This window comes from Cebus imitator, unplaced genomic scaffold (assembly GCF_001604975.1).
Source record: "Cebus imitator isolate Cc_AM_T3 unplaced genomic scaffold, Cebus_imitator-1.0 Scaffold174, whole genome shotgun sequence".
Taxonomy (NCBI): domain Eukaryota; kingdom Metazoa; phylum Chordata; class Mammalia; order Primates; family Cebidae; genus Cebus; species Cebus imitator.
In genome coordinates, this window is record NW_016107489.1 from 2893023 (window position 1) to 2965111 (window position 72089).

A 72089-nucleotide genomic window follows, 5' to 3' on the forward strand; every position below is an offset into this window, starting at 1 on the left:
TTGCCTATCTCTTAACAAATTGTTGAAGTTATTATTACTTTAAATAGGTTTGTCTTTTAGTCTTCATACTAAAGATATAAGCAGTTTGCACACCATAGTTACAGTATTAGAGTATTCTGACTTTGTCTATTCACTTTAACCCATATACTTTAACCAGTAAGTTTTGTATCTTGAGAAGTTTTCTTGCATGTGAGCATCCTTTTCTTTCAGATGAAAGAACTCCCTTCAGCATTTCTTGTAAGATGGGTCTGGTGGTGAAAAATGTCCTCAGCTTTTATTTGTCTGTATCTCTCTTTCATGATTAAAGGATAGCTTTGTTGTACACAGTATTCTTGGTGAACAGTTTTTTTCTTCAGCACTTTGAATATGTCATCCCACTCCCTTCTATCCTGTAAGGTTTCCATTGAGACGTCTGCTGCTAGATGTATTAGAGCTCCTTTATATGTTATTTGCTTCTTTTCTCTTGCTGCTTTCAGCATCCTCTTTTTGCTCTTCACCTTTGAGATTTTGATTATTATATGCCTCAAGGTAATCTTATTTGGATTGAATCCTCTTGGCGATCTTCAACCTTCTTGTACCTGGATACTTCTATCTTCCTCCATTTCGAAAGTGGTCTGTTATTTCTTTGTATCCCTTTCTCTTTCTTTACTCCCTCTTTAAGGTCAATGACTCTTTCGTTTGCTCTTTTGATGCTGTACCAAAGAACAAAATGTCCTTTGCTCCTTTTCATTTTCTTTTTTCTCCTCTGTATATTTTTTAGTAAACTCTTTTTGAGCTTACTGATTATTTCTTCAGCTTGAGCATCAGCCGTTGAGATGCTCTCTCCTTTGCTGATGTCTGTAAGTCTCTTTAAGTTTTCTTTCCTTTTACTGTAAAAATGAAGATAATTATGATACACATCTCATTGGATTGCAATGAAGATTATATGAGATAACATATGTAAAGCATAATGCTAGGCACAGAAAAAGTGTTCAGTAAATTACAGTCATTATGATCAGTATTTTTCTATAGTTTTCCAATTTCCCACATTGTGACTCTATTATATTTATAATTAGAAAAATCAAATTTAAGAAGAAAAAAATAACCAAATTTGGTATATTACATGAGTCTTCTTCCCTTTTCATCCTATCTGAGAATTTAAAATGCATTGACCAACTGTTCACCAAAATGTCTTCTACTTTTTGAAAGTATTGCAAAACGTTTTCTCCTTCGTGAATTCCCACATGTTAATGTTTTAAAGGCATTGGAAAGCCCATGTTTGCAAAATCTGGAGACAGTAAAATTGTTCTGAAGTAAAAGACTTTATGGCATAGAAAAATATAGTTTGTTGAGTGTTTCCTACACATGTACTTATAAAGGTTTGTTAAAAATCCTTTAGTTGATATGTGTAAAATATAGAAAGTGATTAATTTGACATTTAACACTCCTGAGGAATCTATATTGAGAGAACTTTTCTTTAAATTCAGCTGCCTTGCAGAATGACAAATACGGCATGATTTTGCTTGTGTGTGAAATCTAAAAAAGTTAAACTCATAGGAGTAGGAGTAGAATGGTGGTTACTGGGGGAATGAGAGGGTGGTTGAGAAGATGTTGGTTAAAGGATACAAAATTTCAGTTAAGTCGAAAGAATCAGTTTAAGAGATATATTGCACAACATGGTGAACACAGTTAATAACATATTGCATTCTTGAAAATTGCAAGGAGAGTAGATTTTAAGAGTTTTCACTATAAAAAATGATAAGCATGTAAGGTAAAACATATATTAATTAGCTCAATTCAGCTTTTCCTCTATGTATACATATTTTAAAACATACGTGATAAATATGTTTAATTTTTGTCAATTAAAGAAAAGGCAAGCAGGTGAGGTTATGGATGTTAATTAACTTCATGTAATCTTCCTACAATGTACACATACGTCAAAAATCACATTGTACCCTATAAATATACACAATTATTATTTGTCAACTTAAAAAAAAAACCAAAGAAATCCAAGTGCCTGGGAAAATAATCCATGAGATACTACTCAGGAAAATGCCAGAACACCCATCTCTAGGAAAGCTGTCACTTTAATGGGTTGTTAATTGTGCATGGATGGCTAGAGGCTTATATTAATTAGTGTGCACAAAAACAAATTCCATGTTAAACATTATCATTTCCTCTAATAATAAAATTTCTGGTAAGCTCTAACTTCTTTCTCAAGACTCAAGTTAAATGTTGTGCTGAGAAGCAGAGAAGCTTTTCATAATTTTCATGGAGAGCTAACTTTGACTTTAGGCTTACTATGTTTATTATATTTATCTCTTCTCCTTAAAAGTGCCTCCAAGGAAGGGTATTCGTCTTATTTCTTTTTTACCATCTGTGCTTGGCAAAGTGCCTTGTGTGGAACATGGCACTTACATGGAACATCAGGAAATATTTATTAAATGAATGAATAAATAAGTGAACTGAAGACTCTTACAGAGTCATCTTTTTAATCAAGCAAAATTCACATCAGAAAAGAGAAGCAGGGACAACACATGAGTTTGAACTTCAATGTGACAGTGCAAAATTGCTGCTGATCATGTTTGTGCCTAAATACTATTGATCAGTACTGATGCTTTTATTTCTTCATTAGTTATTAAATTCAGCAGCCAACTGCTTGAGTGTAGAAATCATCTTTGGATCCCCTGTGTCTGTCACTGTGCTTTGATTTTGAAAGGCCTTCAATTCTGTAGGTATATTCTGCAAAAATATACCCTTACAAGACGTTTTCATGATAATACAGCTCTTGATTTTTAATTCTCAAATTTATAAGTATCTCTCATTAAAATGCCTTCCAGGTGATATTAAGAAAAATGATATTTACATTCTTCAAACTAAATACAATTAAAAATATTGATATAAGATAAGTCTTAAGTTACATTACCAATACAACTGGTAGAGTTGTTGAATCACATGCCGTGTGCTTGTACTAGGTGCTAGTACACCTATTTCAGAATCTCTTCTTTGGACAATTCCTTAGTATTGTGGGAAAGACAGAGAGATAAGTCAGTGATGCAATGGCCTGAGCCTAGAAAAATGCACTGGGAGTTATAGGAAGCCAGAAGAAGACTATGCACCTAGCCGAGCCCAGAGGGATAACAATTTGCTAAGCCTTTGCAGGGATGCTGAACAATTGAGCTGATTTTTTTTTTTTTTTAATGATAGGTAGAATCTATTTAGGCAGAGAAGAAGGAGGAATTTATAGGAAGGAAAGAAGAAATATATCCAAAAACACATAGGTAAGAGAGAGGTAATGGCCCATTTGGAGGCCCGAGTAGTTCCAGGTAGGTGTACTCTAGGCTGTGTTTTTAATGATAGTAAGAACTTAGGCCTAGAAACATGTAGACAGAGTGGAAAAAGTCTTGTGTAGCATTATAGAATGTTAAGCCTTTTTTCTGAAGACTGTATGGTATCATAGAAGGTGTTAAGGTGGCACTAGTCTGTGGAAGAAAATTTATGCATTTGCAATGCGGAAGGAGAGGAATAAACTATTATAAATACTACTTTGGTGGAATCTGTAGAACTTTATTACTGTGGCACCTAAATAGCAGAGATAAATCTAAGATTCATATTTTTGTCTTGAAAGACTGGATTAATGCTAATTCCATTCACTCATTCATTCATTTGTTCATTCAGTAGATATTATTTAATACCTACCATTAGCAGAGAATTGTTTTATTTACTACAAATAAAAAGATGAATAGGTTATGGGCTTTGATTTCTAGGAGCTCACAGCCTAGTGGAGAAGACAGAGATGTAGACAAGTAGTGACAATACAGTGTGTTAATTACAGTGATTTTTAAAAAGTAATAAGGTAGAATAAAGGCTTAGAACAGGGTATAATGAATTTTTCTTGGGGATGACTAGTAAAGTGTGAGAGAGGTGATGATTCTTGGGCTAGGTCTTTTTTTTTTCTTTCCAGGCAAGAAATCTTTATTCATCCCATTACTGAAGGGGTTTATGAAATGAAACTGCACATGCAAGATTTTTCAAATTGCTATTATCAAGCTTTGCTGGAGCGTTTACTACTTTAGTTGGCCATTTTGCTCTCCCTAGACATTTCTTTCAGCTTGAATTTCCTTTTCTTTTTCTCAACTTTTATTTTAAGTTCCAGGGTACATGTGCAGGATGTGCAGGTTTGTTACATAGGCAAACCCGTGCCATAGTGGTTTACTGCACAGATCAACCCATCACCCAAGTAGTAAGCTCAGCATCCATTAGCTATTCTTCCTTATGCTTTCCCTACCCATGCCACCCCCAACCCCCAACAAGCCCCAGTGTGTGTTATTCTTTTTTTTGTATCCATGTGTTCTCATTAATCAGATCCTACTTGTAAATGGGAACATGTGACATTTGGTTTTCTGTTCCGGCATTAGTTTGCTAAGAAAAATGGCTTCCAACTACATCCATGTCCCTCCAAATGATGTGATCTCATTCCTTTTTATGGCTACATAATATTCCATGTACCACATTTTCTTTATCCAGTCTATTGTTGATGGGCATTTAGGTTGATTCCATGACTTTCCTACTGTAAATAATGCTGCCTCAAGGAACATATCTTTGTATCTTTTTTTTTTTTTTTTCTTTTTGAGACACAGTCTAGCTCTATTCCCTAGGCTGGAGTGCAGTGATATGATCTCAGCTCACTGCAACCTCCGCCTCCCAGATTCAAGCAATTCTCCTGTCTCAGTCTTCTGAGTAGCTGGAATTACAGGTGCCTGCCACCATGCCCACCTAATTTTTTTTTGCATGTTTAGTAGAAATGGGGTTTTGCCATGTTGGCCAGGCTGGTATTGAACTCCTGATCTCAGGTGATCCACCCGCCTTGGCCTCCCAAATTGCTGAGATTACAGATGTCAGTCACCATGCCCGGCTGTATCTTTATAATAGAATGATTTATATTTCTTTGGGTATATATATACCCAGAAATGTGATTGCTGGGTCAGATGGTATGTATGCCTCTAGATCTTTGAGAAATCGTTACACTGTCCTCCACAATAGTTGAACTAATGTACACTCCCACCAACATTGTAAAAGCATTTCTTTTTCTCCACAACTTCACCAGCATCTGTGTCTTTTTTTTTTTTTAAAGCAGTTCTGATTGGTATTAGATGGTATATCATTTGGTTTTCATTTGCATTTCTCTAATGATCAGTGATGTCAAACTTGTTTTCATGTGTTTGTTGGTCACATGTATGTCTTCTTTTGAGAAGAGTCTCTTCATGTTCTTTGCCCACTTTTTTAATGGGGTTGTTTTTTGTTTTCTTATAAATTTAAGTTCCTTGTAGATGCTGGATATTAGACCTTTATCATATGGGTAGATTGCAAAAATTTCCCCTCATTTTGCAGGTAGTCTGTTACTCTGATGATAGTTTCTTTTGCTGTGCAGAAGATCTTTAGTTTAATTAGATCCCATTTGTCAATTTTTGCTTTTGTTACAATCGCTTTCGGAGTCTTTGTCATGAAACTTTTGCCCATGCCTATGTCATGAATGTTATTGCCTAGGTTTTCTTCTAGAGTTTTTATAGTTTTGGGTATTACATTTAAGTCTTTAATCCATCTTGAGTTAATTTTTGTATATGGCATAAGGAAGGGGTCCAGTTTCAATTTTCTGCATATGGCTGGCCAGTTGTCCCAGCAACATTTATAAAATAAGGAATCCTTTTCCCAATGCTTGTTTCTGTCAGGTATGTCTAAGATCAGATGGTTGTAGGTGTGCAGTCTTATTTCTGGTTCTCTATTCTGTTCTTTGCTCTATATGTCTGTTCTTGTACCAGTACCATGCTGTTTTGGTTACTGTAGCCTTGTAGTATAGTTTGAGGTTGGGTAGCGTGATGCCTCCAGCTTTTGGCTTAGGATTGCCTTGGCTATTCAGGCTCTCTTTTGGTTCCATATGAATTTTGTTCTAATTCTGTGAAGAAGGTCAATGTTAGTTTAATGGGAATAGCACTGAATCTATAAATTGCTTTAGGCAGGTATGGCCATTTTCACAATATTAAATCTTTCTATCTGTGAGTATGGAATGTTTTTCCATTTGTTTGTCATCTCTGATTGAGCAGTGGTTTGTGTCCTTGAAGAAGTCCTTTACTTCACTTGTTAGCTGTATTTCTAGGTATTTTCTTCTTTTTGTGGTAATTGTGAATAGGAGTTCATTCATGATTTGGCTCTCTGCTTGTCTGTTGTTGGTTTATAGAAATGCTAACAATTTTTGCATAATGATTATATATCCTAAGACTGTGGTAAACTTGCTTATTGGCTTAAGAAGCTTTTGGGCTGAGATGATGGGGTTTTCTAGATATAGGATCATGTCATCTGCAAACAAAGGTAATTTGGCTTCCTCTCTTGCTATTTGAATACGTTTTATTTCTACCTCTTGCCTGATTGCCCTGACCAGCACTTAGATTACTATGTTGAATAGGAGTGGTGAAAGAGAGCATCCTTCTCTTGTGCTGGCTTTCAAGGGGAATACTTTCAGTTTTTGCTCATTCAGTATGATACTGGCTGTGAGTTTGTCATATATATCTCTTATTATTTTGAGGTATGTTCCTTCAATATCTAGTTTATTGAGAGTTTTTAAGCATGAAGAGATGTTGAATTTTATTGAAGGCATTTTCTGACTCTATTGAGATAATTATGTGGTTTTTGTTTTTAGTCTGTTTATGTGATGAACCAACATTTATTCATTTGCATATGTTGAACCAACCTTGCATCCTGGGGATGAAGTCAACTTGATCATGATGGATAAAATTTTTGATGTGCTATTGGATTTAGATTGCCTGTATTTTATTGAGGATTTTTACATCAATATTCATCAAGGATATTGGCCTAAAGTTTTTTTTGTTGTTGTTGTATCTCTACCAGGTTTTAGTATAAGGATGATGCTGGCCTCCTAGAATGAGTTATGGAGTAGGCATTCTTCTTCAATTTTTTGGAATAGTTTCAGTAGAAATAGTACCAACTCTTCTTTGTACCTCTGGTAGAATTCAGCTGTGATTCTGTTTGATCCTGGGCTTTTTTTTTTGGTTGGTAGGCTATTGATTACTGCCTCAATTTCAGAACACATTATTTGTCTATTCAGGAATGCAATTTCTTCCTGGTTCATTAAAGGTGAATTTGTCCAGAAAATTGTGAATTTCTTCTAGATTTTTCTAATTTATATGCATAGAGGTGTTTATAGTATTCTCTGATGTTTGTATTTCTGTGGGGTCAGTGGTGATATCCTCCTTATCATTTCCAATTTTGTTTATTTAATTATTCTCTCTTCTCTTCTCTGTTAGCCTAGCTAGCAGTCTATTTTATTAATTTTTTCAAAAACCAGCTCCTGGATTCACTGATTTTTTGAAGGGTTTTCCATGTCTCTATCAACTCTGATCTTGGTTATATCTTGTCAAAGTAGGCTAGCTTTGGGATTTGTTTGCTCTTGGTTCTCTAGTTCTTTTAGTTGAGATGTTAATCTGTTAACTTGAGATCTTTCTAGCTTTCTGATGTGGGCATTTAGTGCTATAAATTTCCCTTTTAACACTGCTTTATCTTTATTCCAGAGATTCTTGTATGTTGTCTCTTTGTTCTCATTAGTGTCAAAGAACTTCTTGATTTCTGCCTTAATTTCATTATTTACCCAAAAGTCATTCAGGAACAGGTTGTTCAATTTCCAAGCAGTTGTGTGGTTTTGAATCGATTTCTTAATCTTGGTTCCAATTTGATTGTGTTGTGGTCTGAGAGACTGTTTGTTATTATTTCAGTGATTATGCATTTGCTGAGGAGTGTTTTACTTCCTATTAAGTGACCAATTTTGGAGTAAGTGTTCTGTGGCAATGAGAAGAATGTATCTTCTGTTGTTTTCTGGTGAAGAGTTTTATAGATCTATATCAAGTCCACTTGATCCAGAGCTGCATTCAGATCCTGAATGTCTTTGTTAATTTTCTGTCTCAATGATTTGTCTAATATTGTCAGAGGGTTGTTAAAATCTCCCACTATTATTGTGTGGGGGTCTAAATCTCTTTGTTTTGAGGGATGTTAAGTTGTTGAGAAATGCTAAGTGTATTAATATTGAGAAATCCTGAGTGTATGATAGATATATTGTTTGCTAGGAAGAATGATGGCAAGGAAAATCTAGCCACCCGCTCCCCCCACATGCCAAGTAGGAAACTACTTGGGGCATTCTAAAGTGGTAGGACAATATATAAATAGCAAACACCAGTTAAAACAATTCTTTAAGATATCTGGCCCTGGCCACCTGGCTCCCTCGTGGAGAATACTTTTTTAGTTTGTCTGTGATCAATGGTAAACAGGCACCAGCTGCCTATTTGGTATATTTTTGTCTTATGAGAAAATACCGAACATCTGTTTGTTAATAATAATCACCTGTTCAGAGAAAAATAAATGCGTGGATCAGAATCTGCTGGAGGCCTTCAGCCTTGAATGCTGTCAGCCCTGAGGCCATGAGCTTGGAAGGCTGCTGGCCCCTCGGATAGTCCCACTTTGTTGTTTTATCTGAGTGTCTCCTTCTCAATTCCTTCAGTGCCCCCTGGGTGGGGGTCTCTATGGCTGAGCTGGTTCTTGGTATCTTTGTAGGTCTTTAAGAACTTGCTTTATGAATCTGGGTGCTCCTATATTGGGTGCACATATATTTAGAATAGTTAGCAATTCTTGATGAATGGAACCCTTTAGTATTGTGTAGTGTTGTTTGTCTTTTTTGATCTTTGTTGGTTTAAAGTCTGTTTTGTCAGAAACTAGGATTGCTACCCCTGCTTTTTTCTATTTTCTATTTGCTTGGTAATTTTTTCTCCATCCCATTATTTTAAGCCTATTTGTGTCTTTGCATGTAAGATGGGTCTCTTAAAGGCGGCATACCAATGAAGGCTCACTCTTTATCCAGCTTGTTATTCTGTATCTTTTAACTGGGTCATTTAGGCCATTAAATTGGAGCATGTATCAAACTACATTTACATTTAGTATTGTTATGTGTAAATTTGATCCTGTCATTATGATGCTTGCTGTTTATTTTGCAGACTTGTTTGTATGGTTGCTTCATTGGGCTGTATACTTCAGTGTGTTTTGTAGTGACTGGTAACAGCTTTCTTCTTTCCATATTTAGTGCTTCCTTCAAGAGCTTTTGCAAGGCAAGCCTGCTGGTGACAAATTCCCTCAGCATTTACTTGTCTAAATAGAATCTTATTTCTCCTTCAGTTATGAAGCTTATTTTGGCTAGGTATGAAATTCTGGGCTGGAAATTCTTTTCTTTAAGAAAGTTGAATATTGGCTCCCAGTCCCTTCTGGCTACTAGGGTTTCCATTGAGGTCTGCTGCTAATCTGATGGGTATCCCTTTGTAGGTGACTAACCTTTCTCTCTGGCTATACTTAACACTTTTTCTTTCATTTTGACCTTGGAGGATCTGATGATTATGTGTCTTGGGGTTGATATTCTCTTGTAGTATCAGGTTCTCTGAATTTTCTGAATTTGAATGTTGGCCTATCTCGCTGGGTTGGGAAAGTTCTCCTGGATGATATCCTAAAGTATGTTTTCCAACTTGGTTCCATTCTCCCTAGCTGTTTCAGGTATCCCAATCAGTTGAAGGTTTGGTTTCTTTACATAATCTCATAATTCTCTCAAATGTTGTATGTACTCCTATTTATTCCTTTTTCTCTCTTCTTTTCGGCCTGTCTTATTTCAGAAAGAGTCTTCCAGCTCTGAGATTCTTTCCTCCACTTGATGTATTCTGCTACTGATGCTTGTGATTGAAATGTGAATTTCTCCTGTTGTGTTTTTCAACTACATCAGGCCGGTTATGTTCCCTCTAAACTGGCTATTCTGGGAATCAGCTCCTGTATTGTTTTATTATGATTCTTAGCTTCATTGTATTGGGTTAAAACATATTCCTTTAGCTCAGTGAAATTTGTTATTACCCACCTTCTGAGGTCTATTTCTGTCAATTCATCCATCTCGGCCCCCGCCCAATTCTGTGCCCTTGCTGAAGAGATTTGTGGTCATTTGGAGGAGGAGAGGACTCTGGCTTTTTGAATTTTCAGCATCTTTGTGTTTATTCTTTCTCACCTTTGTGGGCTTATCTACCTTTGATCTTTGAGGTTGCTGATCTTTGAGTGGGGTTTTTGTGGGGTCTTTGTTGATGTTGTTTCCTGTTTGTTTGTTTTACTTTTAATAGTTAGGCCTCCCTACTGTAGGACTGCTGCTGTTTTCTGGGGGTCTGCTCCAGACCCCAGTCTCCTTGGCTTCTCCTGCTCCTGAAGGCAGAAGTTGGGGTCCCCTGCTGGAACATTTCACCCTGTCAGGAGAGATGGGATCAGGAACCCACCCAATAAGCAGTCTGGTTGCTTCTCGATAGAGAAGATGTGTTGTGCTGGGAGTGATCTTTCTTCATCGGACTGTCTATTCTTCACAGCCAGCAGGGTGGAATGGCTGAGGTTAGAGGACTGCAGAGATAGTGGTCATCCCTCCCCAGGGAGCTCCCTCCCATGGAGAGATCAGATCTCTTGTCTGCAGAACTGAAGATGCCCCCTAACCCCAGAGTGAGGAGGAATGAGTTGGGTCCAGTTAAGGAAGCAGTCTGCCCCCAATCTTGCAAGGCCACTGTGCTCTGCAATGGTGGGGAGGGGGGCCCTCTTTGGGCCATCTGTACTCTCTACAGCAAGCAAGCTGAAATGGCTGTTTTCCCCAAACCACAGAGATGATAGCTGCCCCTCCTCCTGAGAACATAATCCCTGTATTGGGTGGACTTCAGCCTTCTGCCTTGGCTGGCTGGGATTCCAAGCCAATGGGTCTTAACTCGTGAGGTGCTGTGGAAGTGGGGCCCTCAGAACAACCCTGCTTGGCTCCCTGTATTCAGCCCTCTTCCTAGGGATGTGTATAGACAGATTTTCCACTTTGACAGGGATCCTGGGCCTGAGCATGCAAAGCTCCTGGATCTCTGTGTGTGCTTGAGCAGTTGTTTTGCAGAGACTGCACACAGCTCTGTGTATCAGACCCTGGTGGTGTGGGCTCATGAGGGGATCTCCTGTTCTGCAGGTTGCAAAGATCTGTAGGAGAAGCATGGCTTCACTGGTGGGTCACAGAATCACTCACAGCATCCCCTGGCTGGGAGTGTGGGTTCCTTTGGCTCCATGCCACTCCTGGGTGGGCTCTTGCCTTGGTGGGTTGAACCTGCTTGCCTATTCAGTTACAATGTGAGAACCTGGATATTTCAGTTAAATGTGTTCAATTCACTCATCCCTCTCTGTGAGTGCTATGGACCTCAGCTGCTTCTAATCAGCCATCTTGTCCCTCCCACTGGATTAGGTCTTAAATTAAGAATAGAATGCTCAGGGAGGGTTAGGTGGGAGCATCTTTTGAGCCTGGGAAGCTGAGGCAGCAAATGAACTGTGTTTCAGCCTGGGTGACAGAGTGAGAACTTGTCAAAAAAAAAAAAAAAAAAAAAAAAAAGAAATCTTGTTTAACATTGCCAAAAAAAAAAAAAAAAAAAAAGAAGAATAGAATGCTTCAAGTATTCAAGGGGGAAAGGGGAAAAAACCAGAAGAGAATGCTCCAAGTATACAAGGGGAAAAGTTTAATCCAGGTAAGGCAACATTGTGAACAATAGCATGATGCTTTCATGAAACCATAAGGAATTCAGTATGACTTAAGCATAAGTCTTGAAGTAGTTTGGAAATGGGGCTGATATGTGATGCTAAACATTATGATTCTAGTGACCATGCTAAGAGTGTTGGTTTTGTTGTTTTTTATTTAATTTTTAAATTTGGTGTGTACGTGTTAAGTATATATATTTATGGGATACCTCAGATGTTCTGATGTAGGCATGCAGGATTTTGTACTTTATCAGGCAAATCGATAGTTCTCCACTGGAAGTATATCAGACTCAGCTGAAAACTTCCAATACATTTCTGATGTCTCAGCTCACCCCAGGCCTCTAGAATTAGAAACCACAAAGTTAGGCTTGCAGTGTATGTTATTTTCAAAGCTTTATGGACCAATCTAATGCAAAGCCGCTGTAGGCAATGGTGGAACCATTGGAAGTTTGAAGCCTTTTTTCAATGGCACACAAAGTGTTTTCTTGCTTTTCTGTTGTTGCGGTGTGACCTACTGCTGTGTCTTAAGCACAAGTTGGTCATAATGTTTATTGCTTAACCTTGTAATAATCAATTGCCATTTTCCAACCAAATGCAGAGAATAAATGGAATCTGATTACTTTGGAACCAGCCTCCATTGTGGATATATTCTTCCCAGAAACTACATAATGCAAAAATGACTACAAATAATTTTTTCTCAAAACTACATCTGTTATAAAATTTTCCCAAAGTGTATAGTTGAAGAATTCAAGGTTTTTTATGAACGAATCAGGGAAGGTTGGCACTTGTCTTACTCTTTTCAATTTGCTCAGTAATTAGTAAGGAAATGTCTCATATTGTTTGGTAAATGGAGGAAACAAAAGTGGTATCCACATCTTTTGTTATCAAAATAGGTAAACTAGCCTGACAACAGGAAATGAAATGATGATTTCAAGCAGAAAAATGGATTATTTTTCATCCCTGATGAAATGGCAGTGAAAGTATATGAAATATTTAGGAGATAGGTAGTTCACAGCTACATCACAGCTTAAAGTTTCAGCATCAGTTTCAAACTCAGTAGGAATGCCTGGATTTCACTTCTCAATTTTAGATGGCATTAAACATAATTAATCAGCTTATTGACTAGGGGTGTGTGTAAAATATTGGGAAAGAGAGAAATTGGCTAGCTGAATTGACAAGTTCCTTTAGTTTTAATTGTTTTAGCAACTACTGGCGTTATTTGGAATAGGGAAATAATGAATCACAGGATTACATGGTTAGAGGAACTAAAAAAATCATTAAGTTCAATTTTCTACCTTACATTTAAATTTACTTTCTTGAAACAATCTTGACTTTCATTTAATCATTAACTTGTAAAATTATGTGACTCCTATATATTAGTCATTTAATAAATCTGGCTTAAATTAATAAATATATAAATCTTTTCAGTAAGATCCCAGTCAAATGGTTTCTTTTAGGTCACCCTTTCTTTTATGTCACTAATGATGGGGAAATGACTGGACAGTTCAGTTTCAAAGCTTTTCTTCTTTTAAAACATATTCCACTGTGGTAGAAAATACACATTTAAGACTTCAGCAGTCCTGAATTACTATCCATTGCTCATCAGTCATAAATTATTTAACAAATTATTTAACTTCTCCATGCCCCTGTTTTTTCTCTAAGAGAGTGAAACCTACCCTTTGCATCGTTGTTGGAATTGAATGAGATGAATTCACATGAAGTACTTATCACAGTGCCTAAAAGATAATAAATGCTTAATAAATATTAGCTTATTATTACTGTTAATAATATGATTATCTCCCTATTCAGCCTGCCACTGGTCTTAGATCTCTTCTACAGAGCCATATAGAACAAACCTAATCCATTTTTCAACACGAAGCCTTTTAAACATTTGAAGGTGATTATCATATAATTTAAGTAGACAGGGGTAAAGATGATGAAGTAGGTCATTAAAAAGAAGATAACTATCATTCTAATGTCTACCTCCATGAGATTAACCTTTTTAGATCTCAAATATGTACCCTATAAAAATGTACAAATATTATGTATCAATAAAAAATTTAAAAATAACTATAAAACCTCTCCAGAGTAAATAAAGGAGGCTAAAGAGACATAACTCATTGCAATACCTGACCCTAGACTAGATCCTGTATTGAGGGACAAATGTTATAAAGGCATCTATTGAGCCAATTAACAAAATTAGAATATGGACACTAACCTAGACAAAACAGACTGTGTTAATGTTAAATTTCCTGAGGCTAACAGTTGCCTTGTGATTACATAAGAAAACATCCTGTACTAAGAAGATGCTCTGAACTATTTAAGAATAAATAACAATAATATGTGTAAATTATCCTTGATGGTTAAAAAAAGTGAACGTTATATCACAGGATTTGATATTCTAACACCATATTTCCCATTCTGGATATTTATCACTGTCATTATAATGTATATATATATTTATTAAAGTGCCCTACATATATGTTGATTCCTTCTTTGTGTGCACCAGGAAAACAGTGATCTGATTTTTGAATAGGAGTAAAAATTTATAGTAAAATGTTTTATGTATAGATCAATTTGCCTGAAATTTGAATTAATCATTTTCTGTCATCTTTAGGCTATTTGTTAATAATGACAGTTGTTCATATTTGTGTTTTTCCATCTAGGCTCTGTAATCCTTGCATTTTGGACTCGAGAAATTTAGCCTTTTCTATAGTAAAATATAGCATTTTGCAGATGTATGTAGGCAATAAGTCAGGGTTATGGGTCTACAACTACTCTAATAATGCATAACCTTGAGCAAGCTACTTATCTTCTTGGAGCTTCACTTTCCCATTGATAAGATGGGTGGCATATCTGTCTCATTGGATTTGTAAGATATGAGAAAATAATAATCATAACTAACATTTTCTAACTAATCACCTATCATGTGATAGTTGTATACCATATATATCATATGGATCATTTTGAATTTCAATAACAATTCTGCAAGGTAGGAAAAAATGTATTTTTTACATATGTAATAAGCATGGTAGCAAAATGTTACTTTCTGTGGTATTTTACTCTTTGCAAAATTTCACAAGAGTTTTTCATTTTCATGATGAAAATAGAGGCAGTATGGTAGAGTGGTTAAAAACCACTCTGAAGTTCAGTATGAGACTATTTGGAGGCCCTTCTATATTCTAGCTGTATGATGTGGGGCAAGTTATTTAACTTTTTAAAGACTTAACTTGTTTATTTGTAAAGTGTGAATAATAAACTTGATATCTCATAGGATTTTGTGAGATTGGATGAGATCCAATATAATAATGCCTAGTAGATAGTAATTCCCATGTAATAAAAAAACTAACACTTTAATGGCACTTCAGGTAGTCTTTGAATTTCTATCTCTATGTTAACTAATTTATTCCTCAAAACAACTCTATGAAGTAGGTAGCATTTTCCCCTCATTTTATAGGTGCAAAACAAAGGCACAGATAAATTGCTTACCCTAAATATAGCAGAAAAACAAGAAAGGGTTTGTTTAAAAAATACGAGGTGTGTATGTGATTGTGTGTGTGTGTGTTTGTGAGTGTGTGTGTGTGTAATATTCTACAAATATATAAAGAAAGCACAAATAATAGAAAAAAAAAGAATTAGGGAAATGACAATATCACATATCAAAGTGGAAGTGGAGTCACAAAGTGTCTTAGACATTGCTACTGGATTTGTCAATTGGTCCAACCATTTTGGAGAACAGTTTTGTTTTACCCACTAGATTTGAATATTCATGTACCTCATGATCCAGCAAATCCACATGGATGTGTAAATATCAAAGAGAAACTCTTGTATATGTAGAGTGGGGAGCCATGGCAGAATATTTACAACAGCTCTTTTAAAAGTAGTAAATATGTGAAATAAATCAAGTGATCATCAACAGGAAAGAAGAACACATGGCAGAATATTCACAGAATGGACTATTATATAGCAGTTAAAGTGAATAGACTATGACAACATGCAGATATAAGTGAATATTAGCAAATGTAATATTAAGTGAAAAAATTCCAAAATATTACATATGAGTTTATAATCTTTTTGTAACTTCAATGCAATAAAATAAAATATTTTTATGATACACACAGATGTAATAAGCTATAAAAAATAAATCAAGAAAATCAAGGGAATATTGAAACATGATTCACTAGACTAGTTTGTTAGAACTGTTACCTTTGGTGGGGTCAGACAGGGAATGGGAATGGTAATCATAAAGTTAGATGTAGGTTATTGTAAAGGTCCTAATTTTTGTTTTGAGTGGTGAGTTCATGAGTTTGTCTTTCACTGTTAGTAAATAAGTGAATAAACAACTGATCCATATATGGAGCAATAGCAAGAGTGTATCATGAACGAAAGATTATGATTAATCCAATTTTGTTGATCTGAGATCCAAAAAGAGAGACAAAATAATATCAGGCCATTTGGCTCCAGAGTCCATGTCTCAACAGCTATGCTGTATTATTTTTATTACTGTTTTTATTATCTTCAGTATATTATAAAATAAAATAGGTTGTTATAGATTATTTAAATATAAGTATCAGATATTGTTCTGAATTCTAGGGCCACAGACGTGAACAAGATAGGCAACATTTATTCTCTCATTGAGCTTACATTTGTTGAATTGTGTGTGATGCAATCCTAGCCACTGAGATAAAACAGGAAGTCTAATAAGGAGATTCTGGAAAAGCTTTTCTTCTTTTTAAAGATAACATACAAGAGGGATATTACTATGTTTATATAGGAAGTTAGAAAATGCAGCCGCATCTTTCAATTGGGCAAAGGTAACACATCAATTGTTGAAAGAACCTGAGTCCTTAGTCCTTAATAATGCAGAGTAACTGAGTTACCCAATCCTGGAGCCACCTTATTTAGGATTTACATTAATGATTCCAGGAGATGGTAAATTTTCCTTTGTTGGATTTTCTTTTACCTTCAATCCAAAGATCCCTAGACGAAAAATAATTTGGTACCATGAGTGCGATATTGCCAGAAACATACCCTAAAGTTTTGGAATTGTCAGAGAGAGTGAGAAAAACATCACGTTTCCAATTCTGTCAAAATTCCCTTAAAAGAATTAAGTTCTTCCAGAATAGTAATGTAAACTCCAAGTAAATTAAGTTCATTTCATGCAGAAAGACCCTGCTTTGCATAAACAACATATTTGGCAACCATAGATATACGTTACAAAAGTTATGGTAGGAAGTCCTAGTCAGATCAGTCAGGCAAGAGAAAGAAATAAAGGGCATCCAAATTGGAAAAGATGATGTCAGACTATTTCTGTTTGCCAATGATATAATTCTATACCTAGAAAACCCTAAAGACTCCTTCAAAAGATTTCTAGATTTGATAAATGAATTCAGTAAAATATCAGGTTACAAAATCAATGTACACAAATCAATAGCACTGCTATACACCAACAATGACCAAGCCGAGAATCAAATAAAGAACTCAGTTCTTTTTACAATAGCTGAAAAAAATTTAGAAGTTTAAAATACCTAGGAATATATTTAACTAAGGAGGTGAAAGATCTTTGCAAGGAGAACTATAAAACACTGCTGAAATAAATCATAGATGACACAAACAAATGGAAATGCATTCCATGCTCATGGACTGGAAGAATCAATATCATGAAAATGGCCATACTGCCCAAAGCAATCTACAGATTCAGTGCAATTCATCATCATACCAACATCATTTTTCACCGAATTAGAAGAGATAATCCTGAAGTTCATATGGAACCAAAAAAGCATAAATAGCTGTAGCAATCCTAAACAAAAAGAACAAATCTGGAGGCATCACATTACCCAACTTCAAATTATACTGCAAGGCTATAGTAACCGAAACAACATGGTATTAGTATAAAAGTAGAGACATAGACCAATGAAACAGAATAGAGAATCCAGAAATAAAGCCAAATACTTACAACCAACTGATCTTTTACAAAGCATACAAAAACATAAATTGGGGAATATTTATGTTTACTACTCAATAAATGGTGTTGGGAAAACTGAATAGCCATATGTAGAAGAATGAAACTGGATGTCTATTTCTTACCACATACAAAATCAATTCAGATGGATGGATTAATGACTTAAATCTAAGACCTAAAATCTTAAAAATTCTAGAAGAAAACCTTGGAAAAACTCTTCTGGATGTTAACCTAGGCAAAGAATTTATGACTAAGACCAAAAAGAAAACAACAAGTACTAAAATAAATCCTACCTAATTAAACTAAAAAGCTTCTGCACAGCAAAAGACATAATCATCAACAAAAGACATAAACAGACAGAATGGGAGAAATAGCAGTAACCCACAGAATGGGAGAAATATCTGTAAACTATGCATCAGTCAAAGGAATAATATCCAGAATCTTCAAGGAGCTCAAATCAGCAAGAAAAAAATAAATAATCTCATCAAAAAGTAGGCAAATATGAATAGATACTTCTCAAAGGAAGATACACAAAGACATGTAAATATATATGGCCAACAAATATATGAAAAAATCTTCAACATTGCTAATCACTAGGAAATGCAAATTAAAACTACAGTGAGATACCTCTTTACCCCAGCCAGAATGGCCATTATTAAAAAACCAAAAAACAATGTATGTTGGTGTAGATGTGCCGAAAAGGGAATGCTTATACACTGCTAGTGGGAATGTAAATTAGTAAAACTTTTAGGGAAAACAGTACTGAGATTTCTCAAAACTGAAGTAGATCTACCATTTGATCCAGCAATCCCACTATTGAGTATCTACCGAAAGGAAAAGGAGTCATTATATTAAAAAGACATCTATATGCATATCTTTGTCACAGCACAATTCACAGTTGTAAAGATATAGAATCAACCTAAGTGCCTATCAACTCATGAGTGAGTAAAGTGCAGTATATATGCACCATGAAATACTGCTTAGCCGTAAAAAGAGCAAAATAATGTCTTTTGCAGCAACTTGGATGGACTTAGAGGCCATTAGTATAAGTGAAGTAACTCAGGAATGGACGACCAAATACCGTATGTTCTCATTTCTAAGTGGGACCTAATCCCTGGGTACATAAAGGCATACAGAGTGGTATAATGGACTATGGAAGCTCAGAAGGGAGAGGAGGATAAAAAACTACATATTGGGTACAAAGTACACTAGTTACTGGTTAATGGATAATACTGAGTGTCAACTTGATTGGATTGAAGGATACAAAGTACTGATCCTGGTGTGTCTGTGAGGGTGTTGCCAAAGGAGATTAACATTTGAGTCAATAGGCTGGGATAGGCAGACCCACTCTTAACTGGGGTGGGCACAATCTAATTAGCTGCCAGCATGGCTAGAATATAAGCAGGCTGAAAAATGTGAAAAGAGAGACTGGTCTAGCCTCCCAGCCTAGATCTTTTATACTGTGCTGAATGCTTTCTGCTTTCAAACATCAGACTCCAAATTCTTCAGTTTCGAGACTTGGACTGGCTCTCCTTGCTCGTCAGCCTGCAGAGAGCATATTGTGGGACCTTGTGATCATATAAGTCAATACTTAATAAACTCCCCCTAATGTATACATATATCTATCTTAATAGTTCTGCCCCTCTAAGGAACCCTGACTAGTACATTGTGTGACAGGTAAAGTAAAATCTCAGACTTAACCACTATAGAATCCATCCATGTATTCAAAAACCACTTGTACCCCTAAAGCTAATGAATTAAAAACAAAACAAAACAACCCCCTAAAAACACCAAAAAAAAAAAAAAAAAAAAAAAAAAAAAAAAACCCCCAAAAAAAAACAAAAAAAAAAAAAAAAAAAGAGACAAGTTATGGTAAGGCAAGCTCTAACTGCTCCTGTCCTGTGTGGTCTTGTTTTGGCATCTTTTGTTAAATAAAGTAAGAGGAGGGGGGAGAGAGAGAGAGAGAGAGAGAGAGAGAGAGAGAGAGAGAGAGAGAGAGAGAGAGTGTGTGAGTGTGTGCGCGTGTGAGCATGTTCATGGGTTTTATTTTCTACTAATACTTAGCTCATCTTGTACTTGGTACTATGAAAAATTAAAAAAAAGAAAAAAGACCCAGAGAACATGAGAGGGATTCATGAGAAACTAATGCAAAGCTGCAATAGGCTGAAAAACCCATAACTGGTGCTGTCAAAATGCAGCGGTGCTTCTTAAGCATGAGAAATCCCAAGTGGCTGGCTGGGAATAAAAGGCTTGAGATTCTAAGCCATTTTCTTCTCTTAGTTAAACCTCTTGGACATGCTTGCTAATAACTGTATAGTTATTTATTCAGAGGCAATTTCTGGGAATGAAAAAAATGGGTTTATAAGTCAATATAGTTCAAATTCTGATTCTTAGTGGCTGTGCTTGAAATTCACCATATAGTTGAGTTACCCTGGAATATTCACTTTTCCTCTTTAAGCCTCAGTATTCTCATGCAAAATGAAAATATTCAACATATTTCAAAGGGTGGATATAAAAGTTAACTGTTTGGTATATAGCAGGTTAGGCAACTCTAACCTCAGCCATTGCAATTTAGTTTTCTTTTTTCTTTCTCTAGGTATGCTTAGTCTCCACTCTTTATCTGGCCTCTATTCAAGGGTACACTTTTAATATTGTTACTGATTTTGCAGTCGATATGTTCTAACCTCCAATGTTTCCTACTTGACTTTTTGTTGTCTAGGTGTAGGCACTTTTGACGCATCTGTTTACATTCAGCTTTTCCCTCTGGTCTTGACATTTCCCTATTGATTGAGAACGTCTTTGAGGACATTCCAACTTTGCCAATCATCCCCCAGGTTTAATGTGTAGAGTGGATCATCACCTCATTCGTTGACTACTTTCTGCTTCTTATAATTTCTTCTATTTGTGTTTAACTGTATTAATACAGGATTCTCTCTTTCTCTCTCTTTCTGAAGCAGAGTCTCACTCTGTCTCCTAGGATGGAGTGCAGTGGTGCTATCTTGGCCCATTTCAACCTCCACTTCCTGGGTTCAAGTGATTCCTGCACCTCAGCTTCTCAAGTAGCTGGGATTACAGGCATGCACCACCACACCTGGCTAATTTTTGTATTTTTAGTAGAGGTGGGGTTTTGCTATGTTGCCCAGGCTGGTCTTGAACTCCTAACTACAAGTAATCCACCAGCTTCAGCCTCCAAAGTGTTAAGATTACAGGTGTGAGACACTGCGCCCGGCTCTTTCTCTCCCTCTTTTCCTTCCTCCCTCCCTTCCTTCCTCCCTCTTTTTCTTCCTCCTTCCCTCCTTTTCTTTCTTCTTTCCTCCCTTCCTTTTTACATACTTTCTTTCCTTTTTCTTTCATTTCTTCTCCTTCCTTTCCTCATGCTATGCAAAATTTTATTTGTTGCAAATAGATGTTGGTTCACTTGAAACACACAAACACACCCACCCTTTATGTTTCTAAGCCAGTATTATATGCATTGGAGAAATCAGTTGCATAATACCTAATACCTATATTGATCATTTTAAAGTGTTGGTTAAAGGAATGTGTTCAATCCTGCCTCTAACTCCTATTCACTACATGATGTTATATAACCTACTTAGCTTCTCTATAAAATGGGGATAATAATAGTATTTTCTCTAAGGGGTTATTGAAAAGAGTAAATGAGTTAATTCAATAGCCCATCAGAGTGAATGCCTAAAAAAGCATTATTTATTTTTACTCACCTCTGGTGCATGTAGAATTATACTAATATGTAATTTCAAGATTTACTATGAAAAGAGGAGTTGCCATTTATTCAATAACCACAGAACCTGAATAATAACAGCTACCATTGCTGATCCCCTCTTATATACCAGAGGCTGTGCTAGGTGTATTATCTAAATGAACCCATGTGAGCTGTTTAAAACTCTGAATCAAGGTCACAGTTGGTTGAGTATAAATCCCTCAATGTCTGAGGCCCTGTAAATTTGAGTTCACGATTCCTACTGTAACTGGTTACCAAAAGGTGCTTCTATAGTTAGTTTATATTTGATATATTCAGCAAAAGATCATCATCATCTGTCCAGTCCTATGCTGTCTCTTCCATCCCAAACTCACAGAGTCCACCTCACTCCCAAACTTTATATTATCCTTATTAGGACCCCTTCTATCATCTTTATTCACAGAATACTTCTTCAATCATTTCTTGTGAGTTAACTTGTGTCTCCTCTATAGAAACACTTTCCTTAGAATTTTCCTAGTGGATCTGCCTATGGACTGATGCCCTTAGGGAGCTGGAGTTTAAGCCAGCATCATCCAGCTTCACAGAAGTCCTTCCTAATTGTTACTCTGCTACTCTAGTCTTGCGAGGTAGAAGTATAAACAGAGCACTGGGGCAACAGAGGAAGAGGTGACTTAGAGGGTGGCAATCATTGTCTATGTAGTCAGAGAGATTTGGAAGGAAATCCTGATCATGTCTTCTACTAGATGTGTGACCTTGGGCAAATTAACCTTTCTAAGCTTCAAATACGTCGTCTGTAAAACTGGGATGAAATTAATACCTGCTTTACAGGGTTGTTGAAGGGGCAACCTTCTATAATCTATATATGATGCTAAGGGTTATGCTGGCATATAAGCAAATTTCTATGTCTGTTGCAATTATTATTTATTTCTGTTTTTTACTACCAATGCTATTATTTATTGAGCATCTGGCATAAATCAGATTTGGTGAAAGGCACCTTAAATGTGTTGGTTCATGTCTATTCATTTAGGTATAGCAGATATTATTTTTAACTTTTTTGGGGGAATTTTGCTGTACAGAAAAATGCGGTAGTAGCTAGAGGGGAATATGGGAATAAGTGAAGATTTTTAAAAAACAACATGGGAATTGTGATGACATTTAATAATGATGTAAAAATCTGTTATAGAAGGAGAGACAGAAGATGCAGGAGGGAGTAGGATAACTGAGAACATGGTAATGAAATCTAAAGCCTATGTAAAGGGTAGAGGGCGTGATCATTGCTAGCAAAGTATGTTTCATGGTTATAATAGGAAGGAAAGAGAAATGAGTGCGGCTTAGGTATTTTTGTACATTTCAAGGTAGGAAGGCATGGGGGATACTATTAGGTGGCTTCTGCTTTTTATTCTCCATTTCCTTTTCCTTCTTCTCCTTCCCCTGTTCCTCCTGCTCCTTCTTCTTTTCCTCCTGTCCCCCCTCCTTCTCTTTCTTTAATAAGATACAAGGTAAGCCCAACTACTATAAACAGAACTGAAGCTTGGGATCTTTGAGAAATTGGAGAATTTTACAAAGAGTGGGAGACTGAGCTTATTAGAATAATGCCTGCTGTTAACCTAGTGAGTGAATTCAACCATATGTCAGACAAAAGAGCTAGACAGTACTGAGTTTGGCAGTGGTGATCATGACTATAATGGTGAAAGCAATTTTTCCAGTTACGTGATGGTCTTCAGCAAATTAGCTGTGTGAATTAGGAAATGAGAAGGCAAAGGGTTAGATTCTTTCAGAGTTGGGTTGAACACAAAGGACACACAGGCAAGAAACTTAGAGATTTTACTATGAGTTAGATAGTATCATGGGCCATGAATCTGGGCTAGGGTCTGAATAACAGAAGACTGGCAACTAGAGAGAAAATGGAGGGGGTCAGGGAATTAGTAATTTCAATGAATTTGGCTAATTATTGACACGAGAGTACCAGAGTAAATAAGCTGAAAGAACAGGACTTTGTGGTTGCTTAGTAGGAGATCAGGTTAATAATTCTAGAGTGATGCTGTTTCTGGCAGTGTCATGGTCCAGATTATATATAAGATGAGTGAGATATAAACCTTTCTTGTTAAAAACTCAGCAAAAGCTTGGACTTGGACTTTTCCCATTGAAGAATCCTCTGGGGCTTCAAGTAACACTGTCTGAAAACTACTGACCCAGGGAAAACTCTTCACTGTTTAGTGAAGGTCCTCAGTCTCAGGTATTTTCAAATCTACCAGATATTGGCATTAAAGTTAAAATAATGTCATCCATTGAAGTCAGGACTTCTACCTTGTTAGCCACTTCTCTTCCTTCTGTGTCACTTCAGAGACTGACACTGTGCCATAGCTTTAAATCAGATAGACTTGAAATCAAATTCAACCTGTTTCACTTACCAGCTATGCAATGTTGGGCCAGTTACCCTCTCCAGGCCTCAGCTCTTAATTTGTAATGTTGGATGTCATGAAGATTAAATGATTCAATTTATCCAGACCATTTGGCATATGATATGACAGAGGGTTTGTATCTTCTATATTATAAGGCAGTATTACAATTCTTTTCTTTTCTTTTTTTGTAGAGGCGGAATCTTGCTGTGTCACCCAGGCTGAAGTGCAGTGGCATCAGCTCGGCTCACTGCAACCTCTGCCTCCCAGGTTCAAGGAATTCTCCTGCCTTAGTCTCCTGAGTAGCTAGGACTACAGGCGCACGCCGCCACAGCCAGCTAATTTCTTTTGTATTTTATTATAGATGGGGTTTCACCATGTTGCCCAGGCTGGTCTCCAACCCCTGAGCTCAGGCAATCCACCCACCTTGGCCTCCCAAAGTGCTAGCATTACAGGCGTGAGCCACTGCACCCAGCTGAGGCAGTATTATAATTCTTAAGAGCAATATCTGAGGGGTCTTATGCCGGAGTTCAAATGTCAGGTTTTTAGCACTTATCAGCAAAGAGTGAGAAACAATCTCCCTGAGCCTTCGTGTTTTCTTCTGTAAAATAAGATGATGATGGGACTTTCTTCATTGGGCTGTAGTGAGGATTAAGTAAATTAATGTTTGTGAGGCAGTTACAGTCATAATCAGAGCATAGTAAGTGGTACATAAATAGTGGCTCTTATTGTTGTTAATTCCTTCCTCTGATCCCTAATTTATATGAAGCATTAACAAAAAGTTTAACAACCTATATCTTAAGTGGTTTTTCCCTTTACTCTGTACAGAGGCAGTTTAAACACTATGTTAAATCAACTGTTTAGTATCTATCCATCACTCTAAAGAATTAGCATTAATTGGATTGTTTTTCAGTGAAGAGTTCCTCTGGGCTGCTGGGGCCTCTGAGAAGGAGGGTCTTGTTTACTGGGTTGAGAAATTCCTCATAAGAAAATAAGCTAACTGCAGGAAAATGGTACATTGGGTGTGAGAGAGGTCTTGTTCACATCTTCTTTCAAAAAACCTGGACTAAGTTAGCAGTGCAAATGTTGAATGAATGGCTTGATGCTTGTGGTGGGGTTACTGTGTTTAAGTGGGGACAGGCCTCAGTGGAACTTGAAAGTATTTTTCCTTTCTTTTATGCTCTCTTACCTTCATCTTTGGATGAAGAAGAGATAGCTGCATTTTATACCCTTCTCCTTTCCATTTTGAGCTCTTTCTATTTTTATGCCCTTACCCTTACTATTCACCTTACCTGAATGTCCTTCATTATCTGAAATGTCCTTATTTATCTTTCTATGCTCAGCTCACATATCACTTTCTCCTCTGAAGCCTTTCTGATCTTCCCAGGGCAATGACTCTGTGCATAGACAGTATTTTTTTCTGTACTCCCAGAGCTCTTTGTAAACTCTCTTTAATAGCACAAGTCTTTAATTATCCATCTTTTCCACTAGACCCTAGTGTCCACTGAAGGCAGAGTCATGTTTATTCACCCCAGTACTGTCAGCCACTACTTTGGTGCCTGCAATACTTACTATTGAATGAATAAATGAAAGCAAGCATAGAGGTCACAGAAATGGCGGTCACAACATCACAGTCTTAAGGTGTATTCAAGTTCTGTGAGTAAGGAGAGCTTCCACATTAGGTGACTGATGGGCCTACAAGGCCTATGTCTGTGCTGTATTTGGTGTCTTATATATTATGGGACAATGCAACTAGGTAGAAATTATGATTGGTTATGATAGTTATACATTGAATCAAGCTCTTTTGGTCTGACACCCTGTTGAGTTCACTTACCAGGTTAACAGCAGGCATTTGAGTTTGTGACTCAAGAATGAATCCAGCCCCCTGTTTTGCAATTAACAAATTCAGGCTCAGTGGTTAAGGTCTCACAATTCAATTTTAAAGAGCAATTCCATAAAGATAGAAGTTGTCTGGCTGCTTTAATAGAATTCTACAAGCTGGATCTTAGCTTACTGCAATCTGATCTGAAAGACAATTTTTCCAATGTAGCTGGAGGTTGTCAGTCTCTTGAGGACTGACTTGCACTAACCAAATTTATAAATGAGTTATATATAAATCAGAATGCTCATTTATTAATTTATAAGAAATATAACTGCCACATGTTTGAAACTAAGTATTATTAGCTGATTAGAATATTTTTTCATATGTAAAACTGTTTATATGAGACATGAAAATTATACTTAGAAGACTGATTTCTAACAAAAAGCTATTGAGAAACCCGAGTAAAACTGAGCTACCCTGATTTCATTTATTGATATATTACTTATTAAACTATTTATTTTCAACTATAGTTGACTCTTGAACAGCAAGGATTTGAACTATGTGAGTCCTCTTGTATGCAGCTTTTTAAAAACCCTAATGTGGATGGAAAATACAGTATTTAAGGGATGTGAAGCTCATGTATTGGAGGACTGGCTTTTCCTATAGGCAGGTACTCCAAGGATGACTGTGTGACTTGAGTGTGCTGGGTTTTTGGTATATGTGAGGATCCCGAAACCATTCCCTGATATATATGGAGAGATGACCATAATTCATTCCTCAAAAGTTTGTTAAATGCTTGTTTTTTGTAAACTGCGTTTCCAAAATGAATCAGATATGGTTTTTCTTCCCTTAAGGAACACATGGTATAATGAAGAAAAATTAAGAGTTCTAACTGACAGATTGATATGTGATAGGTTTTATAACTTAAGAATGTTCAAAAAACAGTGAGAGCCTCAAAATGAGTGATACATTTCTCCTACAGTGGACATGGGGGGCTTCATAAAAGCCCTACACTTGATCTGGGCTTTGAAGAATGATTAGGAGTTTACCAATCGGATGTGTGTGTGTGTTGCAGTATATGCAAAACTCACATGCATGCTGTAGCATGGGCAATGGCAGTATTTTGATGTGGTTGGAGCATAGAGTTTAAGAATGGGGACACGGAGAACAGCAAGGGATAAGGCTGAAGTCAGAGGCTAGCACATGAAGGGCCTCACACACCCTTATCAAATTAGGCAAGAGGTTTTCAGCAAGTAAAGCCATGTTTATATATTACTTTTTGGAGTTGTATTTTTGACATTTATGTGGTGTGTGCATTGGATGAGGGAAAGACTGGAAGCAAAGAGACCACTTAGTACAGGAAGGTGTCAAGTTAGAGAGCTGATGGACCTGAGTTAAGATGGTGCTTTGTGTCTAGAAATGAGAGTATAGCTAAGCTGGGAGTGGTAGACTGTAACTGAACAAAGCTGCCTTTCTGGCTACTGGGGCTCTTTCCCAAATGTCAGCGAATATCAGTCCTGTGGTGACACAGGGAGGACCTTTGGTGAGTCTGAGAACTTGTGATGAGACACAGATAGGCAGGAAATGAGAACTCTTGTCTGTGTAGGGAGAACACAAGGGTTAAAAAATATCACATGGGCTGAAAGCCTGAGTGAAGCTGTAAAATAGAAGACTCTTTACTCAGTCAGAGAGTTCGCTCCAACCCCCTCAAATCCTCCTCAGTGAAACAGAAAGACTGAAAACTTTACAGTCAGACAGACATGGATTAAAATGTTAGAACTACGAATGATTTTCTGTGTGATCTGTGTGATGAGATTTACTAAGTAGTCCTGTTCAGCCTCAATTTTTCTCAAACACAAAATAGATCTAAAACATTCTTCCTCACAGACTTACTGAAAGGATTAAATAGTAATAAGCTGAGTATCAGATTGGTGGCTCTACAGTGAGGGTGGTGTCAAAAATATTCACTTATTTTCTTTGTGTGTGTATGGGAGACTGTCAGTGATCATGAAGGCAAAGACTAGAGTGGGAAGTCAGGTGAGCATCTTAGAGACTTCCTGATTCTACTGGGCCAAGGAGTGTAGTGGCTGAAACCCTGGATAGGAAGGGAGAAAGCCTGAGTGAGTACTGGTCTGGCCCTACCCTAGCTTAACTTCCTCACTTTCAGTTTATACATGGAAGCCACCTTGATCTGCATGTCTGAGTGACGAGAGAGTTAGAATCTGAAGTCCTTTGGAGGCAAAGTTTAGGCAGCAGTGGTGACATCTTATTTTGTTCCTAGGGCTACTGGACATGGCAAGGATACTTCAGTTACTAGCCATAGAATGCTGAGATAGCATAGAAGAAAAGGAAAAACATGAATGACATTCCCTGCTTGAAAAGGATTTTCTTTAGGAAATTCAGTTCAGTACAGCAAAACTGAATTCAGCGAGTATGTATTAAGTGCTAGGAACACAAAGGACAGTGACACATAGTCCCTGTCCTAGAGAGAAATGTACAGTTCAGAGAGATGTTCTTAAGCCTCGGTAGCATAGGCCATTGACTGTGGTTTTCTCTTGCCTTTTTGTGGAAATAGGCTCCACAGTTAAAGCAGTCTGGCTGAAGCGCTGGTGTTTCAGGCTGCTGACCGCATGTCACTATGACTAAAACAGAGCGAAAATGAATTTTCTAACCCCGAATTTCTTGGACTCACACTGGAGTTTCAAGACACATACCCTCCAAGAATATATGATGTGACTGTTGCTCATTCTAGAGAGACTCTTCCCAGAAATGAAAGAGTCCCAGTTTAGGGACATGCCTCCTCTTTTTTTTCTCTTTCCATTGTGAGCTTTACTTACTCTTCTGATGATAAAAATGCCAGGACGGATACATTTCAAGGAAATGAACAGTTTAAAATGTTGCCTGTTTAAAAATTAAAATTAATTTGCCCTGTGAGTTGTGAGCCTCATTTTAATAGCACCCTGAATAATTCAGGAGCTGCAGAGTTAGTTCAGAGCTTGTGTTGCGGCTTTTGGCTGTTTTGCTTGGGAAGCAGCCCATACAGAAACGCTTAGCATGTACAGAATTAATTCTTCTGGGGTCTTCAAAGCATAGACTCATAGGTATATGGTTATGGAAGGTGCAACTTAGAAGACTTTCAAGAAAGGACTGGAAAGGTCATGAAGTTTGACCCCAACTTGTAGGCTTATCTGAAAGAGATAAGCTGGTCCAAGATGTGGATGAAGTGGGAAGTTAGTTTTGAATAACTATCTCTGTATAAGCTTTTCACTCTCTTTTGAGATCCACAGGATAATATCTAAACTCTTTAGTATGGAATGCAAGGCCTTCAGTTTTCTGTTGCTCCTGCTTACTTTTCCATCTTCAGCTTATATCCTGCTTCTGTGCAATACTGAGTTTTGGCTTTCACATTGCACAACTTGTAATTTCTACAGGCATCCTGCTAATTCACACCTGTCAGCATTTTACCTACTGCTTCTGTATGGAAGACATTCATATTTACCCTTTTCTCCTATGAGGCCTTTAAAAAGTGCTTGTCCTTCATGCTTCAGCTTAATTTTCACCTCCTTTCGGGAAACTTCCATGAAACTCTAAAATGTTTCAGGTACCTCTTCTCTATATTTACTCATTGCCTATGTTTTCTTCTGTTGAAGTGCCCAATTCTCCCATATATTCTTTGTCTACTTACAAGTTTGTTTTTACCACTGAAACAAAAATTCCTTGAAATCAAAAGCTATTTTATTCATCTGGCCTATAATAGGCTCTCTTTGAATGCCTGTTGAATTGGTTGGGATCAGGTAGATCTACCTTCTTCAGCCAACTTATGGCACAATATCTCAAATTCCATCAGTAGAGAGTTGATTCCTTTTGGTCAAGCATTTCTATGTCTCTTCAAATGCACCTCATAGGTATAGAGTATACCATGGAATGTCAGACCTTGAAGGGCCCCTGAAGACTCTTCGGACTTCTCTATTTTAAAAGTGAGAAAATTGAGAGACAAAATTACTCACCCAGGATCACCCAGCTTACTAGTGGCAAATGCAGAGTTAGATCCTGGGAATGGTGACTATACTTTTAAGATCTACTTATCACATGGGGTTCAAATTCATTCACATCAGCAATAAGATACTTGGAAGTCTGTAGTAATGTTGCTGGTTGAGAAGAGGCCAATATTACAAAAAAGGAAAGGCAGGCAACCCTGAAGCTAAACTGCACAGGTTAATGTCATGGAAAGAGGCTTTGAAGCCAGATACACCTATTGACTGTGTGGCTTCTGACAAAATGCTTTCTCTCTTTGAGCACACACATTAATGAAGCACATATATATTGAGCTTTTTCATCTGTAAAGTTGCACAATGATATTTGCCCTTTTAGGATTATTGTTAGGATGAAATGATATAGGATGCAAAAAATGTCTGACAAAGAGAATGTGATCAATAAATGCTTATTCCTTTCCCTTGTTCATGTTTTTATTCAGGACTGGCCTTACCTTATGTCTTGAGATTTTGAGGAAGGCATGCACAGAACTTAAAATACTCTCACGGGGCTTTTACAAAAACTGAAATGTGTCCAGATATCTCTCAAAAGAGTGGAAGAGGAAAAAACCATGCAAGAAATTCCAATTCAGGAGGACTCTAATATAGCAGGAATCAGTACAGTCATTGCTAAAATAGCACCATGGACAGATCCATAGCCTGCTGTCTTGTGTTGGCCAGAGAGGACTTCTCTCCTCTCACCCCAAGATTTCTTGTATTCTTGCCTTCCACCTATATTACTTCCACCTACCCTCTAGCATGCACATTGAATTTGTCCCCATGTGTTAATGATGCAAACTATATCAAACTTTCATGACTTCTAGTATATACATTGTTTATCTTACCTGCAATGCCTTGTCCCCATTCTCAGAATAGCTGTCACCCAACTATAAAGACTATTTCAGTTTCATTTCATCGTGAGGCTTCCCTTTGGCTGACAGCCCAGGCTTTTGGGTTTCCCCCTTTGCGTTTACAACACAGTGCTTATTTCCTTATCATTACTCTTATATGCTACATTATAATTTGTCCATTTGTATTACTCTTGAATTAGAGCTACCAGAGAGCAAAAAGCTGTCTTATTTTTCTTTGTATTCACAACACTTGGCTATTTCCTGGCCATGAATAGGTGATCAATAAATGCTTAATTCTTGAAAATTGGGTTTGAGGAAAAATTAGCACATGAATGATCTAAAGAATATTCTTAACACATTTTAATTCTGAATATAAATGGAAAAGATCTTATTTTCGTTCTAAGTATTTTTTCATATTAATACCTCTGCCTATTATTAAGGATTTGCAACTAATTATCTCACAGAACTGTTTAGTCATGAAGCTAATGTTCTGTGCAATACTGGTTTGTAGTGCATTTTTTTTTTTTTTTGCAGAGACTTCAGTAACAGACAAAGACCACCCTCTTCACTCTGTTACTAAGGCAATATTTTGAGAAGGAGCGACAGTCCAAGTGGGTTGAATCTTTCTCATATATCAAAGCCTTTTTAACAAACCTTGGCAAAATCTCAGAAAGCTTCACTTTAGAAATATAAAGCTAGAAGCACAGTCCCATGGCATGATTTATTCATTTAAAAAATTGTGATCCCAATATAAGCATTTCTTTCTTGGGAGGCCTTTCCATTTTAATCAGTTTTCTTTCCTAGAGAACTTGCCCCTAAAAGTTTGTGTACAATTTGTGATGCAGACAGAATGAGAATAAATGAGGGAGAAAAAAGCTGCCATACTGAGGATGGATTTGTTCTTCAAACAGTAGTTCAATACCTCTTGAATCATTTAAAAGAAAACATTTTAGCTGTCATTCCTATTTAGAAAACAATGCTGTGATTCTAGAACCTCTTTAACCTGGCCAAAATCTGAAATATAAAGTCTTGTTTATGGGCAGCTCTTAAAGGCTTTGGAAAACACCGGGATTGCTTTCTTTTGCCAATTAAAAACATATGTTTCTTAAATAAAATTTGTGTGGGCTACGTGGGTCAGTAAATGGTACATGGCTGATAAAAACAAGACAAAACACCGGTGTCATCTAAGGTTGCATTACTTTTGATAGTGTTCAAAGTGAAGGAGGGGATAGTACTTTTGATTTATTTAAAACTGAACACAACTTGGAACATTGTATTAATCTCTGGGAACTAAAATTTTAAGAAGGATATAGCATATTCTTGAAGGAGTATGTTCACAGGCAGATCAGGATAATGGGAAGGCTCAGAGGTGGCCATCTGGAAACTCTTGAAGAAACTAGACTTGTATGTTTAAAAAATTTTACTCTCTTTCTTGCCTTTGAAAGAGGCTCTACAGAAGCATCAATTCTCCAGCATTCTAAAAAGGAGCGTATAGGTAGGTGGATTCCAGTCATAACCATTTTAGTTCCTTGCAACTTTCTGCTTTCCTTATCCCAAAGATCTCCAAATTTTGCTAAATCCCCAGTCTTTCCAGTGAGACAGCTTCTCCATACTCCAGTTACATCCAACTTGGTCCTTCAACTTCACTGATTCATGTTCATTGAACACCTTCTACAAGATTCTTTGTATAGGTGTCTCCAGATAGGCTGAGAGGTAGCACACTGGATTCCCGGCACAGGGTACGTCATGATTTGGATTCTAGTTCTGCTACTTGCTAGTTGTATGATCTTGGAGGTAATTTAGTCTCTCCCACAAGTCTGTTTCCCTTTCTTTAAAATAAACAAAACAAAATAATACATACTCACAGGGATGTGGTTAGGATTAAGTAATATAACATGAGAATGTGGTTAAATGTGATTGATTAGATAAATGTCTAGTTGCCTTTTCTAGTTGGACTGTCTGCCATCTAGCAACATTTATTAGATGACTGAAGAAAACTTTTTTCAATTTCTGTCCCCTTTCTTCTCCTAAAAATACCTCTCTGTAAAACAAACAAAAACAAAACAAAAAAACCAAAACAAGACAAAAAAACAAAAAACCCATAAACATAAACCACCTCTTAGAAAGAACAAAAGCAGCATGACTCTGTCTCAGTAATATAACTTTACACTAGAGGGTCATCTGTTATAGTTGTTTGTAAACTAGTCTTACCTACTAAGGCTGATAGTTAACATCTTTTAGGATTTACCTACTTCGTTACTAATTCTCATAGCGACCTTGCAAGCTGGGTATAGTATAGTACTTTCACTACTTTACAGGGGAAGAAATGGGATCTTGGAGTTTGAGTGATTTGCCCCAAGACATTCACTACCAGAAAACTGAGTCAGGATTCAAAGCCAGGTTAGTGTGGCTATAAAAGCCAGGCCCTTTCTGCAGCAACAGAGATTTCTGAGTCCTTGGGGACAGAAACTTTATCTCAAGCCGTCTTATAATCCCATTACCTAGCAAAGTGCTCTGCATGAAGCAGATGTTCAATAACAGTTTATTTAATTGGTTTGAATTGAACCGAATGATTATTTCATCACTATCGTTTGCTTTCCTATTTATAATTCTAGTTGTATGTGCCTTGACTTCATTAATAGCTACAAATGCTGATTTCTGAGCACATATCTGAAATCAGGTCAAGTATCTGTTAAAAATATTTATCTACCTTTCCAAAGTGATTACAATAATTTTTCAAAAACTTTCAATTCAATTTATGGGTTGTTTTAGACTTTCATGTGTTAAAGTTTACAAGTAATTGAGGAAATCCCAGCACTGAGTCATTCTGAGAAAATATTAATTGAGACATGTATCATAATAACGATGATGCTCTTTTTCCGTATCAAGAGTTTTGTAAATGGTTTCATGAAATTTTATGGAGTCCCATTTATTTTCACAAAGATTCATATTTAAGGGAGGCATGGTTCCAAAACCAATTCTGATATAGTTTTTTTCTGTACTGACACACCTCTCATCACTTAATAGATGGTACCACCATGCTTGTATTCCTTCTGTCTTCAAATTTGGAGGTCATCTGTGGGAGACAGTTTGGCCCAGAGGAAAATTCGCTGACTTTTACATGAAATAGACCTGAGTTTGAATCTTCACCCTTTTGTTGTTGTTGTTGTTTTGTAAATCTTTTACATGAATGCTGCATATCAGTCCTTACTTCTTGTCTGTTCCACACATCACTATGAGAGTGATTCCTCTAAACTTCAAGTGTAATAATAATCTTTCTCCCTGTTGAAAGTTTATTTTTATTTCTATAAAATGAAGCTCGAAGTTATAGGCCGACATTTAAGATCTTCCATGATTTGACTTTAAACTTTGGTTAGACGTAGCGGTTTTAAGAGTGGGTTTGGCTTCAATCAGATATGGGTTGGAGTCCTAGCTGTTGATTTGTGAAACTCATTTAACCTCATTGTGATTCAGTTTCCTCACCTGTAAAATAGAGGTAGTAACAGTGTCCAGCTCATGGATGTGTTGTGAAGAACAAATGATACATTACATATATTCTTGTATCAAGATTGTATTCTTTCTCAAAGAGCGTGATTTCATTATTTGTAACTGATTTAATCATGCTCAAAAGTTCCATGTCATTTGAAAGCTGGAAAGATGGGTAAGGGTGGGGGACTCAAAATTTCTGATTACTGATATCTCAGTCCTTTCCAGTTTAGATTGTAGCTTTGGGGAGTTTCGATCCCTTTGGTTAATGCTCCTCTTTTAAATCCTACTTCTTCCTTGCTTGTCTCTAAGTGCATGAGATTATGGCTGATGCTGCCTATGGCAGCAGGGAGGAGGGGGCCTGGCTCCCTACGTGCAGGCCCTTTGACCTCCCTCTGGCTCTTTGCTCCATGGCAATGCCTTTTTTTGACCTGGTCATCGACATTGGCTTAGCGGCTGAAGTTTATGATTAGTGAACTCATGGTCTTTCTCTGGTCTCCAACAGGGTCTGGTGGGATTCTTGTGCCCCATTACTAACCCCATCCTATTTCAGTTGTGCTGAGAATGGTCCTTGTTAGCTCTTTGTTGAAACAGCCCTCCCTGTGCCTTTATTTATAAGGTCACTTTACTCCAGACACAGCATACCCCATAGTCCAAGGAGGACTTCTGGATTCCTTGCAACACTGGTGGTGAAGAGCATGTGAAATGCTAAGTCAGGCTCTCCTAAAATGACTGTGTGATTATTTTTACTCTATGTTGCTAAGGTATTACTTTGCTAGTTGCCTCTCATTGCTGGTCTCTGGTTCCAAATGGAAAGCAGAGTACAACTTATATCTCCTGCCCTGAGAGTTTGGTGTTTTGATGTATCTACTTGCTTCTCTTCAAATAGAAATTCATTTAAATAGACATTCCCCACTATACTCCTATACTAGAAGGAGAAAGCTTTTCTTCTTGGCTTTATGCTGGAGGAAACTCCTTTGAGGTTCTGGCTTCTTTTTTCCATTTCTCTTATAAGTGTGAAGGGTATATTCTTCACATTAGGAAAAACATTATGATCTCAGTTTATTTGTCTTGATTCTTGACTTGGGGACATGGAACAACTAAGAATTAGGAAGTACTTGTGATTGGCATACAATTCAAGGCATCATAATTGCTCAGTAAATTTTGGTTGCTGTCAGCTCTTCACTATTCTTACCTTTCAATGCATTTGAAACTCCTTTCTTGCTGTATTTCTTTAGTATTTAGAAAATACTAAATACAGTATTTTCTACATGAATTTGTATTTAATTTCAACTTACACTTTCCATAAAGATGGTTTATTAAACAAGATACAAAAAAGAATTTAATCTCTATACTCTTCCAAAGAGTAAATTAAAAACCTGGAGAAATAATTTTTCTAGACAATAATAACATTAAAAATATCCAACCCTTTAAAAAAGGCTTTACATGTTCTAGAAGCCTTATATTTATTATCTCATTTAGTCCTTGCAGATGGCCCTTTAAGCCAGATACTATTATCATTTTTATTTTGTTTATAACTTAAATTAGGTTGATTTACTTTTTCAAAGTAACAAGAGTAGGACATGATAGAGCTAGAATGGGAACCCAGGTTTTCTGATGGCCAAGTTCACACTTTTGTCTATTAGGCTTCATTAGTTCCCATGCATCTTGACTTTTGATGCAGAAAGTATTCCCAGTCTGTAATCCCCTATCTCTTGACCTCCCTCTATCCTGTGTACTCAGAGCTCTAGCTGTAGACCACTACTTCCTGCCTTTGAAGGCTCCAGATATTCCTTCATCAACATGGCTTGTTTTAATTTGTAACTGTGCTTATGATGCTGTCTCCTCTGTCTACCGCCCTACATCCAACTCCATGCCGTTTTCCTTTTATATTCCCACTTTCTCTTAAGTTACTATTAATATATACACTAACATTCCTACAATGCTGATGATGTTTGTTTTTACCTCTATCAGGCCATATAACTTATACTACCCTCTGTAAGGGGTTTTCGAGGCGTGTGTCTGTCTCCCTAAATTGAATGCGAATTTCTTGAGTGCAAGGGTAGCTTCTTCCTTCATTGTTAAAATAAGTAGAAACAAAGACAAGTCTTTTATCAATGTGAATCACATTAAAGCCTGAGAGAAGAGAGATACTGAGCTCCTGATAACTGTTTATAGGCACATCTGGTTAAACCAGACAAAATAGTCAGGTCACTATGAGGGTGGAAAGTGAAGTCAGTTTTTAAAATAAGATAGCAAAGTGATGGCAAAAGTTCACTGTTATTTGGAAGTTTTCAGGAGCTAGTAGATGAGGTATCTCATATCAAAGCTCAATTTGAAGATTCATGCATTCTTCCCATGATTACTTATGTGCATCTACTATATTCCAGCTACAGTTCTACATACAGTTCTGGATGCTGAGTATAGAATGAAGCATCAGCAAACGTGGTCCCTGGTCTCATTGGACTTACATCTGTTTGGAGGAAATAAACACACTGGGAAGCACAGTCCAGGTTGAGGAGGAGCTCTAAGAGCAAACTTCCTCCCATGCTTATGCATTTCAGAGAGCTTTCTTCTCTTCCCACAGACGGTGTGGTTCCTATTCCTGGGAATGGAAGGCTACAGGCCAAACTGCAGGGCAAATTCAGGAAAGGACTGGTGAAAATTTCTATAATTTCCTAGACTCCATGCCTTTGCTCATATTAGTTTTTCCCCAAACTTATTTTCCTTTCTTCTTAGATCCTGCTTTTTTTGTGTCCTCACAGCATCCTCTTCTTACCCCTCTCATCACACCATCCTTGCCACTTGGTATTGTTTTTGTCACTTTCAGGTATTTCCCTCAGCCCCTGAGTGATTGATTAAAAGAAGATACATCTTGACCTTTAGGATTCATAGTCAGCTCAAGGCTCTTTCGAAGTGAAACACACATGCTAGCAATTTCTCCTAAAATGCTAGGAATATTCTCCTAAAAATATCTCCCTGTTGTGGGGGGATGGGGGCAAAAAATAATTTAGCATAATGTGATAAACACTAGCATAGAAATATAAAGATAGTGCAAACGTGATATGCTGGGCATTGTGCACATGAGTTCTGGAGTCTGACTACCTGTATTCCAATCCTGGTTTTATCGCTAATTACATTTATGATTTTGGAGTAATTAAACAATGCCCTTAAGCTTTGTTTTCCCCATTTGTAAAATGAAAATAAAAATAATACATACTTCCTAGTGTTGTTGAAAAGATTGAATGAGTTCGTTTACGTTAAGTGCTTAGTACTGTAGCTGAAACATGGTAAGCCTTCCATAAATGTTAACTATGGTGATTATAATGTAGGGAGTTGAGCTCCAAGAAGCTGGAATAGAGAAACTGTGTTCAGAGAAAGCTTCACAAAGGAGCTTATACCCAAGTTCATCCTCTTTGAATGATTTTAATTTTTCCAGGTGAAGAAGATATGCTTGAGAAGAGTGTAAGGATTCGGCAGAAGGAGCAGCAAATACAAGGGTGGGCAGAAAAATTGAGAGAGCTTGGCAGTTTGGGAAGTTTACAATAACATTTTGGTGTGGCTAGAAAATAAGGTGTACGTGGTGTAGAAGCAAGAAGAAAGTCTGAAGGGATAACAGTGGGGGTAAACTCATGAATGGTCAGTTATTTACTAAAGGAATTAATATGTGGTTTGGTAAGTCATAGGGAGTATTCAAGGGTTTTTAGTTGGGGAGAATCATGATCAGGTATTTGTTTTAGAAACAAGCAAATCATTCTGGTGTTTGGGCTGCGAGATGATGAGGGACTGAAATGGTAACACTGATAGGTCAGAAGGGATGAAGCGGGGCTGGGAAGGCTGATGGATAGATAGGATGTGAAGCTGAGGAAGAAAGGATGACTCCTGGGTTACTGATCTCAGTAATCTGAATTTCAAAGAGGCAGAGTCTAACAGACCTCATGCATTTTACAGAACCTTTAAAAGCCACTAAGACATGCTGTCAGGAGCATTTGCATTCAAGGATGAAACAGTACATATAGAACTGAATTTTGTGTTGAACAGTCCAGACAGCTTCAACTCAGTCTGTCAAAATTCATTATTGTTTTTCTGCTATGATATTTGGTGGGGGAAATCATCCAAGAAGCATACTGCAAACCAACAGATGCTTCAAAAGACTTATCCCATCAAAGCTAAAGCATGACCAGTCATTGAAATATTATTTCATTCTGTATTTACAACCATGCAATACACATATATGTGCATACACACACACTTTAGCAAAGTGTTAGTAGCTCCTCAGGGTCCATAGTCTTGCACTCCTGTTCTGGATCCCACTTCTGGTACCAATTTTCTGTATCATTCCATTCTCATGCTGCTAATAAAGACACACCTGAGACTGGGTAATATATAAAGGAAAGAGATTTAATTGACTCACAGTTCAGCATGGCTGGGGAGGCCTCAGGATACTTACAATCATGGTGGAAGGTGAAGCAAACATGTCCTTCTTCACATGGTGGCAGCAAGGAGAAGTGCTGAGCAAAAGAGGGAAAAGCCCCTTATAAAACCATCAGATCTCATGAGAACTCATTCACTATCATGACAACAGCAAGAAACAGCAAAAGGGTAACATGGTTTGCCTTTGTCCACACTCAAATCTTATCTTGAATTTCCATATACTGTGGGAGGGACCTGGTGGGTGGTGACTGAATCATGGGGGTGGGTCTTTCCCATGCGGTTATTGTGATGGTGAATAAGTCTCACGGGATCTGATGGGTTCAAAAAGGGGAGTTTCCCTGCACAAGTGCTCTTCTCTTGTCTGCCGCCATGTGAGACATGGCTTTCACCTTCCGCCATGATTGTGAGGCCTCCCCAGCTGCATGGAACTGTAAGTGTAATAAACCTCTTCTTTTTGTAAATTGCCTAGTCTCAGGTATGTCTTTATCAACCTACCTGAGAAAATGGACTAATACAGGGGGCAACTGCCCTTATGATTCAATTACCTCCCACCAGTTCCCTCCCACGACACTTGGGGATTAAGGAACCTACAGTTCAAGATGAAATTTGAGTGGCGACACAGAAAACCATATCATTCAGTAATAAGTTCCTTATAGCGGTACAGAATTTTTAGTACATGTAGCATTTCACAATTTTCTGTAATAATTCTCACAACAAGTATGTAAAAGAGGCAAACAGATGTTCTTATTTTGCAGACAAGAAGATAGACTCTCCTAGAAATTAAAAGATTTGTTGATTGTGCTAGCTGTTGCAACAAATTTTTCTGTTTAGGAAGTTGAAATTGGATCCTGTTTTTGGAGTTTATGTCTAGCACTTTTACAATTGCACTGGGTCAGTAGTTTCTCAGAATCACTATTCATCACTTTGAACTGATTCAGTTCAAAGAATCAGTTTTTCAATGACAACATGTGGACACAGGTAGGGGAACAACACAGGGGGTGGGGGCAGGGGGAGGGAGAGCATTAGGGCAAATATCTAATGCTTAAATCTTAGATGATGGGTTAATAGGTGCAGCAAACCAACACGGCACTTGTATACCTAGGTAACAAACCTGCACACTCTGCACATGTATCCCGGAACTTAAAAGAAGAAAAAAAGAAAAAAAAGCAGTTTTCTAAAAAACATTGATTGGAATGTATTACTATGTAGGGGATATATCTGTGTATGTCTGAAAGTTACATAGTGTAATAGTCTTTAGAGGAACTCTATCAGTGGAAAGTGACAGGAACTGAACCTAAACTTGTTTAAAAACCAAGATAATGCAATGCTTTTTGTAACTGGGAAGACTAAGGTGGTTAGCGTTTTCCTTTAGCCTTGGCTAGATTGGGGGTTTGAATAATTTTCTCTCTCTCTTTTTCTCCCTCCCTCCTCTTTCTTTTTTCTCTTTTCCCTCCACCCTACCGTTCTTTTATCCTTCCCTCTTTCCATTCCTCATTTCTTTATCTACTTTTTGTTGTATTTGCTTCATTTTCATGTAGTCTCTCCTGATGTTTTTAAGGATGACTTTGGGACCTCAAAATATACATGGATCTCAGTATTTGCAATCCCAGTAGTAAAGAAACCCTCTCTCTCAGTATCTATATCAATTATCTCCAAAACATTGATTGGTCATGTTTGATCATATGCCTTTTTATTTAATCAGGATACCCTGAGCTGGCAGCCAGGGTCAGAAGCCCAATGTTGTGGTGGTGAAAGTGACTCCCCAACTAATTGCCCCCCTCACCAAGATTGTATGTAGTAGGAGAGAGTTTTTTGTCAAAGAGATATTGGGTCAAGAGATGAATAAAGAATTCTGAACAGGAAAAATCCAGTGATATTACACTGTACCCTGGAATTTCATAGATAGAACATCTTTCAAGATGGGGAGGACAATGAAGGGCTTCCTTATTTAGCTCATTTACTCTTTATTGTGTAACTTCTACTTCTTCTACCCTTTACTGTGTAACTTTGCCAGACTCAGTTTTCTCAGCTGCGCAATGAGGATAATGTTGCTTGCCCAACTACTGCCTATGACTGCTTTCAGGATCAAAGGGCATACCCAAGTGCTTTGGTGGATGGATGGTTGCAGCTGTGCAAACATAAGGAATCCTCTCCAGGGTCTGCAAGTTCCTCCAGCATGAATCATTCCTGTCTGCATCCTCATAGGCACAATATGCATACTCAGGAAATGTCAGCAGTGCAGCAGTGGCGGCCCTCCTCCTGGACTTGTGCCTATGGGATCTCTTTGCCAGGGACTTTGCTTTCGGAAGAGCCTTTTGGACCTTTTGTGAAAATGGCTTTTGCTTCAGTGAGGAGAGGTCCCTCTTCCCTCTTTCCCAGATTAAGTACTGGCTGCAGCTTCCCAAGTGAGCATTGATGAGCCACAGTTGAAGTGTGGCAGGACAGGTGGGGATTGCCAGGCAGCTAAGGCTCCCACATGCACAAAGCACTCAGACCCTTTGGCTCCAATTTGCAGCTGGCTCATGGGGAAATTGTAACAAGAATGTGAGTGACTGGCTGAACACAGAGAGTCCAGACGGAAAGGCTGTAAAAAGCCATGTCTGATCAAACACCTTGTGTTGCTGCCCCATTCAAGAGGGGAAGGTTAGAGAATTTGCCCTGTTCACTCGGCTCCACACCTTGGCTGCCAAACACCCATGCTTGCTCGAGGCTATGACAAGCCCTTTCTATAACTCTGTGTAGGAAGTGACAGCTGTTGAGAAATATCAGGTGAAAAGATAAAGGCTGAGGTTTTCGCTCAAAGAATTTAGCAAGGTTTGAAAGCTGTGCACTTGGTATGATTAAAAAAGAAAACAAAAGAATGGAGCAGATTAAGGCAGGAAGGAGTCAAAGAGATCATGTAATCTGATTCCTCACTTTACAGACACCAGACCACTGCCCATAGAGAAAAATGTTTTGCTCCAAATCACACAGTTAGTTAGTGGCAGGAAGGATTTAGAACAAAAATCTAAACAAATAGGCGAATATTTTTTCCATCGTCTCTTTCTATCTGGTTCCTTTTACATTTGAGTTCTTTGTCTGTTGTGCAGTTATTTAAGTAATATTTTACTGTTCAGTGTATGTAATTTGAGTCTCATTATGTGCTGGCCTCGTGCGGATCAGTTTCTCTAATTCTTACAACAGTTCTATGAGCAGATATTGGTATCCTTGATGGTATTGTGAGAGATTACACAACTTGCCCAGCTCACACAACTAGTAAGTAGCCAAACTTTTGTCTGTCTGGCTAGAGAATTCTCATACTTTCCAAGATATGATGCTACCTCTGAAAGTTGGTTTTTGGAGTCAATTAGGATTATGGATTAAAATTAGAGAGAAAGGAGAGAAACTAGATGGATCTAGACAGTAGAAGGCTGGAATAAAGTAAAATAATGAAGGCTGGGAAGTGATGACTGCAAGTGGCCCTTGGAGTTCCTGCCAGCCAGATGGAATAAGTAAATGGGATTCCTTAGTGTGATGGCATAAATATATAACCCATGGGTGACATCATTTGTTTCAGGTTTAAATTAGACATAAAATTGAAAAAAAATTTCTCTAGCTTCTGCAAGAAGAAAGATAGGCTGAGTGATGCATGTAGAAACATATAATATGTTGGCTTGTATTCTACAGGTCATGAGGTCATGGAAGGTTTGAGCTTTAAAATGGGAAAAGGAAATCAATTTAATCTCTTCTACTTAAAATACTTTTCTTATTGAAGAGAAAGTTGGCAAATCTTACCTTCAGAATATAATTTTATTTCCAGAATAGATTTAGTATGATTGTAGATAAAATGCTTTTCTCTATGTGACCACTATTAAAAACTGAGTATGTATAAACAATTGCTACACCTCATGCCATCCCTTGATGAGGTATGAAATAGGCAATGTGCAAAATGAAATATTTACAATTCTTGAGAAACATAGATGCTTGATATGCCAAATTGCCCTGATTATGAAGAAGAAAATGAAAACAAGTAGTTAGAAAAAAGATGAAAGTAGCTTCAACACGTTACTTACGTTATGATGAAAAAACTTTTGTTTATATTAGATTATATTTTTGAAATATTGGGCCAGGCACAGTGGCTCACGCCTGTAATCCCAGCACTTTGGGAGGCTGAGGCAGGTGGATCACCTGAGGTCAGGAGTTCGAGACCAGCCTAACCTACATGGAGAAACCCCATCTCTACTAAAAATTCCAAAAAAATAAAAAAATAAAAATATAACAAGGCATGATGGCGCATGCCTGTAATCCCAGGTACTTGGGAGGTTGAAGTAGGAGAATTCTTTGAAGCTGGGAGGTGGAGGTTGCAGTGAGCCAAGAGCACCACTGCACTCCAGCCTGGGTGACAGCGCAAGACTCCAGCTCAAAAAAAAAAAAAAAAAATTGGAGACAAAAACTTGAAAAGAAGAAAGAATACCCATTATGCTTGTACATTATATCAATTTTAGCATTTTGGTTTGAGTTTTCCAATCTCTTCTTCTATGCTGGATCTCTTGTATAATTATAATTTTATATAAAATTTTATATAAAGCATTTTCTAGACATAGCTTTCATAAAGGTCATTTTTCATGATATCTTACACTTGTTGAGTGGATAGATTATAATTTACAACCTTTTTCCTACCGTTGAGTATTTAGCTTGTTGCTGTGCATATTGTTAACATTTCGTAAAGACTTTGACATCTCTCTATTGATGTCTCTCTTTTAATCTGATGTTATAGTGAATTACAGGAATTAATTTCCTGATTTTTTTTTTTAATTTCACTTTAGGTGCATACTATATCTGGCATTTCTCCCCATGTTGTCCCTCCCCACCACCTGCTGTCTTTCCCGTACCCCCCTCAATTGCCCCAGTGTGTGATGCTCCACTCCCTGAGTCCACATGTTCTCGTTGTTCAACACCCACCTATGAGTGAGAACATGCGATGTTTGGCTTTCTGTTCTTGTGTCAGTTTGCTGAGAATGATGGTTTCCAGATTCATCCAAGTCCCTACAAAGTACATGAACTCATCATTTTTTATGGCTGCATAGTATTCTCATGGTGTGTATATATACCACATTTTCTTTGTCCAGTCTATCATCGATGGGCATTTGGGTTGGTTCCAGGTCTTTGCTATTGTACACAGGGCTGCAATGAACATACACGTGCATGTGTCTTTATAGTAGAACGTTTTATAGTTCTTTGGGTATATACCCAGTGATGAGATTCCTGGGTCAAATGGAATTTCTATTTCTAGATCCTTGAGAAATTGCCACACTGTCTTCCACAATGGTTGAACTAATTTATACTCCCACCAACAGTGTAAAGTGTTCCTATTTCTCTACATCCTCTCCAGCATCTGTTGTCTCCAGATTTTTTAATGATCGCCATTCTAACTGGCGTGAGATGGTATCTCAGTGTGGTTTTGATTTGCATTTCTCTAATGACCAGTGATGATGAGCATTTGCTGATATATTTGTTGGCCTCATATATATCTTCTTTTGAAAAGTGTCTGTTCATATCCTTCGCCCACTTTCGAATGAGATTTTTTTTTCTTGCATATCTGTTTTAGTTCTTTGTAGATTCTGGATATTAGCCCTTTGTCAGATGGGTAGATTGCAAACATTTTTTCCCATTCTCTTGGTTGCCGGTTAATTCTAATGATAGTTTCCTTTGCTGTGCAGAAGCTCTGAATTTTAATTAGATCCAGTTTGTCTATCTTGGCTTTTATTGCCATTGCTTTTGGTGTTTTAGTCATGAGGTCCTTGCCTATGCCTATGTCCTGGATGGTTTTGCCTAGATTTTCTTCTAGTGTTTTTATGGTGTTAGGTTTTATGTTTAAATCTTTAATCCATCTGGAGTTAATTTTAGTGTAATGTGACAGGTAGGGCTCCGGTTTCTGCTTTCTGCACATTGCTAGCCAGTTTTCCCAACACCATTTATTAAACAGGGAATCCTTTCCCCATTGCTTGTTTTTGTCAGGTTTGTCAAAGATCAGATGGTTGTAGATGTGTGTTGTTGCTTCTGGGGCCTCTGTTCTGTTCCATTGGTCTATGTCTCTGTTTTGGTACCAGTAGTATGCTGTTTTGATTACTGTAGCCTTGTAGTATAGTTTGAAGTCCAGTAGTGTGATGCCTCTGGCTCTGTTCTTTTTGCTTAGGATTGTCTTGGCTATGTAGGCTCTCTTGTGATTCCATATGAAAATTAAAGTGGTTTTTTTCCAGTTCTGTGAAGAAGGCCATTGGTAGCTTGATGGGGATAGTGTTGAATGCATAGATTACTTTGGGCAGTGTGGCCATTTTCACGATATTAAGTCTTCCTAACCATGAGCAGGGAATGTTTTTCCATCTGTTTGTGTCCTCTCTTATTTCATTTAGCAGTGGTTTGTAGTTCTCCTTGAAGAGGTCCTTTACATCCTTTGTTAGTTGTATTCCTAGGTATTTTATTCTCTTTGCAGCAATTGTGAATGGGAGGTGCTACTGGGTTTCTAGGGACTCCTTCAGGTAACTAGGGAAGCTTCCTGTGCCTTTTTTGTTTACACTGGGGGTTTAGGCCCACGTCTTCTACTGACTCTTAGGTGGTATTGCTGGGTGGTTAAGAACGCAGTTCCGTTGCTATGTAGGCTTCCTGTGTTTTTTGTTAAAACATGTAGCCCAGTCCCACCCCTTTAATGGTGGGTTGTGTCCTTCCTCCACTGGGCTGCATCATTCAGGTTTCGGCTCAGACTGTGGCACTGGCTGTGCAACCAGCTAGAGTCAGAGCTTCAGCCCTCTGGGGTTTGTTGGGGAGGGTAGGGACTGGACCAACCGCACTGGGCTGTTTCCCCTATCAGCTTTCTCTCTCTCCCGTCACCGGGTAGGGGCCCACCCAGCTGCTCCCGCTTACAGCCCCCTCTGTCTCTGGGTGGAGGGAGGGGGCGATAGCTTAGTCCATGGGCTCTCCCGGCTGCCTTTTGGGCTTATGCGTCTGTTTAGGTCTGTGTGCCAGTCCAGGACACCCTCCTGGATTACTATTCAACTCTGTGCTTGTAATTCCTGGTGCTTGACTGGCAAAGATCCCCTGTTCTGTGTATTGCTGAGGCTTTAGGGGAAGCGCTGTATGTGCACCTGAGTGCCGCTGGTCACATGCACTTTCTGGGTGAAGCAGTACCCCTCCCTGCCTCAGTCTGCTCTGCGTGGGCTTTGCTCACTGTCAGACTAGACCCATTGAAATGCACCTGGTACCTTGGACCTAGGAGATCTCTGGATTTCTGCGTCTCTCTTGCTGGGTGTCGTGCGCCGGAGTTGTGTCTATTTGGGCATCTTGGAGAGGATCTCTGAATTTCCTGATTTTAAACCATCCTTGCATTTCTGATACAGAGTGTACTTTGTTCTAATGTATTCTGAATTTCATTGCTACAATTTTATGTAGATTTTTATATCTATGTTCATCAATGTGATTGACTTAAGCAGACAGAAGAAGTCAGCTTGTTCTCCTTGAAAACTCATAGCTGCTTTGTTAGATCCGGTTTTGGATCCTCCACTTCCTGGTACATGACCTGGTACAAATAACTTAGACTTCCTTTTTATCTGTTATTTATTTTTTTATTTGGTCATATATTTTGAAAATAGTACTCAAGGGATATGGTGTTTACCTATGATTAAGCATTGAATTCTGAAAGGTAATTTGACTATTATATTCAAAATCTGAAAGGTAATTTGAAGGACCCATTGCATGAGTCAAAGTTACGGTAAATTCATATACATCTATACCATACTCAAAATTGTGACAACATTTTTCTCTTTTATCCTATGTTTTAAATAACCAATTTTTCAAAGTTAGTGGAATGAGACTTCTGGATTATAGCAAATGTGTGAGAAAGTATAAACAAATGACTATCTGTATAATTCAATCTAGTGGATACTAAACTCTGGTTTGCTGTCTGCTAACTGAGTAGGAATGATAACCAGGCCTTTCCATCTGAAAAAACAAACAAACAAACAAACAAACAAACATAATTCTAAGTGATCCTCATGTGCAGACTCTCAAATTAACACAGGTGTAGTGAAAAGAGAATCATAGACACTTTGTTCACGCTGAGTTTCAAAGCCCCGTTATTTCTTTGAGGAACTCAGAAAAATTCGCTGACCTGTTTGGACCTCAGTTTTATCATCTGCAATAAAGGTTTAATACTTCTATTGTAAGGTTATAAATTGTTGTTCATGTAGTTAGTGATCAGTAAGTGGTAGCCATTGTTATTATTGTATTCTCTTGACACCAAGATGCTTCTTCCTACTAATTAATGTCTCTGTGGTTGAGATGCATCTCAAAATTAAGGTAAACGATTATGTCAGCTGCCATTCAGGATAGTTACTAGACTGTTATATTGCCTGAAGATGTATAAACTTGTCCATATATAGAGGTTATTTAATCACGTAACTGTTAACTCTGTTGAATTATTTGTATCAATATCACTACTGAGTGGTTGAATTTTAGCTTACTTTTGAATTTCTAATTATTTAAATTTGGATTCTAATGACTTATTTAGATGCCTTCAAAATACTGCATTGTCATCCAGTGTTTCGCAGGCATCTAAATAAATAATTAGGCATTTAAATGAAATAATATTAAAATGAAAAAAATGATGTTTCCAGAAGACCAGTTGACACATACCAGGCAGTGCAATGAAGAGAAATAAAAACTGCCAAAGTAGATAATAAAAATCTTAAAGTGGGAATTTGTGGTGACCAATTTATGTATTTAAAGAGTTGTCATTTAAGGGGTAACTTAACAAAGTGCTGGGAGCAGTGGCTCACACCTGCATCCCAGCGCTTGGGAGGCCAAGGCAGGAGAATCACGAGGTCAATAGATCAAGACCATCCTGGCCAACGTGGTAAAACCCTGTCTCTACTAAAAATACAAAAGTCAGCTGTTTGTGGTGGTTTGTGCCTGTAGTCCCAGCTACGTGGGAGGCTGAGGCAGTAGAATTGCTTGAACCCGGGAGGTGGGGGTTGCAGTGTGCTGAGATCATACCACTGCACTTCAACCTGGCAACAGAGCAAGACTCCATCTAAAAAAAAAAAAAAAACAAAAATTGTCGTTTAGGTGCCAAATAGCTCTTTCTCAAAAGCTCTTGGCTGACTTTCAAGATAAATTGGCTAACTTTCACAATACTTCCTTTAGTAAAGAAAAAGAATAAAGCTGTGAGGGCTATGTAGATGAAATACCAATGTTCTTCTGTATTCCTGAAAACAATACTGTTAGTCCTAACGTTACAAAAAGGCCACTGTCTTAAGCATAGGTTATGCAAAGTCTAAACCTTATGCTCCAAACTTGATTAGGTCACGGATTAAAGAAGTATGGGTAAATGTAGATGATTGTTAAATCTAAAAAGTGAATATTTATATGATTCTCCACTTCTTCCCCAAACAAAGCTGTAATAAACTGATGTGACTTATGATGGACAATATATTAAGACCTAAAAAGAATGAGTGATAGTATAATTGGCTAATTATATTAGCATCTATATTTGAACTCTTACGGCACATGCCGTCGCACCTGGCTAATTTTTGTATTTTTAGTAGAGACAGCCAGGTTAGTCTCAAACTCCTGATCTCAAGTGATCCACCCGCCTTGGCCTCCCAAAATGCTGGGATTACAGGCATGAGCCACTGCACTCAGCCTGTTTTAATTTTCTGATGAGACAATGGTCCAACCAGAGAGGGACTGGATAAAGATGTTTGGCTTACTCTATTGAGGATGTCTTCTTAATAATTTCTGTTGCAATCCTTCACTGGCAGTATTATAGGAACAGCATAAGAATTTGCTAAGAAGAAATTAACATATACTAAAATGAATTGTACTCAGTATATGTATAGCTTAAGTAAGCATAATTGTATGTTAATAGTTCTCTACAAAACTGAAAAAAAAAGAGTATCTATAGTGTTCTTTCTCACTCTTCATTAGAATATTAAGAAGGCTTTTAGGCCTGGTATGGCATCTCTATCTTTCTTATATTGGTTGTACATATCTGACTTATATGTATGTTGACTGTCAGGCAACTATGATCCACTCAGGTCTTATATCAGTGATACCAATAGCGTGGGATGTTTTGTCTCATTGAAGAGTATCAAGATTGTAGTCAGATTCAACTGCATTTTAATCTCCTCTCTGTCATGTATTACTTGGGAAATATTGGGCAAAATTCTTAATCTTTGAGAGCCTTAGTTCCCTTATCTGTGAAATGAGAATAATAATACCTACTCTGTGGACTCGTTGTAACTATTTTCTCTAATATTTTATTATTTTTAATTGATAAAATGTATGTAGTTATTATGTACAACATGGTGTTTTGAAATATATATGCATTTTGGCATGCCTCCATAGAGCTAATTAGCATATGCATTATCTCATTTAGTTTTTGTACTGAGAACACTTAGAATCTACCCTTTCACTGATTTTGAAAATAGAATACGTTGTTATTAACTGTGGTCATCGTGTTGTACTACAGATCTCTTAAACATATTCCTTCTATCTAACTGAACTTTTGTATTTTTTGACCATCATCTCTCCAACTGTGCCCAGGCCCCCACCAGCACTTGGTAACTACCATTCTATTCTCCACTTCTGTGAGCTCCACTTTTAAAGATTACACACATAAGTGAAATCATGTGTTTGTCTTTCTGTGCCTCGCTCATTTCACCTAACAACACAATGTCCTTCAGGTTCAGGAAGGTTTTCAAAAATGACGGGATTTCCTTATTTTAAAGGTCAAATAGTATTCCAATTTTATTTTTATGCTACTTGGTATATAGTGAACTTTAAATAAATGCCGACTTCCCTTCCATCACATCACTCCTTTCTTTCTTCTGAGCTTACAATAGATAAAAGTTTATTTGCTAAAGCAATAGCTCTCAAAGGGTGGTTTCCTGACCAGTTGCATCAGCATCACCTGGAACTTGTTAGAAATGTAAATTCTTGGCCCCACCACAGCCTTTCTGTATTAGAAATTCTGAGGGTAGGGCCAAGTAATATGTGAAGTCCTACAAGTGATTCTGGTGCATGCTAAAGTTTGAGGGCCACTGCCCAGAAACGTAGGCTTCCTGTGTAAACCAGTGTCCCAACAAATTTTCTTCTGTTGTTCCTATGGTCTGTGAGCAAATCTGCACTGCACAGGCTGCAGGAGTCCAGCTCTGCAGCATAATGCCGGGGAATGCCTTCTTTTCCTGCTGTTGCCTTGGAGTAGCAGGTATTAAAATGGGTAAGGAGCACTAATGCCGATTATTCCAAGACAGAATAAAATTCTGAATAAAAGGTTTCTTTGCTCCATATCTTCAGCAATTCCTGGACCACCCTGGCTTTCTGGGTATTGTCAGAATTTATAATTTCTTCCGATTTAATGTATATGAAATTGCATATTAATCTAAGTTTAATTTATACTTTCCTGATTCTAATGCATATAATGCATATTGCTTTTTCAATTTTGATTTGCCAGTTTTTCCACTTCTATGAAATGTTGGTTTATGCCCATTATTCATTTTCCTATAAGACTGCTTAGCTTTTTCTTAATGATCTACAAAATTATTTACATCAGTTAAGACTAAATGCATTATCAATATTTGATCTTTTTTTGACCACTAAGAATGACAGTTTTGTATGATTCAGCCTGATATATTCTGAATAAATGCTTTGGTTTTTGTTTTATAAATTTTTCTTCCAGATTATGGTTTTTCTTTTTTTCTCTTTATGGCATTTTTGATAAAAAGAAGTTTTAAATTATAATGTAATCTAATTTATTAATAATACCCTGTATGATTTATAGTTCAAATGTCTTATTTATTGCCTGCAGTTTCTTACTGGTCTGCAATATTAGCTCTTATATGTTTCCATATAGTATTCTTAAATAATATTTCTCTGTGTTTGTTTTTCCAAGTACTTTTAAGAATTAGATTGTCAAAATTACATTAAAAATATGTTGAGGTTTGATTGAAATTTGGCTTTTAAGTTTGGAGAAAAATTGAATTTACAATATTGATTTTAATTAAAAGAGTTTGGCATAATTCGTTTTTTCTAGAATTAGAAGAATATTTAATATACTAATCTGTCTGAAGATTCGTTTGGGTTTTCTAAGTAGGTAATCATATTCAGTACAAAAACATGATAGTTTCGTTTCTTTCATTTCAATGCAGTTCTGTACACATTTTATTTATTTATATTTTCTTATTTCGTTATGCTGGATAGTACTTCAAGTGCAATGTAAAAGAGAAGCAGAAATAATGGGCATCCTTGTTATATCTAATCTTAATTGTGCATGTATTTAACGTTTTACTATTGTTAAAAATAAACTGAGGGACAACACAACTACTTATTCTTGAATCTGGCAGTTCCAGACCAGAAGTGGCTCGGGAGCTCCTCTAGGAATACAAGGGGGAGGCTTTTATAGGACAAACATGGAAGTAAAACAAAGAAAATATTTGATTGATTAGGTTACAGTTATACAGTTGCCTCATTTGGCTTATCCCTTTAGAAAATCCTTACTTATATAATTATAAGTTTGTTGGATGCTTCTGACTGAATGAGCTTAAATTCTTTTTTTCTCTAATGAAAACATTTATAAGCAAGGGCCCAAGTTAACTTTCACTTATATTTGCAATTTAAGCAAGGTTAAGATATTTGTGAGGCTTAACTGACTTTTGTCTGCTCAGGGATTCTTCTTGCCCAGTCTCCATTTAATTTACTTTAAAGTTGAGTTTGTTTGCTGTTGGATTTTTATTTTTCATTTTTATCTGTTTTGATAAGTATTCTTTATCACTTTAAAGAAAATCCTAATTTGCTGAGAGTTATACTGAGGAAGGATTATTGAATTTAATTAAAATAGTTTTCTATACAGAAATATATACATATTTAGATGGCTTAGTTTTTTTTTCCTGGGATATTTTACTTGGTGAATTACATTAAGAGATTTTTGCATTCCCAGAACAAATGAAATGTATTCATGTTATTTTCTTTAAAACTTATTATAAGTTGATGCTTTGGGTTTGCTAAGTTTGTTTGATTGTTTTAATTTGCTACTCCATGCTAACGATACCTTTTTCTTAGTTTTATTCTAATATTTCACTTTGTATTTTATATATAATAAATATATCTCTTTAGCTATCTATCCAGCAACCTCAGTATCTAGAATTGATTCTTAGATTTCTGCTGGACTCAGGTCTGCCTAACAGCCCAGTCCCAGCTAGTAATTCCTATGATGGTTTTCTTAGTGTTTCTTGTGTACCATCAGTCAAAATCTTTTTCATTCATGAAAATCTATTCTAGTTTTTCCCCTTTGTAAGGCCTTCCCAAATTCCTGTGACTAGAAGTAATTACTTCCTTTTTATGTTTCTACTCTATTTTATAGGTATTTCTATTTGGCCTTTAATTCTTTCTTCTTGGTTTATATATCATCTCCCACGTATTTTATAAGGCCCTTGAAAGCAAGGATGGCATCTTACTCAATTTTGTACTTTCAACACAAAGCCAGTTTGCATCATTTATAGAGAGACAGAACTGGGTGATGGAGAAAAAAAATTAGATAGTGTTTGAAACTAGCTTTGGCCTAATTACTAAATGTTCTTTAGCTTCACCATCTATAAAACAGGTAGTATAACTGACTCATTTCTCCTGATTATAAAGATATAATTAAACGAAATAGTGTTTATAAAATGGTTGGCACATAGGCATTCACTACATGTTTGATGAATTATTCATGAATTGACCTAGTAGAGGGATCTGTTTTTAGTAGTTATCGTATTATACTATTTAGAAATTATGGTAAATGTCACACAATGTTTACCTTTAGTGCCACAAGTAAAGGAAGCAGATCCAAATGTTCACATGTCAAAGAAACATCAGCTTCACGCTGTTTGGCAAGGATTCTTTGTAAAGCACTGTTCGAGGTGCTGCTGAAATTAATAATTCTCCTACTTCTCTCTGGATAGCGATTCTTTCATCACATTAGTTTTGCTGAGAGAGCTACGAGGAGGTCTGGCTTATGATTGCATCTGGACCACCATCGCACTGGGACATGGGGAATTTGTCATAAGCTGCCAGTTACCTCCATATGCCACCAACAGAAGGTGGTCAACGATTTAGCACTTCTCTACCTGAGAACCTGATTTTGACGAGGAATCTTAACATCACCATATTAGGTATGGAAGAAGAATGTCCAAACATTTTCATAAAATTTGATTAATTATATCAGCACATATAAACCAGGGATTTAAAAGGAGGTCTGGCTTAGAGAAAAAATATCAACATTCTCTTTCTTAGAACCTTTCAGTATTTTCCAGATGCTAGTAAACAAAGTCAAAATTCTAAAGACTTGCTTAAATTTCTGCATGAGTCATCAGACTCTACCTTACCAAAGTCATCTCTCACTATTTCTCATGTGCTCTATACTTCTACTTCTCCATGTATTTTGCTGACCTATAAATGCCCATCAGTTTGCTATCCCTGAATCTACTGAAACAGAATCCCCAGCTTGGAATGTCCCAGTTCAACCCATTCTTCTATAACTCAGTTCAAATGTTACCTTTTCCAGGTCATGTTCCTTGATCCAGTCAATTAGAATTAATATTTCATTTAGTTTTGAATAAATAAGCACATTTTAAATAATGATATTTTATTTGAATGATAAAAGACATCTTTTAAAAGTGCCACTCTGTACCACGTAATGAGATGAGGTCCAAAATGGATTATTCTCAATAAACTCAGCTCTATTGGCAGCCAAGAAAGGAACCTATAATATACTGTTCACTGTTATTGTATTTAGATAAAGTGCTACGAGAGTGTGAAGAATAGAAAGCCAAAGTGTAGTTGGTCTGTGGTTTCTCCAGTATGATCTTTACCCATGAGTAGTTTGAGATTATTTGCGGCATGGTGGCTGGGTTCAAAGTGCAAGTATCCTAAGAAGGCAAGGAGAAAGGTTATGGCATTTATTTTTCCCGGAAAGTCACATAATATCACTTCCAGCATTCCGTGTTGGCACACATTCACAATTCCCACTCAGGTTTAGATAAGGGGACCTAGTCCCCATCACTTAATGAAAACAGTGCCAGTGCCGAGGTCAAATTTAACAAGAGCACAAGGATGAGAGATGATATTATTGTGGCCATCTTGGAAAATACAAACTGCTGTTCTATCCCTGTTACCTTTTGTTTACTTGTACACTGTACTCCATAAAGAACCCCTTAAAACATAATCCATCCATGAGTTTGTTTTCAAAGTTTGTGAGAACTGGGGTGCCAGGGAGACTGTGTTTTATTCTGAAGATGGGTTTGGGGGAGAAGACTGATGAAGGTTGGAATAGGTGGTGGCAGCATAGAGGAAAGAGAAAGGAAGTTAAGTATTGAGGTGTGGAGCACAGAGAAGGAAGGAGAACCCAGAGCTAGTTCAGATCTGATGGGAGTTTTCTATCAATGATTGCTATACTAAGCCTTGTTTATGTCAATTTAGATGTAAATAATTAATTGCATGGTAAAGAAATAATGAATTTTTGCTTAAGTCTTGTTAAGATTAAATAATCAATTTGAATGAATAAATAAAGCTTAAGCCTTATTGATGAAGCTTTATTTACACACGTGCATGTGAATGGGGTTAAGTCATACTGCTTGTCACAGGAACTTGATCGTTTCTGGGGAGAGCATAGTAGCACAAAGGGGTGAAGGAAGAATTCAGGCTAGGGAGTTTTCTGGGGTTGGAGCAAGAAGAAAAAGAACGTTTTGGTTTCTAAGCTCAGTAGTCAGTCTTTTAATATTCCCATTGCTTAGAGATGCAATATATAACATTCTTTAAGAGTCTAAAATGTGTTTATAGAAACCTGAGTTTTAAGCCAGGTGCAGTGGCTCATCCCTGTAATCCCAGCACTTTGGGAGACTGAGGCTGGCAGATCACTTGAGGTCAGGAGTTTGAGACCAGTCTGGCCAACATGGCGAAATCCCATCTCTACCCAAAATACAAAATTAGCCGGGTATGGTGGTACACACCTGTAATCCCAGTTACTTAGGAGGATGAGGCAGGAGAATCACTTGAACCTGGGAGGCAGAGGTTGCAGTTAGCCAAGATCATGTCACTGCACTCCAGCCTGGGTGACAGAGCAAGACTCTGTCTTAAAAAAGAAAAACAAAAACCTGAGTTTTAATTCTCCCTTCAATACTTAATAGTGGAGTGAATTCAGAAAAATTTATTGGCTTTGAAACCTCAGTTATCACCAAAATGGAAGTAGTAGCATCCCTGTCAAAGAGTTATTGAGGATTAAATATAATTCTATAAAGTTTATACCTAGCAGTTTCTGAAGCCTAGTAAGTGCTCAAAATGATAAATAACAGCCATTATAATATCTTTGTATTTCTGCACTTTTTCTGAGCATTTGTTCTGCATTCAGCCATGTATAGTTTATCTCCTTTATAATTTTGTGGAGGGTGGCCTAGATTCTTTATCATCCTCCAGGTGGAACTCTTACCCTGGGAATTGATTTTCATGCAGCCTTAAAAAAAATGTGAGCAGAAACTTCTGTGAGAGGAATTGCTTTGGTCAATGAGTGGTTAGAAGAATCCCAGTCCTAATTACCCAAATGTGTACAAGGACCCTCCAGTATACTCAAGTGCTCCTCTGCGCTTCACATAATTTGGAGTGCCAGACAATTATGCTGCTTGCATCATGATGAGAATAGAGATAGTGGGTATAGTTAATGTTATCTTTCTTTAGGTTTCTGCTGTCAGTTATCACTAGGTGAAGCTCTAAACCTCTGGACTTTCCTGTGGGTTTAGCACTTAATTATGCAAACCAGTTCCAACTTGCACAATTATATAAGGGATAAGATGGGGGAGCAAGGTGGGGTGGAGTAACGTACAGGGACTTCCTTCCTTTTACTAGCCATGTGATCCTGAGCAAATGGCTTGACTTTTGTGAGACTGTTTTTGCATCTGTAAAGTGAAGATAACTATGCCTACCTCACAGGATTGCTGTGAGGATTAAATAGGTAAAGGACTAGCACAGTGCTTGAGGCACAGTAGGTGTTAATCAGTGTTATTTTTCTTTGGTTTCCTATTCTCTTGTAGGCTAAGTGAATCTTCTCACATTTCTTAGGAATTTGGTTTAGATAACGAACCTACTACTGGTGGTAGGAAAAACAAAGTTTTGAATTGAAACTTTTTTTATACGGAGGTGGTGTAGGGAGCAAATTATACCATTCTTACCTTGCGTTGCAATTTTAAGATGTTGCAACTTCCTGAACTACCAACTTGACAGCCTAAGAACAGGATTTTCAGTTAAACCCATCAAAGCAAATGCATTTAATATTTATGCTCTTCCTCCAAACTCATTTATTATGATGTCATTTATGCCTTCTTTTCTCCCACCCCACATTCTTTCTTTTATTCTGCAGTCCTTTACTAATGGTGTGCTAGGTTTTAACCACTGTGTTAGACACAATGTGAGACCATGTTATTTCTATCGGTTGTTTGGTTAATTAACAAAATTTGCCAAAATATCATTAAAATGATGTATACATACCTTAAACATTTTAACTTAGAGAAGAGCATGTTTAATCATTAATCTTTTAATGAGGGGTCATTATTTTTCTTTGATTATGAATCTGCTGTTATCCTACTTGCATGAACCCCACCTACATCACGTTGCTTACAATTTCCAGCTTCCATTTCTTTAAAGTAGAGCTAAAACTTAGGTACATGACAAGCAAACTGAAAATAAAATCTTTAACACTTTTTATTTTTTTCTTAATCTTTTGAAACCAATTTTTTTTTCTTGTTGCTAATTTAGTAGCTTTTTAAAATAGCTTACCTTCATTGAATTTTTTCATGGCATTGCATTTCTTTTTACTGGTATAGCAGCTCTTCTTTTAAAAGTAATTTTTAATAGTTGCAAAAATTTTTTATATGGGTGCAGCATAATTGCCTTGACAGATTACATTTTATATCCTTGCACCATGTTCAATTCTCATTCTCTTATTTTGTATTAATAAAAATATAAATAATGCCACAATAAAGATATATTTTTTAAACTCACACATTTATTTAAAAATATTTTCCACTTTTATTTCAGATTGAGTGGGTACATGTGCACGTTTGCTGCATGGGCATATGATGTGATGCACCATGGGCATATGACATAATGTTCCCGTTACCCAGGTGGTGAGCATAGCACCCAATAATTAGTTTTCCATTCCTCCCCCCATGAGTAGTCACCAGTCTCTATTGTTCCCATCTTTATGTCCACATGTACCCAATGTTTATCTCCCACTTATAAGGGAGAACATGCAGTGTTTGGTTTTGTTTATTTGCTAATTTTCTTAGGATGATGGTCTCAACTGCATTGATGTTGCTGCAAAGAACATGATCTCATTTCATTCACTTTATGGTTGCGTAGTATTCCATGATGTATATGTACCACATTTTTTTTTTTAATCCAGTCAATTGTTGATGGACACCTAGATTGACTCCATGTGAATAATGCTGCAATAAACATATGACTGCATGTGTCTTTATGATACAATGCTTTATATTCCTTTGGGTATATACCTAGTAATGAGATTGCTGGTCTGAATAGTAGTTCCATTTTAGTTCTTTGAGAAATCTCGAAACTGCTTTCCACAGTGGCTGAACTAATTTACATTGCCACCTACAATATGTGTTTCCTTTTTTTTGCAGTCTTGCTAGCATCTGACCTTCTTTGACTTTATTACAATAACTATTCTAATGTGAGATAGTATTTCATTGTGGTTTTAATTTGTGTTCTTCTAATGATTTGTGGTGCTGAGCATTTTTTCATATATTTGTTGTCTACATGTATGTCTTATTTTGTGAAGTGTCTGTTCAGGTCCTTTGCCCATTTTTTAATTAAGGTTATTTGTTTTTTGTTTGTTGAGTTATTTAAGTTCCTTATATATTCTAAATATTAGTCCTTTATCAGATGCATAATTTTGCAAATACTTTTTCCACAGAATTGCAAATAGATTCTGTGGGCTATTTACTCTGTTGATAGTTCCTTTTGTTGTGCAGAAGCTCTTTAGTTTAATTAGGTTCCACTCATCAATTTTCTGCTTCAGTTGAAATTGCTTTTGAGGACTTAGTCATAAATTCTCTGCCAAGACCGATGTCCAAAATGGTATTTCCTAGGTTTCCTTTTAGGACCTTTTTTAGCTTGAGGGCTTACATTTAAGTGTTTAATTCATCTTGAGTTAATTTTTGTGTATGAGGAAAGGTAGGGGTCTAATTCATTTTTCTGCATATGGCTAGCCAGTTATTCCCATACCATTTAGCACATAGGGAGTCATTGCCACATTACTTATCTTTGTCTGCTTTGTAGAAGATCAGATGGTTGTAGGTGTTCAGCTTTACTTCTGGGTCCTCTGTTCTCTTCCACTGATGTATTTATTTGTTTTTGTACCAGTACTATGCTGTTTGGGTTACTCTAGCCTTATAGTATAGTTTGAAGTCAAGTAATGTGCTATCTTTGGCTTTGTTCTTTTTGCTTAGGATTGTTTTTGGCTATTCAGGCTCTTTTTGGTTACAGATGATTTTTAGAACAGTTTTTCTAATTCTATGCAAAATGATTTTGGTAGTTTGATAGAAATAGTGTTGAATCTGTAGATTGCTTTGGGCAGTATGGTCACTTTAATGATACTAATTTTTCTAATCCATGAGCATGGAATGTTTTTCCATTTGTGTCATCTCTGATATCTTTCAGTAGTGTTTTGTAGTTGTCCTTTAGAGATCTTTTACTTCCTTGGTTAGAAGTATTCCTAGGTATTTTATTTTTTGTGGGTATAGCAGCTTTTTGCACCCGTATTTAATGGGTTTATAATTATAGCTAATTAAATGACATGATTACAATAAAACATATATAATAACCAAAAAGAGATTTTGGAGCAAACATCACTGATGCTTGGCAAATTTACATCCTGCCCATTGGCAGCAAAAAAATGCATGAATGTGGTTGGAGCAGGCTACCAATCCTAAGCAGTTAGTTGCAGTGGTCCTTAGTCAGCATGCTACAGAGGTGAATGCTTAATGCAGAGACTTGGGAAGGAGAGGGTGGTTACAAGAGCTGGTATCACTTAAGGGTGTGCCAGAAGAGTAAACAGGCAGTTTTCATGCAGTGATAGGCTATTTCAGATATACTCTGGTGTCTGTGGGATACAGAAAGGGAATTTGACTCAGTCTGGGTCATCAGGGAAAGATCCAACATGGCATTGTACACAGAATGAGCACTTGATTAATATATGCTTAAAGAAATGTTTGCTAATCCAGTTCCTTGGATTTTGGAGTTTACTTTGATTTAAAAAAAGAACTTGACTTGCTTTCTTTAAGATTCCCATAGAGCTCAAGACCTTTCCTTCTGATCCGTAAATTAAACAATTATGTGACAGTCAATAATCACATTTGCCAAGACCATGAAAGTATAGCCCATGCCATGCTGTGTTTGAAGTAGTTACATGGTTAGGAGTGGGGGATGTATTTAATGTTTCAGAAGAAATATTAGGCGGTCTCTACCTGGGAGAAATTCTGTTTTTTTTTTTCAGATGCTAATGAGGCATCTGAGTGAATGAAGTAGCTTCATTGCTATCCTCACTCCATCAGAACAAACAGTAGAAAGGGATTCAATGCCATGATACATAACTTGAAATGTTCTAGAATAAAATAATGTTAAAAAAAGATAATAGAAATAGTTACTGCTTTTAAAGGCCTTTTGCACTGGGCACAGTGGTTCACACCTGTAGTCATAGCACTTTGGGAGGCCGAGGTAGGCAGATCACTGGAGGTCAGGAGTTTGAGACCAGGCTGGCCAACATGGCAAAACCCCATCTCTACTAAAAATACAAAAATATCAGCTGGGTGTGGTGGTGCATGACTGTGACCCCAGTTCCTCAGGAGGCTGAGGCAGGAGAATCACTTGAAGTCGGAAGGTGGAGGTTGCAATGAGCAGATATCACGCCACTGCACTCCAGACTGGGTGACAGAGAGACTCCATCTCAGAAAAAAAAAAAAAAATGCTTATGTGCCAAAAGCTGCATTAAGTGATTATATATATTATCTCATTTAATCTGTACAACATTTATACTACATAGCTAACATTTACACTTATTTTAGCAAATTAGAGAAGTGACTTGGGACACCTTGGATGCAAATCCTTGATTGTATGTCTTTCCAATCTGTTACACAGACTCCCAAAGCAGAGAAAATGACAGACACAGCAAAGGACAGCTCTTCTTGAAGTAACAAGTTAAGTTGAAAAGTACCATTTTGCAGAGAGAAGTGGGGGCAAGCGTTGGACAATATTTCTTAGCAATGTCGAGGATGGAAATTTTAAGCAAATTTGAAGGCAATTTTAGTGTAGACAGTCTTTGAATAGGGCTGATTCCCAAATAAATTCAATCATTCTGGTGATACCAGACCAACTGTATAGTCTTCCTGACACACATGTACAAACACACACACACACACACACACACACACACACACTCTCTCTCTCTCTCTCTCCCCCCCATACACACACGGATCATATATTAATGATAAAAAGTTTTACACTTACATCTCAGTAAGTCACATGTAACTAACCTCTACTCTTTATTTTCAAAATATCATCAATCCTTCATAAGAAATATCTAAGCTGGGTGAACCTCACCCTGTTTAATTCAACAAGCTGTCACTGACCATTTACTTTATGCTAAGTGCTGAGGCACTAAAAATGAAGGGCTATCTCCTTCTAACTGAAGAGAGAGCCCCTTAAATAGAGGATTTCAGTATATTTTTCTAAACAAAAGGGATTTTTTTTTCCTGAGGAATCATGGAGGTACCTGCTAAGCTTCTTCACTAAATATTGCTTTTAAAAAAAACAACTCCTTTGACTCAACACATTATACATTACAAAAGTGCTACACTGGGGCTGCTCAGATATAGTTGGTCCAGTTGGTGTGAGACGTGAAATTGTTCGACTGATTCCTTTGCAGGAATGACGTCTGGGTAACTGCCCACAGCAGCATTTCATAGGTGAGATTGTTGGCGCTGCTATACCACCCTTGAGTCCTCTGACCTCATGATCATTCATAAAACAATGTTACTTTACTTTTTTTCATTTAATAAGTCACATAAATTTTCTTAAACTGCCATAAAGTACAGCATTATGCTCCCAAACATTAAAAAAAAGAGAGACTCCTCATTTAGCCACACTTTTTTTTCCCTCAACACCTCTTTCTTGATAGAATAAAAGAGAAATTTATCCATGCAAACAAGGAGAGTTGGCTTTATTGAATTGGAGTGAGTTTAGAGTATGTTGCTAAGAAGCAAAACAGTGGAGCATCACAATTAGAGGTGTGAATTTCAGACATGAAATGTAATTGTTTTACCAGTTTTCAGAGGGGTCACCACCTAGTACTCACCCAAGCTATTTTGAGACTGTCTTTCATCATCCATGGGTATTAAAACAATCAGCAAGGAGTTGCTCTTTGTTAATATATGACCCATAAGTACTTATTAAATGGAGAAGCTACCAAATACAGGGTTAAGAATCAGAGTAAACCAGATGTCACATACTGCTTTTATAATCCAACTATTCTTTCAGGGATTGTCTTGAAATTTTCCCAGTTAACTTGTGAATATTATTAACATTCTATCCAAACTCTCAAAATGAATTCTGTATTAGCTTTGTTGCATTTGCAAATAAATACGAAGTCTTCTGTGATAGAAAATCTTTCTGTTCCAAAGGACATGGTTTAGGTATGGTGTTTCGTTATTCTGATTACTCTGAAATTTCTGAAACAAGAAATCCTGTATAGTAAGCACCATCTCTGGAGCAGTAGTTACTGCTCTGCATCATGTAACAAGCCTTTTCTGGAATGAAAATGCCCCAGGAAAGAGATTTTGTTTTGTTTTGTTTTGTTATTTTTGAGATGGAGTCTTGCTCTATCACCAGGCTGAAGTACAGTGGTGTGATCGTGGCTCACTGCAACCTCCGCTTCCCAGGTTCAAGCGATTCTCCTGCCTCAGCCTCCTGAGTAGCTGGGACTACAGGCTTTGTCGCCATGCCCAGTTTATTTTTTTTTTTTTTTTTTTGCCCAGTTAATTTTTTAAGATTTTTAGTAGAGATGGGGTTTCACCATGTTGGCCAGGATGGTCTCGATCTTTTGACCTTGTGATCCACCCCCCTCGGCCTCCCAAAGTGTTGAGATTATAGACATGAGCCACTGCGCTCATCTGGAAAGAGATGTTTTAAAGAGGAATCTGTGGTGTTGACTGCTCACCAAGTCTGCAGCCTGCTATGGATGGAAGCAGCCCTAGGGGATAACCATGTAGAACATACGTAGAATTTTGGTTCTGAGGTCCTGGCCATAGGTGGTTGGACAAGGGATTGGTATCTGAATATACAGCCTATGTGATGGCCTGGTGTAAATGCTATTCCTAACTGATTATTTTTGACACTGATAAAGTGTACTATAAAGTCTTTCTCCATTGGGAAGTTTGAATAAGAAATATAGAGTTGGCAGTTGTCAGTGGAGGTAGAGAACCCAAAGAAGACATCATGAGACACAATAAATGGTCTTCATGAAACAGTAGAAGTCACAAGGCTGTAGGAGCCTTGAATAAGCAGAAGCTCAGTATAGGCAGAAAGCTTGAGAAGTCTAGGAGGGGGACATCATAACAGTGGCAATTGTAACAACAAGAGCAGATGAAGTGGAAAAGGAGTGTTGAGTCATTAATGGCAGCGTACTAGAGCCAATGAAGCTGGTTGCTGACAGTGACAAGAAAACTTGGTTGCTAGGGTTCTGTTAAATTTAGTGAAACTCGAGGGCTTTTAGCAATATCTGTATCTATGTGAGAACTGGGTTCTACTGTTAAAATTCCCATTTTCCTTATTTCTGTTTGTAGTAAAGGTAATCTGAATGAGGTAAAGTAAAGGGCATTTTGTTCTACAAGTAGATATTAACCCTAGATTTTAATCCTTCCTAGCTTACTCTAGAGAAACCTATACTCCCAAATAATCCACCAAAATTATTTTAAAAACAATAGCAGCAACAACAATAGTACAATTGTAGTCTTTTGTTGGAGGAAATGGAAAGAGGGTTGGCATACCTGACTTCTCATGTTCTGCTACTGACTGCTATTTATGGACGATCAGTAGCAAGCCCAGTGCCTAACATACCTCATTTCTAACCCACAAGAAACATCAAAGGTAGTTATTGTAAAATTCGTATAACACATTGAGAAAACTGAGGCTTAGAAAGGACCAGTGAATTGCCTTAGTGCACCCTACAATTTGGAATCAGAGTGGAAATCTTTACCCAAGTCCACCTGGCTCCATAGTAGACGTCCTTCCAACTCACATCATGGTTTAATCTTTGCCACCCCCATGACACTCATACTCCCAAGGAAACAGATGTGTGGGACAGAAACAAAAGTCACGACTGCAGGGGCCACTGAGATCAGCTCCATGTTGGGAGCAGGCAGTCCGACAGGCAGGCAGGGCCCGCTATTCCTGAGAGATGACTGCCACTCTATCTTGTGCAACATGGTTATTGTGAACAGGCTGCATTTATGAAGTCACACCACTCAGTCAGGTGTTTTATTACTGATAGAAGTGTAATTTATATGTAAAAACACAATCAGTTTCCTTCACCTTGTGAGAAGTTTGACAGAAAAGAGGTGACAGATGGCAGGGAGAATGTTCCCCAGTTGCAGCGTGGATCATGGAAAATTGGACAGTTGGTCTATATGAGTATTTCTGGCAGAAATCATGAAGTGGGAGTTATACACTGAAGCCCCATTCATCCTGTTCTTCAGAGCCTGCTGTCTCAGGTGGGGTGAGGCAGTTGGAGACTGACAGACAATGAAATATGTCAGCTCGTTCATCAGAGACTGACAAGGCTCCAGGTGAGAGATTGTGTATGGCAGTGGGGCTATCGAATTGGCTGAGGCTACTGAGTTCCACTTATAGATCATAAGCCTCCATCTCTCCTGATTGGAGGGTGCTACAATTTGGTAATTCAGAGGGGTATTCCTAATTTTAAAAAGTTAATGTTTTTTCCACCTGCTGGGTGATTCCCTTCTGAGAAGGTGAGTAGGGCTAACCGGTATGGATGATGCTCTTGCCCAGGCCCTGTTCTAGTACCAGGAATAAACTGTTCTGCTTTTAGGACTGGCAGTTGAGAAACTGAAAAGGAAAGAATACTGTTAATATGATTTTGATTCTCTGGGGTGAGGATCAGCCTTTAAAAAAGCCAGTGGTCCAGATTTCAGTTGAAGATGCATGTTCTCAAGCCCCCACTACTATGGTTGTGGGTGGAGGCTTTACACTTCCCATGGGCATTAGGGCAGAAGGAGGTAAGGAGGGTCCCTGACCTGAAGGCACTCACAGCCCAGTAAGGGGGAAAGAGCTACCAAGGATATTTCCCTTGGGGTGTCCCTAGCACACTGTGGTGGCTGCTGATACCCTTACGGTCCACTCTGCATCTCTCAGTCTCTTGTGTCCTACTACAGGCTGGATACCTGACTTCCAGACCCTTACCCAGAAGCTTCTCTTTGTCCTATCTCCTGTCTCCAGCTAATTGGCCTGTGTTATTTGTAGTATTCCTGCTAATGGACTGGGCTCCACTAAAGTATATGCTTAAAGTTTAAAGTTCTCTGATTTTGAAAGGATAGTCAGAAATCTCTCTTTTGACCCTTTTGTTCCATGGATTTTGGAGAAGTATAAAATTGGATAGATTGTGATGTTTTTGTGAAAGATTTTCTCTTTGCGTTAGGTTTGGACTCTGACCTTGCCTAACTCCTATGCTGTGTGTGTGTGTGTGTGAGATAATGCAAAGAATATAATTCTCTATACTCTGCTTGCCTTATAGTGAGTTGTTCCAGGACTACCAAATGCGGGGACAGGATGGGATCTGTTAGCAGTAACAGACTCCTTTAGGCATTAGAGACTCACTAGGTTTATAATTATAGGAGTGCGAGGATTCTGTTTGTCTTTAAAATTGTCACCCAGGTAATAGTGTGGATGAGGAGTCACGGTAGAAAAGATAGATTTGGGAACTAGGCGAATGGGGTCATCAAAACAGCTTCCCCCAATACTTCTAATTTTGCCTGAACAAGTCCGTCCAACTATGCACTGAGCAAAAGGAAGAAAGAAGAGAGAAAGCAGGCGAATCTTTGAGTTTCCTCTGAGATTTTAAAGGATGTGTGCTATTTCTTAAATATCGTGGATTGAGCGCTCTTGCTGAGACTAGAAAATACAGCTTGCAGCCTATTTCCTTGAGGAAAAATAGTGGAAAGAAAGCAAGCTTTTGGCTGTTTAGTTTGTAAAATGAACTAATCTCCGACAGGCTTTCCTGCCAGTGTTAACTATCAGAACAGAGCTTTAGTATAGAAGAGAAAGTAAGGACAAGGAAAAATATTAGAATTATTCCAACTGGCCCATTTCTCCCCCTCAATTTTTAAAATAGAAATACCATATGGTTCCATATGATAGAATATCTTTAGTATAGTGTTATATATAGTCTCTTTGTTGATATGACTGAATTTTTTATTTGTTTACACTTTCATCCCCAAATAATTGATGATGTATGAATGTGAGGCTGGAATGCTGATGCCAGCAGATAGAGGATTTAACTAGAAGAAATTTAAAGCATTAGTTCAGGTAATAGCAACTAATAAGCTGCTATTTTTCAATATTAAAAATATGTACATTCCTTTATGGACAGTGCCAGCTATGTAATTTTGGGGGAATAATGCAAAATAAACATGTGAAACCTTAGCAGGCATAGTAGTCAATCTCCCCTTCTCCTCTGTCTTCTGCCCTAATCAATAGTGAAGGGCACCCCCTAAAGGAACTTGCAGGAACTTCCTTGCAGGAATTTGCCTGACGCCAGGATTGCGGATGAGTGAGGGACCCTCTCCAAATTGCCCACTAAACTCCCTGTGGTGTTGCTAGCCCAGGGCAGAGATGGTTGCTGACTTGCTCTACCCCCAGACACCACCTCCCATGCAGACCCTCCCCTTGCCTGTATCAAGGCCCCTGAAGGAGGTAGAGGGAAGGGACAGAACTGGGCCTTGAGACCTTCAGTGGTCCCTTGTTGGGGGTCAGCGCAGACTGGTGTGGGAAAGTAAAGATCAGGAATTATGTGGGATAGAGACAAAGGGACTGAGGAGGAAGACTAAGAATTTGTTAAGGAGGTGAGAAAGTGGCAGGAGGGAGGACCCTGTGTGAGCTGATGCACGAGGCTCCCACCACCTCATGCTCCATTGTCCCATTATGCTTGACTTTAGAAAAGCCAATTCAGTGACATAATTATTTAGAATTTCAAGACAGTTGCTGTAGAACATTAAACCCCAAGTACGTGGGCCCTTCTGAGCATGGAGTCCTACAGGCTGCACAGGTTGCAAGCCCAAGAAACTGACTCTGTTTAAAAAACTATTCTTCAGTGTTGATGATGAACCAGGCATCGTGGAGTTTTCAGAGAAGAATGTGGAAGCTAGTGAAGCAGTTGTTAGGCTTTGGGAAGTGCACATGGTTAGAGCTCTGGCTCCCTCATCTCCTGGTATCTAACCTCTGGCAAGCCATTTCTCCTCTCCAAGTGCAGTTAATCTGCATCTCTAAAATGGGGAAACTAAGGCAAAAATCTAAGTGTGTCTGTGTATATATGTTCAAGGTCATGCAACTAAACACTAGCAGGGAGGTTAATCCTTACCTGTATAATTCCAAAATCCACACTATTTGCCTATATGATTTTGTTTTCTTAGGCAATAATGTCAGTGGTTCTTAACTCTTTGGTGTGTTGAAACTTTGATAAGTTAGTGAACTCCACAAATCTGCCATGAAGAATAATAAAGCACATGAAAGCCATTTTGCTTAAAATTTCAGGGGGTTCACAGAGCTGATATGGTTTGTGTCTGTGTCTCTGCCCAAATCTTTTGCCAAATTGTAATCCCCAGTGTTGGAATTGGGGCCTAGTCGGAGGTAATTGGATTATGCATAGGGAGTGGATTTCGACCTTTGGTGCTGTTCTCGTAAGAGTGAGTGAGTTATTTTGATATCTGGTTGTTTAAAAGTGTCTAGTACCTTCCCCCTCTTCTCTCTTCCTCCTGCTCTGGCCATGTAAAGATATCCCAGATTCCCCTTTGACTTTCACCATTATTGTAAGTTTTCTGAGGCCTCCCCAGCCGTGCTTTCTGTACAGCCTGTGGAACCATAAGCCAATTAAACCTCTTTTCTTTATAAATTACCAAGCCTCAGCTATTTCTTTGTAGCATTTCCCATTTCCAGAACAGATTAATACAGAGCCCCTGAAGCTTATCTATGAACTGGGTTGAAAGCTCTGAAGAAGTGAAAATGCCTCCCATATTGCCTAAGAGATGAGGCATTCAACTGGGATGTACTGAATTTGAGCTGGCTACATTGCAGAATGCTGCATTCTTTTTCTCGTTAATTTCATAGACTGTCTTGGAAAAAGTATTCTTTTCTGGATCTTGGTACTTTTCTGCCTTATTTTTGTGGTAGCAACACATTTTCTTCACTGACTTTTCGGCAGGGAGATCTCCCTGCCTTATGTACACTCTGTTAGGAACAAGTCATCCTTCTTGAAGAAAAACAAGAGCAGTCTTTTGAAATGAATCCCTTTAAAGGACATCTGGTATGGCATTAAGCTTCATTCCTTTCTGGTCCAGAGAGCCACAATCACACAGGATGGGTGTGTGTGAGATGAAACGTTCACAACTCTAGTCATTGTTGCAGGGAGCACAGGGACCCATAGATGGCGTCAGTAGCCCAAAGATGATGTCCAGAGGCAAAACCCTGTGTGTTTCAGGCTTGGCAATGTATTATTCATGAAGGGAAATTAACTTAGAAATCTTCTTAGTTTGCCCCCAGCAATATACACAGGAAACCTGATTTTCTCAGTGCAAGGTAATAAATAGTCTTTCTAACAAATTAGATGAATTCTGATATCTGTTTTCTGGTACTTTGTGGTTATAGGTATTTGGCTTCTTTTTTTGTTATAAATATTAAAAAATACCCCTGCTTTACAGAGAAGAATGTCCAAGTGGGCTTGTGAAGTCTTGGGAGAAGGGCGACAAAAATGAAAATCCTGATTAAATGCAAAAGGCTCAGTCTGGAATTTTTGTATTGTTGCTTAAAAGCCAATTTTCAGCTCTCTTCACGTTCATCATGGTAGTCAGTTCAGATGCAGTGTGGTAGAAGAGTATTCTGCTTTAGAGTCAGGCAAATCTGAATCTGAATTTTTTTTTTTTTTTTTTTTTTTTTTTCTGATGGGTACATAATAGTATTTCACTGTGGTTTTGTCATTCCCTGAAGAGTAATAATGTTTTTTTTTTTTTTTTTTTTGCCATTTGGAAGTTGTGTAATTCTAGGTGAGTTACTTAAGTTTCCAGAAACTTAATTTCTTCATGTGCAAAATGGGTTTATGATACCTAGTTTATAGGGTGATTGTATACACCATGTGAGTCATGTAAACTAGATGGTGTAAGGTGAACATTCAATAGATACCAAGACTAGTCATTTATTTAAACATGTTGCTGGCCTGAAGATATTTCAGATTACCTATGTTCATAATATCTGTTGGAGAGTTTTTAAGTGAGAATTTGCCTGAAATAAATATTTAGATATTACTTGAGAAGAAAAGGAGAAGTAACTATGTTTCCAGAAAGTTATTAAAATTTTATAAAATGGCAGATGAACATGGAATACAAGTGTCATATGAACCATGTGGCTCTGGAAAGTACATTCTGCCAACATAATATCACAAATAAGACCAATGACTTGGAATTCCTTCTTAGAATAACAGCTAAATTTTGCACCATGGTAGAAATTTATCACCTATGTGTGGGTCATATCTTAGCTCCAATAGTTCCTAATTATGCAACTTGGGACAGGTTGCACATAACCTCTCTGAACCTCAGTTTCCACATATGTAAAATGTAGATGATATCATTATTTACCTATTCCATGAGAAAAGAATTGTCTTGAGGATTGAACAAACTAGTATGTAATAGCAACTTAGGCCAGTGTTAAGCAAATGGTAAGCAGTTATTGTTGATGTTTTTGCTGTCATACACTAGGATGTTGCAGTGGATAAGCCAAAAGATCTGTTGCTAGAAAATCTGGGATCTGTGTTTTTTTTTTTTTTTAATGGAGTCTCACTCTGTTGCCCTGGCTGGAGTGTGGTGGTTTGATCTCCACTCACTGCAACTTCTGCCTCTTGGGTTTAAGTGATTCCCTTGTGTCAGCCTGCCGAGTAGCTTGGATTACAGGCACCTGCCACCACATCCGGCAAATTTTTGTATTTTTAGTAGAGCCGAGGTTTCACCATGTTGGCCAGGCTGGTCTTGAACTCCTGACCTTAAGTGATCTGCCTGCCTCAGCCTCCCAAAGTGCTGGGATTACAGGTGTGAGCCACTAATCCCGGCCTAGGATCTGGTTTTTGTTCTGGTCATATGACAATGTGAATTTGCGAAAATCATTGACTTAGTTTTCTCTTTGGTCAGATGCTTATCATCATGGTAATAATCCCTACACCAGCCCCCTCAGAGGATTTTCCTGAGCACTGGCTATAGCCTAACGTAGTTGTAATTCAGAGATGTGGATGGAAGGGCTGAAAATCTTATTAGGAGAAGCCATGTCAAAGGAAGCCTGAGGTGACTGTCTTAAAAAGAGGAACAGATGCAAAGGAAGAAGATGCTTATCAGTTAAGAACAACCGGATGGCATCCAGAAGGGGGAAACACCTGCAATTACTCTGTGTTTCTTTCACAAGGAGACAATGAAAGAACGAATCTAAAATGACCCAGGGAATCATGTGCACAACTGACACCATGCCACAGACAGTAATCAGGGAGACCCGTGGGAGGAGAAATTCAGACAGGGCCTAAAACTGAGGCTCTGGGGAAAATGACACAGGAAGCTGCCTCTTTCCTCAGCCTTCTGAGTGAAGTGAAGGACTTAGATGGAAGTTTAGGCAGATTGGGGAATTCTGGGAATCTGTGCAACACTAGCAACTTGACTATTGTTATATATAATTTCTGGACTTTATATTCGTCTTTAGATAAATTTGTGGTTAGAAGATATTTCTGACATTTCAGATATTTCCAGGAGGGGTAGAGATGCTGACATCCACAGCAAAGGTTGTATACCATGCAACTAATATTACTAAGCATCGTCTTAGCTATAAGATATCAACAATGCTTTGTAAACTGTAAAAGGGGCATATAAACGTTTGTCATAGGCCATAGCTGTGATTGCTATGTTCTGAGTGGAAGCATGATAAAGTGGACAGGACATAATTTTGAAATTAGATATATCTGGGTCTGAATCTTGTCTCAGTCACTCCCTGGTGGTAGATGTAAGTTGGAAGAAAATAAATATGAGGTGATGGAGCAAAGTATAAGTAAGAAGAAAAAGAGAGAATTAAAGGCAAGGGCACCAAATTCAGGAACAGATATGTATAAGCAGCAGGGAGGTCAAACAGGAAGTAATGAAGGTTTCTTAAGCCAAGGGATATCCCAAGTCATGGAAATGCATGAATAGTTTAGAGACCTGAACAGAGAGGTAGTCAGTCAGATAGGAGGAAGAGATCTGGTGGGTAGCGACTCTTAGTTGCCTTCTGAGGTTCTGCGGCAGGGCTCCAGCCTTTGCTGTAATTAGAAAGGCAAGGAGGGTCTCAATTCCATTTGTTTACTGGGGAAATGTTTATTGAGCACCATTTTCATGGCAAGTACTATTTGAGGTGTTGGGGATACAGAAGTATAGTGACAGCAAAGATTCCTGCTCTTATGGAGCCCCTCAGTGCCACTTGCTTTGTGTAGGAAGCTAACCCATATTAGAACTGGTGGTCTCTTTCCTGCATGCACTGGTCCAAGATGCTGGTAGACTCTTTCCTTCATAAAATACGCAATATTTTATACTTAACAATAAATTCTCCTTACTGTTCTGTGTTTTCAATTCCTGGCTTGCTTTTGTGTTTTTGTTTTCCGGGCCACTTGAAGGGTTGCTTTTTGTTGTTGTTTGTTTCTGAATCTTTTGTATCTAGTAAAACATGGTGAATGTCCAATGTGTTCAGCTTACATTTGGCAGTCAGTAAAGTGTTTTCAGTGATTAAAAGAAATGAAGGGGCCAGGTGTGGTGGCCGACACTTGTAATCCCAGCATTTTGGGAGGCCGTGGAGGGTAGATCACCTGAGGTCAGGAGTTCAAGGCCAGCCTGGCCAATATGGTGAAACTCTGTCTCTAAATGAAATACAAAAATTAACCAGGCGTGGTGGCACGTGCCTGCAGTCCCAGCTACTTGGGAGGCTGAGGCAGGAAAATCACTTGAACCCAGGAGGCAGAGATTGCAGGGACAGAGCGAGACTCTGTCTCAAAAAAGAAATGACTGTAGGTAATAAATGAGTCACCTTTGCATATATCTTGGCTGTACAACTAAACACATAGCCAAAATTCTTGATGGCAAGACAGAATATAGGTATATATATATGCAAATTTATAAAAATCAACTGAATTCTTATATTCTATTAATAGACAGCTTGGAAATTACCAAAAAATGCATTTCATGAAACTGGCCAATGCCCTTAGCCTGCACATCACCTGATATTTCTACATGTACACTTTATGTTTTTTCCTAAACACAAAGGTGTTTTGTTATCATAGAAATGAATCATGTAGACTCAATGGGAAAAGCAAATGAAGATACATGTAATAGGATATCAATGACTTTTTCCTGGGAGGATATACTAATTAATATGAAAATGGTAATATTCTCTAGCTTATATCTGGTGCAATATTAGAGACTTTGCACCAGATACAAACATAGAGTCTTTACAGAATATTTCTCAGACATTAGATATTTTGAAACATAAATCCTTATGGAAGAGTGGGCAAGAGTGCCAGAAGTTTTTTAAAGGCAATAACAGTGCCATTGCTATATAAGATTTTTGAAATGACAGTCAAAACTATATGATATGGAGCTGAAAATTGGATAAATTCAGAAATAGATTTAAATTACTAAAGTAGATGTCTAAAAATATTTGTTAAAGAGAGATTGAATATATCTCAGGCCTCAAGATTTAACAAAAGTATTATAATAATGAGAAAATAAATGAATATCCTATGGGGCCGTTAAATTCAAGTTGAATATTGAATTAATTATTGTATGCACTGCTCATTCCTTATTCTGTATTCTGTACTCTGACAGTTTTCAGATGGGTCAAAGAGTTAAACATTTCCTCTAGAATCTGTAAAAATCTAGAATGAAATGGAATCGTACAGTAAATTTATGCTAACAATTGGATGCAAGATAGATTTTTACAAGCCAATATGTAATCGAAGAAATACTTAAACTAAAAGATAGGAAACTCAATATATGGCAATTATAACAGATAAAACCTTCCTAACTGAATATATAGCAACTACTAACATTTCAGTAATACTTAACAGCTTATGAAGTGTTTATATACTTCATTAGATTTTCTAAAACTTTTCTGCTCAAAGCGTGGTCCTCAGTTCATCAGTGCTGGCATCACCTGGATCTTACTAACTAAGCAGAATCCCAGGCCCAGCCTCAGAACTACTGAGTCAGGATCTGAATTGTAACAAGATCTCCAGGTGATTCATATACATATTTAAGTTTGAGAAACTCTGTTTTAAGTTACACATTGAGGAAACTGAGGCATAAGAAGGTTTAATAGTTTGTTAAAGATTTCAGAGTCGTAAATAGCTTTTATTATTTTGAAATATCTTC